Source organism: Falco cherrug, chromosome 9 (genome assembly GCF_023634085.1).
Source record: "Falco cherrug isolate bFalChe1 chromosome 9, bFalChe1.pri, whole genome shotgun sequence".
In the NCBI taxonomy this organism is placed as follows: domain Eukaryota; kingdom Metazoa; phylum Chordata; class Aves; order Falconiformes; family Falconidae; genus Falco; species Falco cherrug.
In genome coordinates, this window is record NC_073705.1 from 31,968,682 (window position 1) to 32,040,770 (window position 72,089).

The 72,089-nt window shown below is 39.2% G+C and overlaps 1 protein-coding gene across 2 annotated transcripts; it reads left to right on the forward strand.

The window, feature by feature from the left end:
- The first annotated feature begins 6,197 nt into the window (after positions 1–6,197).
- On the forward strand, positions 6,198–45,717 carry HTR7 (5-hydroxytryptamine receptor 7). Of its 2 annotated transcripts, XM_055721405.1 has the most exons (3): positions 6,198–7,044; positions 31,735–32,481; positions 41,725–45,717. In XM_055721405.1, exons 1-3 carry the CDS (start codon positions 6,518–6,520, stop codon positions 41,759–41,761), a joined length of 1,311 nt encoding a protein of 436 aa, XP_055577380.1. In that variant the 5' UTR covers positions 6,198–6,517; the 3' UTR covers positions 41,762–45,717. The 2 variants fall into 2 exon arrangements, with proteins under 2 accessions (XP_055577380.1, XP_055577381.1); XM_055721406.1 differs by lacking the exon at positions 41,725–45,717 and having other exon boundaries at positions 31,735–33,759.
- Positions 45,718–72,089: the final 26,372 nt, after the last annotated feature.

The window sequence follows — 72,089 nt, forward strand, 5'->3', positions numbered from 1 at the left end:
GCGCCGCTCGCTCCCCTCAGAGGCCTGGCTTGCACCCACCAGGTGGAGCAGTAACCTTGCTGGACTGATGCATTACCAGTTAAACTAGTTGAGCTCCATCTGAACACCGTCAATTAAAAAAAGGAATCCTTTCCAGTTATTGAAAGTGCTTCTCCTTCCTACGTTAGCTAAGAAAAAAAAAGTAAAATAAGGCCTCAAGCTGCCATGTCAAGAGATGTCCCCTCACATGCAAAAGGACTGAGGAATTGTAACAGACCAGTAACCAAACCAACATTCACTGTGCAGCACTGTTACAAAAAGCACAAACATCGTTCTGCCATTGATAAATAACACAGAACATGTAAACTACAGGCGGTAATCATCACTAGGCTTTTTTTTGTCTGGAGACTTGGAGCAGCTGTTGAAGACAGCAGGTCTGCGATTCCTGCCTCTCTCCAGGGCCCTGGCCAGGCCAGGGGTCCTCAGCTGTCTCGTTCTTCACTGGGCTACATGTTCACAAAGGGCAGTGTGTGAGCTGTCTGGAGCTCTGGATGCTTAGTGAGGCTAAAGTGCTTCCAACCCAGGCCGAGGCACTGAAGCTGCCACCTCCCGGTATGTCCCTGCTTACCCGGTCTGTCCTTGGTGCAGCTGATGCCCGCTGTGCTTGCAGACTTGTGGCTCATTTCTACCACAGAGATCATATGGCTTGCAATGCATAACTGAGAAACGGTAGTGCCTTCTCAGCACGTTTCTGGCCTTGCTGTCTGATGAGTTACGGAGACCTGGGATGGTGGCAGCAGAGAAGCCAGTTGTGGGCTGCAGAGACTGGGCTAGGAGTTCAGGGCAGCTTTGAGGGATGGCACACAACAGCTGTCACATCGCTGTGGCAGGGAAAAGACACGTCACCCTGAAAGAGGAGAAGAAAACAGCTGCTAAACTGCTTTTGTTCTTGCCACACCTATGGCAGCATTCTGTTCTTGACAATGTTGAGTCAAGGTACTTCAGTAAAGGAGCACCGTTTTAGCCTGTCTACATCTGTAAGGTGCTTGGTATTACATTAGATCAGTACTGCTTCACTGTCAGCCATTCAAACAAGCAGCATAGCCTGAATGGTATTGTCAAGACTTTTCTTCAGTGTGTGTGAAAATGGAAGAGCTGGAGGTATTATTCCAGATTTTCATTGACTGAGTGTATGATGGAACTTAATTTAATTTGTCTTAAGGAATTTAAGAAGCAATCCATAAGCATGTATGAGTTACTTTTGAATGGCTCTACCACAGCAGTGTTCAGAGACATCAAACGGGATTACGCATCTTTGTGTCTGGCAATATACAAGAAAACAAAGCTTTCCTCAAGCACTTAAAATGGAGAACACTTAAACAGATCTTCATGCAGAAGATCTGCAGAACCTTATTTGCCGTAATGGAATCTGAGTATGAAGCACTTTCAGCATCAGGTATCAGGAATCATGTACTCAGACCAGTGTACAACCTGATTTCCTACATTAATTACTCAGACCTTACTGCTTTTGTTTAGGCCAGCCCCAGTGACCTACTTAAAATAGCTCTGTGATTTTCACTGTTATGCCGCAAGCTTCTAACGTGCTTTTTTCTTCGGTGTCCTGAAGTCCTCCTGGTAAAGCCAGATCTCCTCCCTCCAGGTGTTTTCTTTCTCAATAAACTGGGATCTCAAGGCAGTCCTTTCAGCAAATTGTTATGCAGAAACCCTATAAATTAATTTGATATATTTTCAATGGACAGCCCATGGTCACAATTTTACATTTTTTTGCCTTAGGTTTGCATTCAGCACTTACCATCTGTCTTAGTAACTCGGTAACATGAATGTCACAGTCACTTTTATCATAACCTCACTAACCTCCTTTGTAAAGGTGCAGGCTGAATTTTCAGGGATGTGAGCTCTGTTTTTCTGAGCGATACAGATTTTTTAGCATAAATTTCACCTTAATTATTTGTTTTCTGTTCAGATGACAGCTTGCTGTTGTTAGTGTTTGCTAAATGTAAAAAGAGAAGACATCATTTTGTATTTAGGTTGCACAGATGCAAGTATTTATTCTGACAATGATAAGAAATGCCAAAGATGAGAACGGTTACCTCTCTGTTTTACTGCCACAGAGTGGTGATGATTTATTTTCACAAAGACAAGAAAAGGCAGAAAAGAAAACTGCAGCTGCAACATCTTTGCTAGAAGCTGGACAAGACTGTTATTTGCTAAACAGTACATGCTGGGAATGAAAATCGAGGTTTCAGTAATATTTGTCCATGGAATTCTAACTAGTCTCTGACAAAATATTCTAAACATTTTGACAACGTATTTCCCCAAGGCAGAAGAAACATATACCTATACTTTATTTATTGTTCCCAACAGCAAGTCCTCACCAGTCTTTTATTGGTTTCCAAGAAAAGAAGATGAAAACAAAAGGAAAGAAAAAAAAATACAACAGACAAATCAACAGTTTATGAAGATAGACTGGCTCAGGCAAGAAAGGACAAAAAAAGAGGATGATAAGAAAGGAAAAAGAGCAAGAAAAATTTCTTATGTTTATTTCTTACATTGCATACTCATCTTATATTAGCTTCCTGCCATGCATCCAAAATTGAATTGTTTAAGGAGGGGAATGTAGCAGCACCTTTAAGCTTTTGTGCTAATACGGCCACGGTGGTTGTTTTCCAGAGGTGGCTGTGTGGGGGAACGAGTTACCGTGCCTGGCTGTCAATGCTTTCTCCTCCACTGGTGAAGCTCTTGCTCTGCACTCCTTGACCTGTTTCAGTCAGGGTGCTCCAAGTTAGCAAAGACCTGCTGTGTCAACAGACTCTTCTGGAAAGGGGTGAAAGATCCAGGATTTAGTGCAAGTTCTTTCAACACAAATACTTTGATAGAGGCAGTCTGGTCTCACTAAATCAACACTTGCTGGGAAAACTGCATTTCCTTAGCTAGCTCTGACGATGCCTATCTTACTTTACCTCACTAACACGGGGGCAAAGAATTGATACCAATACACACTGTTCTGTTATATACTTAGTATAAATCACAAATGCAGATGTTATGAGATTAACACTATTTCTGGAGGAGGGGAGAAAAAATTAAACGAAGAAGTTAATTGGTTTTGGAGAGAAAAAAAGCAGCAAAGAAAAAGGGTCCCTTAGCTTTTTTTTTTTCTTTTTTTTCTTTTTTTTTTTTCTCTCTAATCTGGAACACTTCTACATAACAAAAATGAAATATCAAAGATGAGACTTGCAAATAAAGTACATTATCAGGTGTGAACAAAATAATTTAACTTCAGTAAGTGCATGAAGAATGAGGGGCAACAGCCTTAGCACAGAATTGGGGGTATAGAGAAATACTAAGAGGCTTTTAGACATAAAGAGCCTAAATTACTCAAAGGAGAGGATGCTACTAAGCTCAGCCAGAAAACTGATTTGATGGTATTTATTGAAGCATAATGGCAGGTGAAGAAATAATATCTTGGGGTGGGACGGCAGGGTGAGAACAAATGTCAGCTTGTTATTTTTGACACCCAATCAGCCATTTGTTTCATTTCTGTATGCTGTCTAGAACAGCATGTTAGAATTTGTAAGTAAGGTCACTGAAGACAAAAGCAAAATGTACACTTGGAAGGATCAACTCCTACCTTCACATATCATTATTCTAAATGCATAGAATATATGTAGTCTCGTATAGCTATGGGTGCTCTCTGCTTTCCCAGGCACTGGGGCTGTGAAAGCCTCTAAATCCCTCTAGGAAAGCACCTCACAAGATTTGGCCCAGACCTGGAAACTGGAATGTTATTCTAGGTGTGTCCTAATGTAAAGCTTTCAAGGAAAAGGTTTTAGAGAGTATCAGCTGCCTCATCTTGCCAAGGTTTCTTATTTTCTCTGCACTAGTAAATAAACCCCTTTCTATAATAGTATGTAAATTGACTTAAAATTGGTTTGTCTCCTCAAAGATAAGATTATAAGAGTAAATACAAAGAGTAGTAACATGACCTTTGAGAAGGAAAGAAAGCAGGTGATTAACTTTAATGAACTGTATGGGAATTTAAGGTACAGAACAAAAGATGAGGCTAAAATCCTTCCTTCAGGTTGGAATGGGTCACAGTAACACACAAATGATCCTGTGTATCATCCACTGAGTATAGAGTCACGTTCCAGAAAGTGTATTGAAAAGCTGTCAAGAAGAATGACTGATTTAATGAACTGTGTCAACACATTTGCTGGAAGCACCAAATTCTAATTTGCTCTGCCTTAGTGACATTTTAAACAACTGAAAAATTTCTTTTACAGTGAGTATTAAACTGTACAATGTTATCAGCTTTTATGATACGAATCTATTTTGAACAAAATTTACCCAGTTCTTATCTCCTTAGCTGTACTTCAGACACTATTTTTTAAAAATGTATTCACACAACAAGGAAATATTCTCCTTTCTCCACGTTTTGACTTAATGCTTTCACTTTGATGCACTCTTTCCATTTCTAAAGATCTTTTTCTTCCTAATATTTGATTTGCTGGCAGAAGGGACTTGCTTTTATCACCTGGAGGGGTAAGTCACCTGAAGCGCAAGGCTCATGAACACATTCTGGGTGGTTAACCGGGGAAAGCTTTTATTGCCAGTGGACACAGTGAGGCAAGTAAAAAGATGGAGCAAAATACATGACCGAAAAGGAAAACACTTTCAGCTTGATAATGGTCAAATAGCTGCCCAGCTAGCTAGATCTCATCCTTATCATGTGAAACTTGTTTATTCCATTACCTTAGTCAAATCAAGATGGGGGGGTGGAATGGAAAGCAAGCAACTGAATTCCCAAACCCTGCTCGCTGCCTGCTGCATTTCTGACCACAGGAGACTGCCTGCCTGTGCCCAGATTGCATCAGACACATCTGACCCCAACCCCTCAGCCCCGTGCGTGCTCACAGGGGAGCTGGGCCAATGCAGCCTGCTTTCAAGAACAGGTGATGGTGACAGAATGGAATTGATTTCATTAAAAACAAGAAATTCTGTGAGCTGAGTATGGAAGCCTCAATTGCTATGGATTTATGTTTCAATAGTGCCTATGACTGTCAGATGAGTTTTTTTCCAGTAGCTGCGTACTTGTTAGGTCTTTCTTCAAAGCAGATTTTTGTGTCTGTACAATGTGAGCTCATACTGCAACCCCTCTTCCTGCTGGGCCACACACAGAGTTCTTCCCTCTGTCTGGTGCATACTTAAATAAAACTTGCTATAACGTTGCTACCTGCCAAGACCTCCCCTAATTCAGGTGACGCTGACATTGGTCAATGGTTACTAGGTGTCAATGGTCTTTTCGTTTTCCTCTCTTTCTCTAGTTCATCTGGTTTCTTTCACTTGTTGGAAATACGAAGGGATGCTCAGGAGCAAGTCTTTCCTGGTTTTGATACTTACTGTCTAGCTGTCACTATACTAAGAGGTGTTATTGACTGCTGGTCTCCCATTGGTAATGGACAATTCAAATTGTTAGTTTTCACCCCACGTGGAGGCAACAATATGACTTAAAGAATGGAAAAATCTAGCAAGTCCCAGCAACGGGCTAGTATCAAAGAGTCCAAGGAATCTGCAGGAAAAGCAGGTAATTCAAAGGGATTTTGCTGCTGTTTCTAACTTTACCAAAAGGATTACACATGTAACAGCAAATGCATACATTGCAAATAATGCTATATAAATATTAATAAAAGATAGAATATAGATAATGGGATTCACACTGATTTAGTAGAAAGGAGAATGTGTAAGCTTGAAGATATAAAGAAATACTTCACAGGTGACCACGCTGGGGGTAGATCTTACAAGAGTGGCCACTATTAATTCTCCAAGCAGCTGTCACGCTCCGGCCGGACCCGAATCTGGCAGCAGGGACATTTCCATAGCGGGGACAGAGGCTCTTCTGGAGCAGCCGCGGGAGAGGCAGGGCTGCGGGGCGCCCACCCGCCGCCGGCTGGAGCCGCTCAGCCTGCCGGCGCTCCTGCTCCGGGCGCGCCCTACAGACGTACCGATCGATCTCTATCTACCTATGTACACACACACGCACATACATAGGGGCTTTCCCGAAGCGCCCCCCGCCCGGGCCGGCCGCGCAGGCGGAGCCGGCGCCCGAGGCCGCCGCGCAGACGGGCTGCGGCCAAGGGGCTCCCCCCCAGCTGCCGCTCGGAGCGGGAGGCGGGAGCGGGGGGCGGAGCGGCTCCCGCCCCGCCGCCGTCGGAGGACTCAGCCGCGGGTGGGAGCGGGCGGTGGGCGCGGGTGGGCGGGGAGCGGCCGCCACCCCCGCCCGCCCCCCTCTCCCCGCGGGCTGGGGGTGATGGCGCCGAGCCCACCCCCCGGCCGCCCGGGGAGCGCCGTGGGCGAGCCCGGCTGTGCCGGGGGAAGTTGAAGGCTGGGCCCCCCGGCGGGCCGCTCCGCCGGCGGCGAGGGGGCGGGCGGCGCCGGGGGCCCGAGGAGGAGCCCGAGCATCCCGGGCGGCGGGGAGAGCTGGCGAGCGGGCGGAGGGGCTTCATGGGCGGCTCACGCCAACATGGTCCTCGCCCTCAACGGCAGTCACCTCTACGGTAACCTCCGGCCCTCGGTCCTGGAGGACCCGCGGGCGCTGAGCGGCGGCAGGATGATCGCCGGCTCCTGGCCCCCGCGCAGCCTGGCCAAGCTTGGCCCGTCGCCCCCTCCGTCGGCGCTGCCCACGGCGAGCCCCCTCCCCGCCAACGACTCCCAGTGCGGGGAGCAGATCCTCAGCTACGGCAACGTGGAGAAAGTTGTCATCGGGGCCGTCCTCTCCCTCATCACCCTGCTGACCATCGCCGGCAACTGCCTGGTGGTCATCTCCGTCTGCTTCGTGAAGAAGCTGCGGCAGCCCTCCAACTATCTCATCGTCTCGCTGGCCCTGGCCGACCTCTCGGTGGCCCTGGCCGTCATGCCCTTCGTCAGCGTGACCGACCTCATCGGCGGCGAGTGGATCTTCGGGCGCCTCTTCTGCAACGTCTTCATCGCCATGGACGTCATGTGCTGCACGGCCTCCATCATGACTCTCTGCGTGATAAGTATCGACAGGTGAGACACGGGGCGGCGCCGGCCCGCCCGTCGCTGCCCGCGCTCCGGGGGCCGGCTCCGCGCCGCTGCCCGCCGCCCCGGGGACCGAGGGTGGCCGCGCCGCTGGGGCCAGTCAGCGGTGCCACCAGGGGTCTCTTTCGCCTCCTCCGGGCCCCTTGGAAACGAGCTGCAGACGAGCTGGAGGCACGGCGGGAGGCGGGAGCCAGCCTTGCAGCCTCTCCTGTTCGAAGGCGCCCGCCGGAGCGGGCGTGCTGCCCCCCGCTAGCCCAGCCCGGGTGCCTGGTCATCCCTCGGGGTAGCTTCCCCGCTGTCGTTAGGTCCAAGTGTCAGAACCAAGCTGGAGCTGGACTCCGTAAGTTTTCTGTGGCTCTGTACAAATCACGGGGCATTTGCAACCGCTTTAAAATTTGCAACGTTACGTCTTTAAACTATTTATACCACAGCTAGATCGGAGCTGATTCTCCCGAAGCTGGTGATAGTGTAACCTCACTGAGTTCAGGGGAGTCTTACCGGATCAGAGAATTACAGCTTATTAGTGTTTTATCATTGCTCTGTGACAATCCCAGAATAGCTCCATTTTAACTAACAGAACCATTTCTGACAAATAACGTTTTCTTTGAAGGAAAAAATTGCTTTCAAGTATTTGCTTTTTAAACATTTTCTTCTGCCTTCTTAAAAACCAAGATGCTCATTGACATTTAGCTTCATCCAAAAGATGCAGACACTGGAGCAATAAGATGTAGACAGACTGTAGAAGAGGATCTTAGGCATTCACTTCTGATGTTAAGGCCATACCTAAGACCTTACATTTGCCCATGTCTAAGCTGTCCTCTGCAGAGGAAAGCTAACAGATCCCTTTATTCCATGCAGGTCCCATTCTAATGTAAGTTGCAGCCTGTAACTTCCCTCTTCCACAGCCTAAATCCCATGCCAAGAATTTCAGCATCTAGAGGGAGACTGTTTTCATTACAACTCAAGACAATTAGCAGAAATCGAAGAATTTCCTAACTAGACTCTAGAAGTAGTTTTTCAAGTCTGATATCAGCAGTCGTCTTGACTATGTACTTCAGAAAGTTTTAGGAAAAAACTCCGTATTAGGTTTCTGCAAAGAAACAGTCTCTCAAAAGAGTTGCCCACAATAACTGGAGATTGTTTCATGCCAAGGAACATCATGGTTTATGTTAGTTTCAAAACTTTAGTTTCTGTATAAGCATGCCCTCCTTCAATGCTCTTTGTGACTTATGTAATAGCTAGCAGTTATCTGAATGCTGCAATGCATCTTGTAGCAATGAGATCCGTGTACAGACTTCAAGTACCAAACGGTGGGGTTTTTTTGTTGATGTTGCCTTGAAGCTTGCTGTCTTTTAACTTAATTCCAGTATTGTAAGAAAATATTAATAGTTTCATCTGCTTTCCCAGTGTTTTTCTATCCTATTTTTAAGATAGGTGATTTAATTTTTCCACTCTCTCCACATAAAGTATTTCTACTGATTGTTCTTGATGTCCATCTCTGAACTCTTCACCTCCGTTTCTAATAACCTTTTGAAGACAGGTATAATTAAACCTTCTTACCCAAGTAAGGGTGTGTGTGACTGATTCACACTGTAGCACTGAAGTAGTTCGGTTTTACTCTTTTTCATTTCTTAGCTTAACAATTGAGGTCACTGCTGTATGCTGAGCAGGGGCTTTGGCTGAACTGGTCACAGTGATGATTGCATCTCCAGCTGTTGTCTTTCCATTCTCCCTCCACTCTCCTCCCCCACCCCCCCCCCCCCCCCCCCGCAAACACCAACAAGAGATATAGCTATATATTTAGAACAGAATATAACCTATTATGAGTGACTCGGTTTCATTAACAATTGCTGGTTTAAACTTGAGTTATTCTCCTCTTGTCCTTGCATTCTTACTTCTATCACTGAATGTTTATTGTACATCATCTCTTCATAATTCATTATACTCTTGTCTACTTGCTACATGAAACCAAAATTCTGTGAATCATGATGTGTTAACCTGTGCCACCCAAATCCTATATACAGTTAAGACAGGTGATATAAATAAAAGGTGACAAGCCAGCAATTCATTAGCAAAATGTCTCTACCACTTGGCAACAAAGAATTGAAAAATCTCCATGATTTGTAATCCTGTTTAGAAATAAATAATCTTATACTGTTGTAACACTGCTCAGTCAGGCCAAAGATTAGCTTGGGATGTTAACTAATCTTTGAATAGTGAATATGTACAAAATACGCAAACCAGGGAGAAATGATTAAAATAAATGTGAATGATGAAATGTTGCCAGTGTAGTATTGATTTTAATGGTGCTATCTTACTGGCAGTTGTTCTTACACTTCCGTACTTAGGAACTTAGCCTTGAATGATCAGTAAGGGAGATTTATCTCTGAAAAAATGAGTACCTCCAGATAGAGTATTGTATGTGGTACAGGAGCCTGCAAATCACAACATGTATAGTGCGTTAGAGGGCCAGACCATTTTCACAAGGACAATTTTTCCATGGGTTTGATGGAAACACTTGCATGTTTTATATTATCTTGGAGGAGGACATCTCTGATGATACAGTACCTATTATCTCAGTGCAAAGAATACAAATACAAGATGAACCAGGAAATCCAGAAGCAGGGAAGAAGTGAATGAAATTCACCGTCCTTCAACTTTGCCACTATCCTTGATGCCATTTAGACAGACTTAAGCCTTGTAGCACAGTTAAGTATCCTGGGGTCACACGTGAGACATTTGTTTAGGGAGAAGGGTTAAGACAGGGCAAAACCCCCCATTTTTGAATAATAATTATTAATTGCATTGCCAGCTGTTTTCATAGGACAGTTTAGGAAGCCTTTGTCGTGATCCAGTAAAGCCTCTCCTGAAGGGAAAGATGCTGTTACAGCCAGTGCAGAGACAGCAAATGGCGTTGGGTATTTTAAGATTTTTGTTGTTAAATCTCTAGGTTCTTCCTGAGGCAGATATGAAAATCTGTTGAAGGTAAACAGCTGAAAGAATGTTACTATTGAATTAAGCTTTTTTTTAAAAAAAGTTTGTTATAACTGTTAGGCAAGGTTTGTAGGGAGATGTAATATCTTTTGTTAAACAAACAAATACAACTGGTAAAAAAAAGAGGCTTTGAGGCCCTTCCAAACGGGATATGTTTGAGTAAAGGATATGAGTAAATTGAAGAGGCTTTTTGATTTGTTTCCCTTGCACAAATATGTGCTACTCAACACATGGCACTGAGAGCCATGAAATGCCAGCAGCTGGCAGGCCTATTGCATGCAGAGATATTTTGCTACACAGCCCTTAGTGGTGGATGTGTTTTTCAGCTGAATTTATGAGTTGGAAAGCTCTGAAAGATGCAGATTAGCATGGAGTCTACAAATGGACTGGTATCATTCTGTTGAAAAAAAGCCATCCTTTTTTCCTAGTCAGATATATGAAGCACTGGTTGTACTGTTTAAGTTGCGTCTACCCTGAAGTTGTATAAATGTTACGACTGTGAAGTAGATGTTAGTATGCTATTATGGGGATCTCTAACTTTGTAAAGGGTGCACAAGAAAGAAGGTAGTTTGAAAAGGTTATTTTATTATCCACAAAGTACTGAATTTGTGGTGATCATGAGTTAATGTCTGTAGTGATACCAAGATTTGGACTATTACGCTTTTCTCCAGATAACATCTTTCCTTTTATTTCACAACCTGAAAACCTCCACATATCTTTATCAGGGTGACCTGAGATAAGCATGTTATTTTTAAAGTATCTCTGCCTTATTTAAGACCCTGTTTTGGAAGAAGACTATGTGCTTACAGGCAGGTCTGTCAGAACGAAAACAGATGTGACAAAGAGGCAAGAGTATTTCTCCCTTTTCAAATTTCAGAAGGATTAAACAGGCAAGACAGCTTGATACCTGAACAATCAATATTACATTCACTATACTCGCCATCCATGATACAAGGGGTATCTCTGGAGAAAGGTAGGCATTACAGAGACTTTGGCAGGATAATTGTGCCGCAGTGAATAGTAGCTTCTTTTAAGAATTTCTTATTAGTGTGTTTGTGGGGTTTTTTTTGTTTAGGTTTTGTTGGGGTTTTTTTTGTCTCTTAAGGCTCTACTTTTTTGGTTCTGAGTTAAATAAATTATACCACATTTAGATTCCTTCACATTTAAGAGTGAGAGAACATTGGGCGTGAATTATGAGGGACGGATGTGAACCACATCTTAGTGGGTGAACGAACATATAAAGGGAATTAATTGAATTTAAACTGGTGGTGTTTGCATGCTGATTCATCATGTTCTTCTGACCCAAGATAGCTACAGAAATCTTGTTTTGGAGAGTATCCACTGGATAACTGCAGAAGTAGCAATTTTTAATTCAATTTAAAAATAGCTCTTTGGCTTAGAAAGTGATAAAGTAACATAACTACTCAAATACAGTTGATGAATTATAACACTTTCGTCACACCCACACAAGTAATGAAACACTTTTGGGGAACTTTTCCAGTCTGTATCTTAGCCAACAATTTGTGAGTATTCCAAACTTCCATTAAATAGATGAGGATTTAGAATTTTATGCAAATGATACCAAAGTTTTTGTTGATCCTGAGATTTTTGTACACAAGGATCAGTTCTTTGTCCATCCTTGTTTTGTATCTTTTTTCATGCTCCAAGTAAGTATGAGTACTTATGCTTGACCTTAGAATATGTCAGCCCCTAAAAGCTCACCCATTTCCAGTGTCCTTGCTGCATACCTCGGAACTGAGGAGGCCTCCAAGTGCCTCACAGGAAAAACTTGGTGCTAAACTTAAATAAAGACTTAAGCACTTTCAATAGAACCCAGGTGTCTAAATTGTGCCTACATCCCAAACTGAAAATGTCACCTGAAAACCCTGTCAGCGATTTCCTAAGCCTAATGACACCTAAGAGCCCTGCGTGGCTTCCCATTCGATGTGGAACTCCTCTGCTTTCAGGCCATGGGTGGAAAAGGCTGCAGTCGTACTGCCAGCTCTGCTCAGTTCCGTCAGAAAATACATGTAGAGTATATATATGTAGAGACAGATATGAAGAAATCCTGTATGTAATGTATTTTGGATCTAGAATAAATATAGGCACCTACCAGCAGTGTCCCCCATGAGGTTTTGGTGAGTATGTGTTTATGCCGGAATAACTGAGGAATTAGGAAAAAACTAAAGGAACTATAGGAAAAGCATGTGATGAAGTTACTGCAATTAAGGTCTACATTGCAGAATAAAGTTTGGGGATTAATATCCCTCCTAACCACCATCACAAGAGCCATTCTTTCCATTGCTCAGCCCAATAAATAACTGTATTCTCTCAGTCTGTACATAACTTGTCTAGCTTATGAAAGATACAGGCAGCATTGATACACTAAAGTGGAAAAAAGTTTTGTTTTTATTCCTTTCCGTGTAGTTTTTCTAATTTAGTCCACTTAAAGAACGTTCCTCAAGTTGTTTGAATCTGCAAATTCGTTTTGCAGAGAAGTTCTTGCTGAACACCTCTGCAATCTCAGTTTTATTATTTACATTGAAAATGTATGCAACAGAAATTTTTTCTCTCAAATCCTGAGATGAAGAAGTTGAATTGGAAGTTGGAAGCATTAAGTAGTAGAAGGCAGTGCAATGTGTATCTCTCACTGAGAGCCACCTCCAAAAGAGTAAATGGGGTGTTTTGCTGTACTAATGATCACACTTTAGGTACCTTTCCGTGGCGTTGTCCGGTATGTTTTCCTACGTCATGCAGGCAGCCTGCAAGAGATGCAGTTACTTACACTGTAACCTGGTCTTGGCCACAAGAATTGTTTTGTTACATCTTTGCAGAGACATTGTGCTTCATGACTAGCCTGCCAGATGCACAATAAGTAAGATAGGAGGTAGCAAATAAAAGATATTTTATCAGAGGGACTATTTAGTGAAGACTTAACAATTCAGAAGTAAAGAGGGTTCTTTTACCGCCAAAACGAGTGGTAGTTTTGTCCTTCTGCACTGGGAATAGATGTAAGATCTAAAGTTTGGTAGGTGTGTCTTGTGGCTGCACAGTAAAGGCTGACAAAGTTTGGGAAGCTAGAGGATGTTACAGAAAAAGCGTGTAGATTGATTATTCTATCGCTGTTATATACTGGATGCATTTAAGTAGTGTCACTGAAATGGAGTCATGAAGTATGGAGATGCAAGATAACCTAGAGGTGGCAGTGAAATGGCGACTGCAAATGGTAATGTTCCAAGGTATGCATGAATGGAGAATTATAGTTCAGCCACTATCAGGAGATTTGGAATTACACCCCATTTATGTGAATGCCTTTTCTTGAAATGATGTTGCATTTTCCCCCCACATTTGAAACTATCTTCTGTTTGCCTACCAGGGTTTAACACTGGATGAGTTTTCAGAAATTATTTTGGGGTCTCTAATTCTTGGGGGTTCAACCAGACATTTCAAAGGAAGCCTAATAAACAGAGGTAAGGGAACATTAATTCATATTTTTGCCAAACAGGGCATTCTGGAGACATTTAAGAAGTGACTTTTTTCCTGTCAAGGTCACAAAAATAGTCTCCATAAAGTAAGGTTGGATTTGCCTCAAAATTCACAGGAAAAATACAATTCTAGAAACACTCCTCTTAGGTTTTGAAGGGAGCTTTCAGAAATATCTCCTAATATAAATCACAAAAATGCAAATACCTATACTGGCATGATGGTGTAGTACAACCTGTGTACACTGGTATCAAACTATATTTTCCTCGAGTGTTCTTCTTGAACTGAATGAGTATCATAGAACAAAAACATCAAAGCATTTGTAGTCGTTATACTGTGTTTGAAGCAAGTTTACTCTATCACTGGCAGCATGCTCTCACAGCCTTCTACAGGAACAGAAATTAATCAAGGAATGTTCTTTGACTTTTCTAGAATAATTTTCTCTGAAATTTATTTATAAAAATCCCTGTAAATTATATAAAGAGAGTATCTTATTACTTTGAAAGAAATCCAGTATTTGTTGAATTTGAAATATTTTATTGGAAACATTTGTGGCAACTTTTGAAACAGGACATCCCATTTAATCTGCAGTTGATACTGTACATATGGTGCTGTCTTTCAGCTACAAACACCTATTTTTTTTCTCTCTCAGTATATCATACAAAGATCTGGTCCTTCCTCTGTGGACTAGGAAATCTGCAGACAGAGCTGGCCATTGCAGGTTTTGCATGAACATTAAAGAGCTTGAGGAATAGTTGAGCCTGCCAAGCTGCAGCTGTCATACAAGCAAGACTGGGGAGCAAAATTACAAGTTCTGCTATCTGAGTGTACAAAGCACAAGCATCATAAAGCAATGCTCACTGCAGCTTTGTCCTAGTGGTCACTACTATTTGTAAGGTGAGGATAACTTCTTCCAACTGGAAAGCTTGCAAGTTTTAGTTTTTCATGTTATACTGCATGGCCAACTATTTCTAAAGGACTGATTCATAGTATATCTATTCCTATGTATACTGAAGATAGAAAAAACAGATTAAAAGTTTTGAGGAAACTCTTACTACGAAGGTGAAGTTTTCCTTTCCGCAAGACCCCAGTAATTAAATATGTCATAGGGAAAATTTGTTTCTATTCTGTTTGAATTAACATAACAAAATGAAAGAGCACAGCAGCTTTGATTTTCTTCTTTTACCTTGCTTTTTACTCAGGAGGCTTTATATAGATAGAGCATCTAGATTATTTGATACATATGGGTGGTTCTGTACATATTAGTATGTATGCAAATCAGGTAGTGACTCACCTCTAACTGTAAACAAGCTTTTTGTGTAATGTACAGACAAGAATGAAATTTTTAATAATGCCAGCTGTTCTAATAACATGCAGAACTGAGATATGCAGGGAGATCAAGCCAGTAGTCAGTATATTTCTGTCTTTATCTGGCCTCTGCTATGAAACTGTGAGTTAGCATAAGAGACCTCTGAGAGGGGTTAACGTCGTCGTGGACAGCTATTTCACTGCAAAATGGTCATGATTGTTTAAAAAAAAAACACCCAAAGCATAAAAACAAGGAGAGATATTACAAAAATAACGTTTTTTAAAGTAAGGAGAAACCAGGGTGGAGTCTATTTTTAGAGGTACATTGTGTCTTGATGAAAAAGCTGGCAGCAAAGTTTTTTCCTGAGATATATCAAGGAAATGGGTGGGGTTTTGGTACTGTCAAAAACTTGAAACCAAGCTTTTTAGCTGAAGAAGAGTAAGTTAAAAATATAACCACAAGGAAAGTTGATTATCCATTTTTGTTTACAGTTTTCTATGTTCCTGTAAGGAAATTGTGAGAAGTGGAGGTAGAGCCATATGAAAGGAAACACTTTTCTGATGTTGGGAGCTATTTGTTCTCCAGGGTATAGCAGGTTGAGGGGCAAGCAGCAGCTTGCCACATATTAATGGTGGTGGAAAAACTGCTCAGGGACAAAAGGAGACTGGGCAGAGTTTGTTGTATCTCAGAAATTCACTGAGTTGGGTAAAATCAGAACTGGAAGCAAAGGCTTGACTGCAAGGGCACCATTTTGTGGGAGAATTGTGTACAAACTGTTTTACTTCTGACTCACTATGTGATGAATTTTCTGTATTTAAATATATCAAATTTCTAGTTTTCATTTAAATAAACTTACTTTTTTGAGTTGAAAACTTTTTAGTCTTAGGGGAGAGCTTGTTATTAGAGGTCTAGGCAGACAGATCATGAGATCTCCCAGTAACCTGACCTGCAGCTGTGTCACCTTCACTCCCACTGAAGATTACTGATCGCTAACCTTGCTGGCATTGGAATCATCATCACTCATCAGCTGTACAAATACCTGCAATCAGAAATATGGTCTATTGCTGCTGCAAGTTAAATTGAGCCACAGATACAGAGCTTTCTTTAAGTACGTTATTTATAAACAGCTCACTTTTTATGAGAGATGTGTTAAGAGACTAGGGACAATGTATTTCAACATATGGTTTGCAGATCTCCAGAGAGGAACATAAAAGGTAACTGCAAGAAACCCAAGTCTGTTGTCAGTAGCATGTATTTACTGGTTAGAGAACTGTTCCCATACTAGAAAATGTAGGAATTTTTGAAACAAAGTAAAGAATAATGGCCTAGAAGAGTTACTCTGGTAACAGGTATTTAGAAATTGGCAATAGGCATAAAATTTAGAAGGTGGAAATGGAAAGCATGAGCTCAGATAATAGAAGTATATGCTGTTATCTAAACTTGCTGTAGAATTTGCAACATAACTGTCATAATGAATACAAACCATGAAAACCTGTTGTGATTGTCATGAAATATTTCAGATACACAGTACCATCTGCCAGTATAATATTTTGTAAGCAGTTCTCTATGCGGGTTGTTAAATTTTGTTTATTTGCTGTAGAAGTCAAGGTTTAACAAACAGTTGAAATACTAAATCCCTGAACAAAGTGTGTTGTCTGGCCACAAATTACTTGGAAATATTTATACCCATGACCCAAAACAGCTGCTGACAAGGTGCAAAGCTTTTCTTTAAGAATCTAATAAGATGTTTTGATGATAAGTCTTTAGAGCTAAAGCTGTGCTATTTTTAATTTTTGCATTGTTATGTACTGAAGTTTCCCTTTTACCTGAAGAGTCTGCATTTGGAGACCACTTAGCACAAGCAGTTTTAGCTACAATACTGATTGTAGTCTCTCAAGAGTGTATTGTCCCATATTAAAAAGCTATTTTTGCTAAATGAGTTTGGTCATTAGCAGAACACAATCTGCATTTTTTTCAAAAAATAACTGAAATTAAAATAGCACAGTGGACGGACTGCCTGTGAATTAAACAACACAAGAAGGAGCTTAACATTTCCAAAGCCTGTTACTTAACACAAAGCTTCTGCACCACTGCCTAAGCACTGAAGGGGAGCATCTTATCAAATATCCCAAAGACCTGCAGTTTGCAGTGAGCTCCCTGAAATGTCCATAGGCCACCTCTGGTGATTCATCCCACACTGACGCCAAAGTTCTGCTCCTAAATTCAAGTGCATCTTTGAAGTTGTCAGCCTGGCAATGAGAACTGATATTATTGGAAGCTGTAGGAACAGCAATAAACCTTAGGTATTTTAGTCTTTATCCACACAAAGTTGATGCCACTACATCTCAGAAAAAAAACCTTAGAGTTGCCAACTTGCTGCTGGGAAGAGCAACGGAAAGACATACTCACCGAGAGACAAGAAGAAGGGCCTCCTTCTGCTGATCCCACTTCATTGCTTTCATGTGTGGTGTAGCACCTGTGAAATGAACAGAGAAGAGGGGCCTCGCATCCTTGATAACGTCCAAATCCCACTATCTTTAAAGACTTTGGAGGAGGAGATGGTTTATCACCAGCTGTATCTATTTCTGTTTTAGCATAAAGGTATAACTCTAAATTCTGATGAACATAAAAAGGCATTGTAAAAGAATTGTGATACACACGCTGAGGTGGGAAAATGGTCATTTGTGGATAACCAGTAGTGGAATCTGGCCTCCAACTTTGCCATTCTGTACAGAAAGTCCAGGGGAAGAAGGCAAGAAACTCCTTTCTTGACAGGAGAAAGGCACAAGGTTCATTCTGTAGATTGGATGTACTATGTTTTCATGCCTGTGAAGTTGGTGGTAGCAATTTGTGTTGTGTTGAAAGTTGTCCTGTATTTTAAAAATATTTAGTGTTTTGGATTTTGCATTATTTTAAAAATGAGGAAAATTATAACATATTTTGCTGAAGGAAAAGAATATACTGTAGTGGAAACTTGTCATGGGCAGGCTCTTATTCAAGAAGACAAAGAGGACACATTATCCTGGCTAATCTTTTTTTGGGTTTCTTGTCTAGCGATCTCTAAGCTTTCTTGGAGCTGCCTTTGCAAAAGTAGACCCGTTGACACCTGAAATGGGGAATATAGACTTCTGGATTTGGATTAAATTTTACTGAAGCAGCAAGCTGGAAAAAAACAGCTATGTGGAACCGCAGCCTGGCAAGTCTGAGCAAGACCCCGGAGACTCAGAATTCATTACAGTGGAGGACTGGTTAGCTAGAAAGAAGTAGTGTCCATTTGGCCATTAAATTATTCATTCCCAAACCTGCTGGTAAAAATGAACAAATATTATGACAAATGAACTATTAAATACTGTGGTTGTAAAGGGCTGAACATAACAGTTTCACCCACTGCAATTTGGGTTTTACTGCAGTTATTTTTCATCACTTGATGTTTCCCCCCTTCAACATTCTCCTTCATTAAAGGGCACCTGGAGCTGTGTTTTTAAGGATTGTGAGTGATTGAAAGGGGAAGAAATACTTGTAAAGTGACACTAAATTCCTACATTTTTTTTATTTCCAGTTTATGGAGGAGAGGCTTGATCTTGACCAATTTATTTATTGAAAGTAAATTCCAAAATATCACTGAATGAGACAACAGGACGTTCTTTGAGTATAGCCTGTATGGCAGCGATGGGATCCAACTGTATAGAAGAGGCAAGAGAATCTTTGGCAGCAGGCTGGCCAACCTGGTGGGGCAGGCTTTACACTGAAGGACTCAGGGAGAGGAGTCCAAGGTGGCAATGCTCATGCCATTGCATCTGACTGGGAAATAAACCAGGCCAACCGGGGCAGCAATGTATGTTCCCTTGCTGCCTCCCAAGATGGGTACCAGAAAGCCGGCCACCTCAAGGGTGTGCGTGGCCATGGTGGATCCTTTTGCAGCCCTCCTGGGAAACCTGTGTGCTCAATTACCTCTCTGAAATGCCTGTACACCCACACGGGGAATAAACAGGAAGAGTTGGAGAACCGTGTGTGGTGGCAGGGTCATGATCTCATTACAGTTACAGAGACATGGTGGGGTAGCCCACATCACTGGAATGTTGTCATGGGTGGCTACAAAATTTTTAGGAAAGACAGGCCAGCAAGGAGAGGTGGTGGAGTTGCTTTTTATGGGAGGGAGCAACTAGAACATATTGAGCTCTCCCCAAGGATGAATGCAGAATAAATCGAGAGCTTGTGGGTAAAGATTAAGGGACAGGCCAACATGGGGGAAGTAGCCTCATGGTCACAGGTCCTGGTTCTCATGGGAGATTCAACCTCCCTGATATCTTCTGGAAAGATAACATAGCTAGGCTCACACAGTCCTGGAGGTTCCTGCAGAGCACTGATGATAACATTTTGATGCAGGTAGTGGAGGAGCCAACAAGATAGTGAGGTGTGCTACTGGACTTTGTACTTTACAAAGAAGGACTGGTTGGGGATGTGAAGGTTGGGGACAGTCTTGGCTGCAGTAACCATGACATGGTGCAGTTCAGGATCCTGTGTGGAGGAAGCAGGGCAATAAGTAGGATTGCAACCCTAAACTTCAGAAGAGCTAACTGGCTTCTTCAAGGACCTACTTGGAGGAATCCCATGGGTTAGGGCTCCAGAAATTCGGAGGGTCCAAGAGAGCTGGCTAATATTCAAGCATCGCTTCCTCCAAGATCAATATAGGTGCATCCCTATGAGTAAGAGATCAAGCAAAGGGGTTATTTCCTGGTGATGTCCTCTTTTGATGTTTCAGAACAAGCTGGTTCAGTTCATTTGATTGTATGTGAAAAGCAGGGTCCAGTGTGCCATTGTGTTCAGGAAACCAGTCCGTTCAGGAAAAAAACCTTTGGATTTTTCTTTTATAGAATTCAAAATGAAGGCCAGTTCTAAAGCTTTCCTGAAACACAGCACGGCTCTTTTCATTCTTCACACAGCACTGCTAGATACCTGCTACCATGTGACTTGGAGCAGAGGTAGCTTATTCTTCTAGTGCTTTGACTAGAGTTGTGCTTAGTTGCTCGTGCTCAGGGAATTTATCACAAACTCCCTACCTCGTGTTTTGGATGGTTTGCTGGTTTGTCGGGTTTGTTTGTTTGTTTTCTTTTTTTCTATTGACTCAGCCTTCCAAAAAAAATCTGCTTTGTTTGCTGCTATTCTCAAGTAAAGCATCACTGATCTAAGTTAGCCAGAAAATATTGGTGTTTGTGGAGATACAGTGTCCTTTTTCATCTCAGACTTTTTTATGAAACAGTATTACTTAGATGCTTTAGCAGCTTCAGTACCTCAGTTACAATTCCAACGTTGCCATTTCTCACTTTTATTCTGTTAGTGGGTTTTCTTCATGCTTCCAGACTTATTTGCATTGAGAGTTCCTTTGTGAGAGGATTACATTAGTGAAAAGTGTATTTTACGCTGAACTACAATGACAATGTTTAAAAAATATTTTTTGGGAAACGAGGAACATTAAAACTCACAGTGCCCATTTTCTAGGAACAGTAGGTACTCTGGCTGACATTTCCATGGGTAATATTATAGAGAAACCCAGACTCTATACAGACTTCATATATGATGCTTTACACATCCCAAAGTTTTAGAAATAAGACTTCTAATTAAAACTGCTTTAGACTTAGATTTTCCTGTGTATTTAGCGCAGTTCATTGATATACCGTGGGTTTTTTTCTGAAGCACTTAAGCAAAAATGGAAAACCTGAGGTAAACATTTACAATTTTTACATATCCAATCCAGCAGAACATAACAAAATCTTTGTGTGGTTTTTGACAAATTCAGATCTACCCTCAGGCCAGTACAGCTATAGACAAAGCCAAAACTGTCCAGGTAGATTAGTTCTGTATTGAGATTCACCTGTAATGACTATATAGGTGTTCCTTAGGGTTCTTGCAAAATTACTGTCAGAGAAGCAAAGAGGATTTGGACCAAGTCCTTCCAGTATTTTTCCTGTCTCCAGAGAGAGGAAGAGAAAGAAGGGGGAGGAGGAAAGAAGTATTCTAGAGAGGTTGTTTTTTAAGTGCTTTGTCGAGATACTACATTTAAGTCCTCTGTATTCAAGGAAGGAAGAGAGGGGACATGAATATCAGCACATTTAAATAGCTATTCCCTGAAGATACTTTGTTTTAATACAGTGGTATTACCAGTTCAATGGGCTGTGATTTTTCATTTCATTCACTTATACTTTAAAAGTTTCTGGAATGCTTCATTTAATTATACTAAAGACATCAGTCATGATTTTCTAGTTAAAGTTGTGGGAGGCTTTCATTTTGAAACACCATTATAACTTTCAAAATAATTCCTTTTAAGCTGATGTTTAGTGTCAATCCAAGCGTGACTCATATAGTAAAGTTGGAGAAAATCACCTTAGCCATTTCTACTTTATGGAAGCCTGAGGAGGGTTTTCTTTTTAAAAAAGACAGTTTTTCACAGCTCCGCAATCGAGCCATCACACGTTTCAGTTGAAGGTTAGCTTACCTCAAGCAACACAGAAAAACCTGGTAATGCAACAGAAGCACCACCCTTGCCTTGTGATGGCCCAGTGGTCGGGATCTACAGGCTTACGTTGTGGTTTCGGGGAGGCCACTTAAGCTGCATCTAAAGTGACAGCCTGGTACACTCAGGATATTCAGGTACCCTGATCGCCCAGAGCAGAGCTCCCTGCAGCCTCCTCTGCCTTTGGGCTTTCTCCTGTGAAAAGCCGGGGGCACAGGAGGCCTGGCTCTCGTGTGGTGCCAGGGAACAGCCACAGCACCCAGCTGGGCGCCGCCACCTGGGAGTCCTGCCTTTCTGTGTTGTTGCACTGGACATTCCTGTACTGTTTTGGCAACTTGCTTCCCCTGAGAACCATCCAAAGGCCTGGTGTCCTATCCCCAAGTCTGGGTCTCCACCACCTGTCCTGAGAAACTCTCCAGGCTGCCTCAAGCTGTACCCACAGGGGCCTCCCATGCCCATCTGGCACTTCAGTGCCCTCGCTGGAGATCCTCCTAGAGGTTGCTTTGGTGCTGGGATCCACCTTGCTGCCAGACGCAAAGAGTCATCTGGTGCGTGTATGTGTGTGCCTGCACACACAAGGGAGGAGGAGGGGGTAGGCTGATGCCTTGGCCAAAGTCGAGACACAGATCCCATCAGCCTACATGGCACAGTCTATCAGCATGCCTCCGCTCACCTAAGGGATGTTTGTGCTGGTGTCTGGCAGAGTACAAAACTGAGGCACATTGCAACTTTTTATTACAGCCTGCCTGAATACTTACACAGAACAGGATGGTCCCAGGACTCAGGCATGTCTGGTGGTTGTCTCCTGGCACGTCTCTTCTGGCCTGGCTGAAGGTAACAGGCTGGCCTGGAATCATGAGTGCTTGTCTTTGCCACAGGAAAACACCAGTCAGGATAGGGGAGGGCGAGAGATCTGAGCTCTGTTAACAAGTTGTGAGTTTGAGTCTGGAGGCGTTAAGAGGTGTGTGTGAAAATATGTTAAAGGTACTGCAGACTCTAACAAAAGCTTGAAATCTTCATTGGCTTTGACAATAACCCCTGGGCGTGAGGAACGAGAGGAGTAAGATGGGGGAATCTGAAAGAGGAAAATGAGGATTTTCCAGTTCCCAATCTGCAAAACTTATTATTTTCCATTCCTTTGTTTTCTTTTGTCAAAGTCTGAAAAACAGAGGAACTGCCTCTGTTTAACACAGTAGGGATTTCATCTCAGCTGCTGCTTCAAGAAATCACATCTTTACCTAAAGTAACTCTTCCCTACAGGAAAGGCAAAGCAGCAAATAAACCTTTTCCTATCAGCAAATATCAACTCTATGGAGTGCTTCTGCCTATCAGCTGGGCAAGTTGCATTATCCTGATGACATCCAACTCTCATGTTTTTTCTATACTGGCTAGCCTGTAGATCAAGTTAAGTACAGGAACTTGACCCTTATCTTCAGTTGTATAGGTGGCTCAGGCCAATGAGCAAATGAATCATCTAAGGCTTTAGATCCTCTAAACGTGTAGGCATTCAGCAAAAGATCATGGTTAGTGCCTGTTATCTGACAGACCGTAATTGCCAGAAGAATGGTGAGGTTTATTGTGCAGGAGGTAGAAATGCTTGGGAGTAAGGATCAGAACATGAGATCAGCTCCTCAGGAACTAAGGACATCGTAAAGATGACTTCCAGTGCTGAAGCATTCTTCCCCAATTTCTTTGTTACAAACAAGAAAAAATAGAGCTATGTCATTTCTCCTCCAGTGCCTTACCAGCATCCAGTGGTCCAGTCCTGCATCCAATCCATTTACTTGCCGTTTTAGATTCCCTAGACTGATCAAAGGACAAACCTAGGTAATTCCCTGTACACCTCTGTCTTTTTTTCCCTCTCTTGAGTCCCACGTAACACTATTAAGCAACATATCAAGTCAAGCCTCATCCCTCCTCAGTAGCTTTTGAACTATATATGCATTCATGTTCAAGGTCTCCTCTGCTGCTACTCAAGCTCACTGCCAGCAACGCCTCCCTCCAGTCACAGCAAATCATATACTTGTCATCCTCAGAATCATTTTCCCTTTTCAGATTCAACCAGTTCTTTGCTACCATACAAAAGACCATATGAAATAAAACCTCTTCCCTAGCTTTCTTCCAACCTGAACTTTTTTGCTGCACACCCAGTCTCAAGTGAACATTGCAACACAAGACAGAAATAAATGAGAATGTGATTTCTCTTTCTTTTCTAGAATAAAGCTTTTCCTATCTTAGTCTTCTAAGATAGTATCAGAAGGCTGAAATACCTTCTTTGCCCCCTCAAAAAAGGGGCCAAGCATCTTCTAATAACTTTACAAATGAGATACTGCATCATCCACATAAAGACAAAGAAATAGTCACAGAAGACAGATATCAGTCCATATGTAATTAGATACTCATTTAAAAAAATTGACATGGTGCAAATACACCACATTTGTTGCTATGAGTCCAAAATATTTTAGAATAATAAGATGACAATGTGGAGTAAACTGCAATGTGAATTTTAAACAAAATAGTGTTTTCTGACATGAATCACTTTATTGAGTATAGCAACAAACAGCCATTTCTGAAGTCTTGCTTTTCCTTTCTCTCCTTGATCAATAAAATGATTTAACAACTAGTGTAAATTATACCACAGGGTACAAAGCTGTAACAGGGAGCTGTACGAAGGCCTGGCCTTCTGCACTTGTGAAGCAGTTTTTGTGTATACTATGATGAATGCCATGAAGAATTTTTCAGTGAAGTGAGACATTGCTTAAAAAACCTGAGAAGCCCTTCTCTAGGGAATGTTCCTGAAATGTTAGTAATATGCATTGTGAATAGTACTTTATTCTATGTTTTAATTAATATAATTTTTTACTTCTGAAAAGAAAGAAAAATTTTACTTTTTGGACCCTCTTCTCACTTCTTTTTCCACAAAAAACTTAGATCAATATAAAATAAAGGGAACTTGCAAATCTAGGAGGGGGGATGAAAGGGCAGAAGTGGGTAGTGTGTCCCTTTACATTTTCTTTTAGAAAAGCATGACATTATTTTTTTAATTTTCCCTCAACCTTGGATTCTGTTGAACAGTGTAAAGAAAAATGGATTCTTCCTATGTGTGACTTGGCCAGATTTAGAGAGCTTTTGAAGTGTTACAGATTATCTATCAAGAAGTGGGGTGAAAAGCACTTTTGAGCTCTGTATATAATTAATCCTACTGCACTCAGTAAGCAAACCACACTTATATATAGGAAACTAGAGATGATGAGAACCACAAAGTTGGAGATCAAACATTTTGAAAAAAATTAAAAATACGAAGTCTTCTATTTCAGCATGCAACTTCATTCTAAATATTTTTTTGCCAAAACCTTTTCAGTTTTCAAATGCATCTAGAGTCCAAGAGGCTGGTGAAGGATGGAATGGACCGAGATCCATTTTACTTCTTATGTCTCTTACCTTTATGTCACTGGTGAAGATAGAAGAAAGGAAAATATACATATACAGTTTTCTTCAAAGTCAGTTAGGAGTGCTTAGTGTATATAAATAAAAAGTATTTTTATTTGGGTAATTGCAAAATATTGGCTGGGAAATACATAGTATCTAAAATTCAGAGTGTTGCAAGATAAACATCAGCAGCTACATGTTGGGACCTTTTCTTCCAAACAGCATATTATTTGCAGTGGAAAATCTAAAGCTACAGAACTGTTTTGTCAGGAAGCTAAGAACAAGGCAGTGACTGGTGACAAATGCTTCGACAGTCACACAGGGGGAGAATGAAAGGCAAAGAGTGAAGACAAGGTCTGAAAGGAAAGAGGAATATGATTCCAGAAATTATGACTTAAGATGATAGAAGTTGGATGGAAAGACATTACACATCTGTTTCTGGCAATACAGTGGTTACGTATTTCTTAAAATAAGAGCAGAATATATCCCCCCCATCTATGGGATGGATGGCTTGGATCAGTACGCAAAAATAAAGAGGGGAAAACACAGAGCTAAGAGAGAAATAGAAATAAGGCAGGGCAAGAAAGTGAAGTAGGAATGGAATGAGTGAAATGAAAGAATAAAAAGGAGGTAAAATAAACAAAAAAAATAAAGTTATGCAATATGAGAGAAAGAAAGTACAGAGAAACTGAAAGAAATGTAAGAGAGGATAACAATCTACCATGCAAATTACATTCCTTTAGAACGAACAGATATTTAATTTTGATTGACTTAATCCTCCCCCACCACCAGGAAAGACTACAGTTCTTGAGTTCCATCAAAAATAAACCCCTAGAATGATTTTTGAGAAAAAGAAAAATCAAGTCAGAACATTTACTATGTACAATAAAAGTATAGTACTGTATTCTATATGTACCCACTGTAACAGTGGGAATGAATGTCTTCCTTTTGTGAAGAAAATTTAAGGAAATACGTTTAATTGAGAGCAAGAAGGGTAATAATGGATAGTGTTGACCTTGTGGAAAGCAAAAGAAATATTTCCTTCTCATTCTTCTAAGTATCAAAATTAAAGTATGACTGTTTCAATAATAAGAATAATGCTGAAATTGTATGAGATGTGAAGCATAAACATCTAAAAAAATAGATACCAAAACATTAGTATTTTTCACATTACTGCATTCGCCATCAACTGAGAAGGACAAAGTAGAGTTTTAACCATTTTTAGCAAATGCAATTAAGGTGTGAAAGGTGATCTGAACTATGTTCAAAATCACTACATAGAAAAGATGCAACATTTAACTAGATGGAGCACAGAACTAGTTAAGTCTTTTTTTCTCCACTGAGTGAATAATGGTTTGATTTTTTTTAGTTCTGCTGTCCTGCTCTAACATTGCACAATATTTAATGTTTAGGTTTTAAAGCCATCTAATTTATATTCTGAAAGCTGTCACATATGGAATGAAAGCAGTAACTTTGTTCAGTTCTGGGAAGGAGAAAAGTGTTTCACTGCCTCTGAAATATCTTCCCAGACATTAAATGGCAGATATCACGATGTGGTTATCAAGCCAGTCTGTATTGCAGAAAGACAGCTAACAATACTATCATACAGTAATTAACAAGGTTACTTTTCACATTATAACACCATAGTCATGCACTGTAATGCTCGTGTCTCAGCATTTAAGTATTTTTGTGTTTCTATCCCTTTACTTCCTTCTCAGTTACTTAAATATGTGATGGGAATAGTATTTCCATGATCATTTTGTATACCTTGGTCTATTTAAAAGCAGGTCTGTGGAACAGAGATCTCTTGCATAGTGTAAATACAGTATCTTTGAAAAGGAAAGAACAGCTTCTGTTAGGTAGTTTGATGTAGCCATAACAGAAATAATAGTTTTGATCATTACTTCAACTTGTTATATTTATGTTTAGTTTACTTCTTAATGTATCAAAGTATAAGAAAACAATCTAGATTGATCACTATACTAGGGAGAATATTTCTGAACGCTGGATAGCTTTTAGGAATGGCATTGTGCTCCTATTCTTGTGAAGTATCTCTTAATGTTGCACTGAATTAAACAGAAAAATTATGAAAGATCATAAAAGAATTTTAGCGACTGAAGGAAAACCAGTAGATAAGCATTGTTCTTCAGAACAAGTTATTATTGCAGGTGAATCATTAGACAGGATTATATAGCTGTGGGCTGGCAAAGAAACTAGTACAAGGAGACAGGTATTGAAGCCAGAAAGCTGCTGTACTAGAAAAAGAGCACAAAAGCAAAGTGGTAAGCATTTTTGTGTCTTTGAAATACATCGATTTTATGATTCTTTTAAAATACAAAACCGGGAAGAACTGAAAGAACCTCAGGTTAAGCACAACTCCTACTCAAATCGTAAGTGGTAACAATGATATGTCAAGATTCCTGGTAGAAATAGCTATAATACACATTTATATAATTCCAGTACAACGTTTCTAGCTCTATTCCATAGCAATACATCTGCTTCATAAAAGCCAAGTCAGACGGTGCTAATCTGATTCTGGAACAATCGTCTGTTAGATCAGGTCAGTGAATTCCGAGAAATGAACGTGGACTAATTAGAATGGAATTCTATCTGCCTATAAAGTACATGGAGACCAGAGACAAAGGAATTACATGTGTGTGTGCTTCAAAAGTGGCATAAGTGATGCTGGTGTCATGGTGCATTCAATTGATTATTGCGTTGGGCAGGAGGCTTCAAAACAGTTTTAATGCTTTTAGCTGTTAGGTTTTCTATTACTCTGTGACTTTGCTCACAGTGAGAATTCCTTTTGCTTTTTTTTCTTTATCTTTTAGCCATATAACAGAGGTAATAAAGAAAGATTTTGGACACAGGATCCCAAATTGGACCATGCTATTACTATTTTCTTTCTATTGTTGAAGTTGATGTAGCTGTTAAGTTTCAGTTTGCTTTCTGGATATTTCAAAAGGTGCAAGGACTAGACCCATCTCAAAGTTGCCAACATAGCTATGAACAATTCATCACATTTACAGCTTAAATATTACAGCCATGTTTAGCTTCCTCAGGAAAAAAACACAAAGAAAAGGAAATAAACTTTCCTACTGCTGAAAAAAAAAAAATAATTCATACCTGGTTAACCTGAAATGCTACCATGCCAGCACTGCTCGCTCTTTTTTTTTTCTTGGGGGAAAATTTGTTATCTTCTTCTACATCTATACATCTATAGAATTACTAATCAGTTCAGCCACAAATGGAGAGTTATCCATGTGAAGGTGATGAGAAAGATCTTCCTGAAAAGTTCTGCTAGGAGATAAGTAGATGGCTCTGTGAACTCACTCCACAGTAGTGCAGATAAAGCAAACTACTTTTCACAATTGTCTAAATTAGAGAATGAAATAGATACATTTACAAGAAAAGAAACCGTATCAAACCTTTCATGTTTTAAAATATAGTAACATCTAGTGGGGCACAGTAGCAGTCCAGTTTCCAGTTTGATAATCACTGTGTAAGTGGTAACATGTGACAACTATCACAACAAGCGAACAGCTAAGACAAACTACAGAGTCACAGAGAGATAAAATGAGGTGCCAGAAACAGACACCAGGATCTGTGGATGCCTATTCCCTCTGCCATATACCATTCTACTTTCTATATACGTTACATCTTAACACTTGCTATAATCTTTAATATATTGAGGACACTGTAATAAGAAATGCCTATGTGATCTACAGTTCGAGTGACAATAGAGACTTTTTTTAGTGCTGTAGGATAAAACCTATTCTGTGTGGTCGTTGTAACGCATCAATATCAAAAAAGCCAGAATGGTAAAGCCCACAAACTGAATGATCTCAGAAGCAGGCCTATGCATTTATGATTTTACATTAAATTGTCTGTAACAATTGCCTGTCATTAAATGGTAACAATATAGAGGTACTGGGAAAGAATGCTGGATCACAGGGAGCCAGATTTTTCATAAGCAAAGGAAAAGAAAGAATTTACTTATTCACCTTTTCCATTGTTGGCCTTCACTGGGTGAATGTGGCAAATGACAATTAAGTATGGTGGCTGATAACAGCACCCCACAAAGGAAGGAGCTCTTTACCCCCCACCTACAGAGCTCCAGAAAGAAGATGGCAAGGGATAATTCTTCCTCCCTAGAGCTGGGCACCCTCTGTGCACCTCACACCTGAATGGGACTGCAGCACAGACGCCAGTTTCTAATCCTCCAGCAGGGAAGAGGAGGCACCGAAGAAATCATAATAAACCAACCCAGAATGGGGATGTGTTCATGTGTTTACACGTATTTGTTTTAAAAAAATCTATTGTGTCTTGGACACTCTCTAGACAACAGTAGTGATCTACATTATTTTAGAGTTGCAAGTAAGTTTTCAAGGGTAATGTATTTCATATGTAGAGATAAAAAGATAACATTCCTTCATTTATGCCTGCTGATTTCTTTTCACTATCATACCACATTTAGCAAAATGGATAAGGCAGAAAGGATGCTGGTGTATTTTTATGTTAATTGATGTATTTTAATTTCAAATAGCAATTTTGAAGCTCAGATAGCTTCCCCAAAAAGTGGTGCCAGCGTAAAACTAATGAATTTTAATTCTTTTCAGTATACTTCTGCTTTCATGAATTCTTTTTGTTGTATTCTGATGTATGAGAATGCATCAGTGCGCATTCAGAGCATGCAGCCCACAGATCTGATTTTTACAGAAATCCAGTTTAACTTTTTTAGCTACATAATAAAGCTCACTTCATAAGTATGTTATTTTTAATGACCAATTGAGTAATACCTAGAAAAATACACACTTCAGGAAGGTAGACCAACTTCTCAAAGACTTTTTTAAAACAACACGTTGTAAGTGACAAGTAAGCTTTCTGCACAAAGGGTGTGCTTAATTTTTGTAGCGCTATCATGCTACTCAGAAACATTTTAAGGATGTGCCACTCTTGTCCCAGAACAGCTGCAGCTAATAACTTACCCTTGCTGCAGTTACGTTACTTAAAGCAGTATGATGTATCCCTTAGGTAGTTAACTCCAGAAATTCACTGCATTAACCCTGCTCTTCTACATCTTGGAGTGCCTTGGAAAACTCTCAGCTCCTTGGGATTTTGCCCGTGATGCCGCAAAACAAAAATCTCTGTGGACCCTACAGTGTGCCCACAGCTGCTGGAGCTGGTCTGGTGATTATATTCTAATGCCGATGGTGAGGAGCACAAGAAATGGCAGTTTTTTTAATACACGGTCCATATATTGCACTGGTCTAACCCCAGCCCAAGAGGATTTTAATAACTGTTCTTAGCTCACAGCCCCACTACACACAGCTTCACTGGCAAAATACTGGCCTGCTGTATTTACTTGTATACACTATCAAGAATAGGGCACAATAAGCCAGTTCTGTCCTTTGTGTAACACTTCCCACAGCATTAATATAAAATTAATGATGTTGTTGAAAGGGTTTGCTGTTACCCATCAGAACTGATCCTGAAATGATGCTTCTTTTTACTCCAGAACTGTGGCATACCTGGGTGCTTGTATAAAGCAGCAGCACTGGCCATAATTTACTGCATTGCAGTAAAATCAACAATGCAGCATTCCGCAGAGCCAGGCAAATACTCATATTTGATTTGCTAGGTGAATAGAGAGAGAAAAAATGCTCTGGGGAAAAACAAAATTAATCACGTTACTGTATTTCTTGTTTGTAACCCTCCAAGACTTTCACTGTGTAAACGAAACACTAGTACCTCTTGAAACCAAATGTTGTTCTGAAACCTGATTTGAAACCATTTCTTTTACAAGTAACAAAGTGAATCACAATGTTTTTTCTTAAAATTCTTTCTTTTGAGGGAAGGAAAAAAGAACAATTTTAGAACTTAATGGTAACTCATAGGTAAGTTCCAGTTCAGCAGAAACCAAATTTCAAAGTAAAAATGTTAGGTGTAAAAAAAAAAAAAAACAACAAAAAACCAAACAAACATCTAATTCCTTCTAAGGGAAAGTTCCTATAGCTGGAGAGAAAATTCAGAAATTTTCAGTAGTTGAGAGTAGACACAAACTTAGGATATTGCTATCCAGCTATATAAGGCCATAGTACTATTTATTTTAATTAGAAAAATATACATAGTTTAAGCTATCACAGCTTAGGAAATGTAGAAGTTGTAAACAGACCTCTCTGGGTTTCTCTATGAAAACTTGACATTTCATAAACGTTTTCTGTGTCTGTTTACAATTTACCACCCTAAATTTAGCTCCTAGTAAAACTATGTTTTTTTTCCCCAGGTGATCTTCTGACACTGTGACAGATTGTTATTTTGTTCAGTAAAAGTTTGAAAATTGAATAAATATGGTTTCTTTCTAATTAAAAGATGATAAAGAGAATTGTTCTAGTATTAAAATAATCTACTCCCAGCATAAGTTTACAGTTTGTTGTTCCCATCTGAAACATAACGGTAAGAAAGACAACTCATAATTTCTCAGTTTAACGGCAGTGTTGAATATGTAAGAAGAATGCAGATGAATGTATGCTTGTTTTAACTAAACCATGCACTCAATACGAAAAGTGGTACACTTTGTGGAGTGAGCATTCATCTATACTCCAAGATTTCAAAAGTTAGGCAAATAAAAAGTAGGTTTCAGAATTTCCTTAAATGCCAAAAAAATTAGTTATCTGCACGAAGATGGTACGAATTCAGTAAAATCAAGTTTGTTATGGCCAAGAGGAGATTTCCTTCTAGAATAAAAGACCTTTTATACAGAATATCAGCACCATAAATTTTAACGTAAGACAGAGATGAATTTACCAGTTTGAAATACATAAAAATAGAAGAGTGAAAAATGAAAAATAGAAACCTTAGCCAAAGATGTTTTGGTTTAGGGTAGGCTGTGTGAAATAACATTTATCAGTTAGCCACTGCACTGTATAACAACTCTACATTATTGTTCTAGGTACCTGGGAATAACGAGACCTCTCACGTATCCTGTAAGGCAGAATGGGAAGTGTATGGCCAAAATGATCCTGAGTGTATGGCTCTTATCTGCCTCTATCACTATACCCCCACTCTTCGGCTGGGCCCAAAATGTAAATGATGAAAAGGTTTGTTTGATCAGTCAAGACTTCGGCTACACCATTTACTCCACAGCGGTTGCATTTTATATTCCAATGTCAGTGATGCTCTTCATGTACTATCAGATTTACAAAGCTGCCAAGAGGAGTGCTGCTAAACACAAGTTTGCTGGCTTTCCCCGGCTGGAAGAAATGGAAGCAATTTCTATGAACGGAGTTGTAAAACTGCACAAGGAATCTGAAGAATGTACTAATTTTTCACGACTCCTAAAGCATGACAAGAAAAACATTTCCATCTTTAAAAGAGAACAGAAAGCTGCCACTACACTTGGGATTATTGTTGGGGCTTTCACCATCTGCTGGCTGCCCTTCTTCCTCCTCTCAACCGCCAGGCCCTTCATCTGTGGTACAGCATGCAGCTGTATCCCGCTGTGGGTTGAGAGAACATTTCTATGGTTGGGTTACGCAAACTCTCTCATTAACCCTTTTATATATGCCTTCTTCAATCGGGACCTGAGGACAACTTATCGCAACCTCCTGCAATGCAGATACAGGAACATCAACCGGAAACTATCAGCTGCAGGGATGCACGAGGCTCTGAAGCTTGCAGAAAAGCCAGAATTTGTTCTGTAAGGTCACTCATCCTTTACTATGATAATTTATGTGTTTTTCACCTTAGCTTTTTCCTCACAGATTTGAAAGAAGAATGATAGGAAAAATCAGGCTTCTTGAGCACTGTTAATGCAGTCATCAAGAAACTGGAAGGTACCAAGGTTAATTCTTGTGCAGCCCACTAAGTCCTAGTGAGCCTGGATAAATAAGAACACCATCTAAAGAATCTGGGTGTAAGGGAAATACTAGAAAGGGGGAGGGTAAAAGGTCTTGCAGGATGTTTGAGTTGCTAGTGAGGAAATAGCAAAGTTGGCCTAAGCCATTTGTTTGGCCTCTGGCCCCAAACAAATGTTTGGGTCTGAATGGTGGATGCATCTTGTATCCTAGTGATTTTTTGCTGTAATAAAGACCTGAAAATGGTGAAAAGTTCAGTATAATTCACTGCTTTCCACTTTGTTACTATAAAAAAAAAAAAAAAGGCAAAAAAAAAGCTGGATCAAAGAACTTCTATTGCTTAAAAATACTCTTTATTATAAAAAAAGCGTATGCCCATTAAGCATTAATTTACTGGATTGCCTGGAAATAAACTACTTTGTGAAATACAATGGCACTGGAAGAGTACATTACACTTCCAATGTGAATGTAAAAGTTTGAGTAAAGTCACATGGACCAACATCTGCTGCTGCATACAGTCATGCAGCACAATTAGCTGCAGTGCTGCTATGCCAATTACACCAGGTAAAGACCTTGTGCTATACTTCTACATTTCTAACATAACAAATATATCTGATTACAATTTATTTCAGAAGCTGTCTGGTCTTTATCCATCTTTTCTTTCTTTTCTGTTGATGTATGTCTAGTCCATGTTCCACTTCAGTAGTTAATTTATTGTCTATTTGAAAACTCTTCTAGCTTCTTGGGATTTCTTTTCTTTCTGAAGTCAGTAAGGAAAAAGTAAGTGTAAGACTTTATGAAATTCAGAGGTATCTGGTCTTTATGTTTAGAAATTGATTTTGGTCATCGCTTCTGCTTAAAATGGTTTAAAGCCTTGCCTTGTGTAAGAATCAAGATAATTTACTGTTTCTAATTCTAGTTGTTTCCCCTACCACTGCAGCTCACCCCAGGATTGATTCTACTTCTCGTGACTCTGGTAACAAAGCTCTTCCCTCAGTGGAACAGGGTCAAATATAACAATATTTGTATTAAAATTTAATATCAACAAATGCATTAATTATATTAATATATTAATACAAAATATATTAATATAAAATGCACTTATGTAATATATTAATATAATAACCTGAAATAATAATAAACTTAAAGCAAATCATAAGAAGATGCTTTTTTTGGACTGAGTTTGCACTGCACACCGTGTTCCAGATGAAGCACAGGGTACGTTAGTGAATGAGGACTGTTTCAGAGCTCGGTCTGCTTTTTCAGATATTGGGATATCGATGAGGAGACACATTCATTATCAAATTGCCTCAGCAGCAAATCACAGTTTAGGCTAACTTCTGTCCCTGCTTTCTCAAGTTTGAAGCCAACATGACTTAAATGAATTCAGCGATGTTAATTTGGACTAAGCAGTGAGAAGTTTGTGCCAGATCCTTATTCAAAGCATACAGACATTGTTGCAAACACCTGAGCTTTGAAGTGGCAGATACACAAAAGCTGGATCGATGTGCTATGTGTGCCGAAACAAGCTTAAGTCATTTTAGATGGATTTATACACTAGGATACACACAGTAGGAAGTACATTTTGGCCTCATTTTTAGCGAAGGTTCATAGTTTTGTAATAGTAAGAGACAGGCTGCATCTCAGCTTCAGAAACATTTTCTAAACAAGATTCAAATACATTTGGAACAGTCCGATTTCTTTTAAATATTCCAAAAGTATTCTGTGTAGAAGGACAAGAAGAGGTTTTGGCCCAGATTATCCACAAACTCTGTAGTACGGAGTAGAGCTCATGTTAATTCAAGCATATTTTCCATGTTTGACATGAAATTAATGTTTCTGGCTTTGTTACCTATCAGAGTGGCCTTTTCTGAGTTCCTAGCCTAAGTGAGGAGTTTTCACAGGCGTTCTGTATTCTTTTTTTCCCTATGTGAGGATATGTATTGGATTATACAAATAAACGTACCTGTGAAGATTCCAGGTGGGATTACAAAACTCTGAAGGATTTTGAGAATTCTGACAGAAGGTTCAGCCATTTTTATTCTGCAGGAAAGCCTGAGAAATTGTGTTTTCTTGAAATAAGATTTTTTTAAAATGAAATACTTGTCTTATGAGTCAGAAATTGATATTTGCCCAACTGTCACTAAAGGCAATTGCTTTCCTCAGGGAAAGCATCCTGCAGTACTCCACCTCTCCTCTGCCATATGCTTCAGGTAATGAGAGCCCAGGAAAGAAAAACAGCTGTTATGGGCTGTGGTCAGTACTTGAAGTTTTGGAAGATAAACAGACACTTTTCATCTCTGGGTATGTTTGGAAAGAAAAGGAAATGAAAAAGGAAAAAGGAAAAGACAAAGTTTATGCATACAGCCAAAACAAAACACAGCTATGTGGCAAACAGAAGCTGTTAGATGGAGTTGTATTTGAGGGGAAAAGTGAAGAAATTGAGAAAGTTAGAAGAACGTCCCATGACCCAAGCACACAGGTAACATGGCACTGAGAAAAGGAGGAAGCTCTCAGAGAGAACTTTAACTGAAAGAGGCTTAGGTAAGAAGCACAAGGCAATAATTGCTTGGGTTCCAGAACAGGACATACTACATTTTAAAAAGATAAATAAATACAACTGTATCAAAATACCTAACTGCAGCAGTAGTGTTTTTTTAACTGAGTAATTCACTACTCATCTGACAAAGGGGTAACATATAAATGGGTGAATGAGAACTCTACATCATCCTGTGTGCAGCCTGGCACGTGCTAGTACCAAACCCTAGATGAGATCTCACTCTTGGTCTGTGTGTCCTTTCACATGTTTCTAGGAGAAAGCAAGAGGGGTGAAAAAAATGGTGATAAAAACCTCCCAGAACAAGCCAGAGTACAGGGAAGCCAGCATAACACTAAACCAAACGAAGACAGTTAAGATATCGGAAGCAAGACCTGGAAGCAGTTCTAAGTTTCAGACTTGCGATTGGATAGGTACTTTTGGAAAAAGTTCTGCCTTTTGGCAACAAGGGTACATATGCAAGATTTTGAGGATGAAGATGCAAACCTTTCTGAAATACATTTGTACAATCCCAGTGAAAACACTTGCTGCCTCATTGCTTAAAGGGGAGCTAGGCTCTGCAGGTCAGCACTGCTCTGGGTTTAATCAAAGTATTTTGGCTTTTTAAATTTTTTTAAATAACAACATGAATGGAATCTTGATTTTATGTAAGATCCGTTGAGATGTCAAAGCAATGAAATCTAAGCCAATATTTCTTTTTAAGAAACAGTGCATGTTGTCTAAATCCACAAACAGTAGCCACAGCAGGAAAGGCTGGAGTTGGTCCTTAGGTGCACAGGGCAGCATAGACTGGAAAACAAGAAAGCGTGGAAAAAGCAATCCTAGAGAACAGGATTGCCCATTAACTGTAGTGCAGAACTGGCTGCATAAGCCCAGCTTAATTTTTTGTCTGAGAAAACTGAATGCAGCATTTGCTGTTAGCTACAGTAGCCACATGCAGTACTTCCAATTAGAAAAGCTTAGTCATATTGCTGTACATCCTAGACTGTATTTCTACCAGCCAGTCATTCCAAAATTGCTTTCTAGCTGCTATGTGATTCCTGGCTGGTGATGGTGACAAAAAGGGGACCAAATTTTGCTTCCATTTACTAGACTGACAAGATTTTTAAAACAGTTGTGCCTAGTTTATGCACACATTGCACTCATGTTTGCTTTCCAGGATCTCATGAGGCTGTTTAGACTTTTTGTTTCCTCTATAGCTCTTACTTGGGAACTCACCTCTCCTTATTCAGGGAGAAAGGAGTCACCACAAAGCATTTTTTACGTTGGGGCTTTTTTTTTTTTTTTTTTTTTTTTTTTTTGCTTTTCTGCTTGGCATTTCTAGGGAAACGTAGCTAACTATACTGGTTCATGGGATGATCACTCAGCTGTACCACACCCTAAACACTGGGAAAAACAAAGTTATACTGGGAAATGCTCAGGCAGCAATTTCAGAGGGATTACCCTATTTTGTGCTAGGAGCTGAGGAAATCAGGCAGCAGTTGTGCAGCTGCCAACAGCATCTAGACTACCTCTTCATCCAGCACAAGCAGCCACTCAGAGAGTCTTCAGCTGCAGCCTGAGATCTTCAGTTGCTGCCAAGAGTTATCTAGAAATCAACATAGGGGGATGCCAGTCAGACCTTCTTCACTTTATGTGTCTCTTTGTTCCCCTCTAAAGTGTATGTAAAGCTCCTTGAGAGCAGCCGCTGAGTGAGGCAGTTTGCTAAAAGGAGTTTTAGCCACCGCCGTGCCAGAGAGCCTTCTCTGAACCCACCTTTCAGTATCACAAACACATTTTACTGAAGATAAACATCACCTGTGGCCAAACTAAAAGCCAAAGAGCAAAGCTTTGAAACAGACACATGCAAAAAACCCCTCTAACACAGCTCATTAAGTGGTATTAGTATTATCCTATCTGTGATTTATCCATAAAGGTAACACTAGCTATCAACAGATCCCAGGTGAGGCAGTCCTGGATGAGCCTCCTTTAGCTGAAATAGTCTTTCCATAGCATGGCTCATGCCAGTAATATAGCAGCCAGTGTAAGGGTTGTGCTTTATCAGGAAGTCCCTTGCATCCTTTTAGTCTCATCCTGCTCAGATGCCCCATGTTTATGTCATTTTTCCTCAGTAAACAGGGCACAAAACAGCTTACAGTAAGGGCTCTAGATGCGTAGACTTAGGCTGAACAATTCTCAGTGTAAGCAATGCCCTTGGAGGGGAATTTGAGATAATGGTTTTGTGAAGAGTTTAGTTTGGCTCGTTTCACAGCCTTCCCTGCCCACCTTGCAGCCTCCCACCTCTGTTTCTTTCTATCGAGTTAATTACTGAGTCAGATCTGTAACTGTTGCTCGGAGGGTCTCAAGTGTCATACGTATAAATATGTCGTCGTATAAATACGACTGTATTTCTTCATTGCCATTCTTGCTGATAACTGCCTCTGTAAACATAATGCTAGCCTACTGGAAACCAGTCTCTGATTTCACAGTAGCAATTAATCTGCAGGAGAACCAGGCAGTAACAACATATAGCATTCCCCACGGTATTTTTTCCACCTCATTCAAATAAAACTCAAGTGGGTTTTTTGCAGTATCAAGATATAGTGAAAACTGTACTCCACTTGCTCACTCAGTAATGCTTTTTTGAGGGAAACCGCCTGTGGTAGAAACCTTGTTCCCAACATTTTCTCCCACCTCCTGCAGTCTACCAGCCTGTAAGTTTAGTGCTCAAGTACAGTATTGACGCTTACCACATTCCTCTGTTTAGCAAGAGACTTACTAGGTAGTAATAGAAACAGCCGAGTAATAAAATGTGGATTTATGATAATATCTCATTTTTATATGTCCATTGCTTCACATTTCAGTTTCGTTAAAAGAAAAGCAATGTCTTTCATGCTCTGTTCAGATGATTAACTAGCTAGCACCACCTGCAGAAAGGTATGTCAAATGTGGGAAATAAATCTACTACAATGAGAAATAAAGAAGGGAATTATTTATCAAATTAATACTATAAACAATGCAGACAGAATCCATTCACTCCCTCCCCCCTGCTTTATGGCAGGAAAATGGATTCCTAGGCAGCCCCTGCTCCAGACACTGGAGTCAGCACAGCATCATTAGAAGGATATTATTGAGGTAAGTTTAGAGGTCACTGACCAAGATGCTGTAGGTAAAGAACTGGAAGGTGTTTTGAAGCAATGTCATTTGTTCTGTTGCTTTCACCTAGTTATCAATTTAGCTTTCCATATTATTTTTCTTATCTTTCAGGAAAAACTATTCAAAGTATAGTAGTCTCAGAAAATGTGCAAGATCCATGTATCATCAAATCCTGTTAGCAGTTTGCTTAGGAATCCATTCTCATCTTTTAAAGCATTGTTTCTCAGGAAGAACCAGGGAGAGGGAAGGGAGAAAATTCAGAGATGTGGGGAATGGTCTTAATGTACAAATTATTAAGACTCTTGCCCCTTATTTCAAAGGGTGAGGAGGTAGGAAAGGCGAGGACTGGATTATTTTTATTTTAAGAGAAGGGCTCAAGTAAATAAATTTGAAAAAAGCCAAAGAAACAGTGCATTAGAAGAGCAATCTTTGCAACATGCAAGAAATACAAACTTTGCAACATGCAAGAAATACAAACATATTATCCCTCTCCACAGATTTTAATTCTTTTAAGTAGTTATTGCTGCTAAAGAGTGGGTTCAGCATGAGTTTGAAGTGAATCAATACCGTTTTCTATAGCCGCTTTCTAAATGTTTTGCCAAATAGGCCTGTTGTTGTTCCCCACCCTCGCTATTCTGGTCCCCCTCTCAGCTGCCCTGCTGCATTGCCAACCCCCTTCCTGTGCAGTGGTATTTCCAATAGGGCAGAAGAGCTCGTATTTACTGAAAACTGAAAGATGCTTATAATCCCCAGATTATTTTTTCTCTGCTGCAAGCAAATAAAACCCCACTGAGATATTCTTTTCTTAAAGATATATTAATATATCGTTACTGTACAGGGTAATATTTTTGATGATTTGTAACTTCATGACTTTCTTGATTGAAATTATTATTTCTGTCATTTGTGATCTTTCACATAGAACTAGTCAAGTTACTTCAGCAAAAAAAAGCATACGGATGTATCAAAGTTTCCAGAAGAGACCAATGCACTTTTATAAACCAACATACCAGACTGAATAAATATTTTGCTTTTAGTTTTCTATCTACTTAATCAAAAACAATATTTCATTAAGTCAGTAGTTGTGTGGTCCTGCTAGTTCCAGAAAATTGTGTTTACAGTATACTTATTTTTACTTTCTGCTGGAGAAGACAAAGAAAGCCACTGTAGTACACTTAGTTCAGCGCTTCTGGATAATCTATGTTTTAAAGCATGGAAAAATATAGCAGAACTCATCTGGACAAACTCAGTGATGTCTCAGAAAACTCTACATCTTTAGCTAATCTAACCAGGGTTTTGTCAGGTCTGTGATAAAACAGCAGAGATTCTTCAGTCAAATCAACCATTGTGAAGATGGTTGCAAGGAAAAGATAAAATAGGCAAATTAAATGAACATTTAATTCCAAACAATAGTTGCGAAAGCAATACAACCCCACCCAATAAGTAAAAACGATGATATTTTTGTAATCTCAACGCTTAAACAGCACAATGACGAAACATTACAGCTGTGTCATAGAAATCCAGAAATTAATACCTCAATAGTATGTGTTTCCAAACAGAGTAAGAGCTACTTAACAACAACTTTAGAGACTGTTTTCCTTGCATATTTAATTAATAGAGACTTTGACGAAGGAATGCTCTAGCACGTTGCTGTGGTTTTGCAGTCCAGTAAAATAATTTTACCCTAGCATATGTTTGATGTAAGGAGGATGCACGTCTTCCGTATACTGATGTACTATCAAGGACCTACTAAAGGTACTTATTGCCTCTCCAAGCTAAGGACATTAAAGAACCCCAGTATTTATCCTGAGAAAGAAGAAATAACAGAAATATTTAAAAAGTAAAATGGGAACTAAACAAGCAGACAGAACTTGAAACCTTTTGGATACTTCATTGTGAATGTGCAGAGAGCCTTTCTATTCCTTACAGAATACTTAGAGTTTTTCTTAGCTTGTATACAGCAGATACTTTTGTGAAACTCATAAATTATATTTCTCTCTTCAAACAAAGCAGTAAATACAGCAAGACAAAATCATGCTAAGGACCTTTAACTTGCAATTACCGAAAAAAAATATTAAATAAATAATCAAATGTTCAACTGGCCAGATAAAGTTAATGCTGCAAAACAACTACTTTTTTTTTTAAGATTAGTCTTCTCTGTCCAAAATAATCCTGTCAGCCCAGAAAACAGGAAAGATCATGAGCATCAAAATGGCTTGTAATTACAAAGATTTATAAAAGCAAACGTTTAGCCATGATAATGAAATTACTCATTGTCTTTTGTCCATATATTTTCTGGCTGTTCCTCCAATGAATGCAATACATGAACAGAACATAACATTTCCTAAGGCAAATTATATAAGGTCCAGAACTTTATTCTGGCTTTAAAAACTGCCTAGAATTAAAATACATAATTTTAAAAAATCCTTGCTTTCCTTTATATCTAGTTTTGAACGTGGATATAATTACCTGGTCAGTTCTCAGAAATTCCTACCTACTTGTCTTTCTTTAATTTAGATCTATTTTGGCCAAGATGTGTTTTCATGTAATAAAATTTTGAAATGAGGGAGAATGCTAGTTTTTCTGTACAAATACTTGCTCCTGATCCATTTACTGTTGTGAATAATTCAGTAATTTCAACAGGGAGGTTATAATGAGACAAAGGAGTGCCTCACAGCATGCTGTAGCCAGGCAGAGATGGAGCTGGGGTGCCCTGGAAAGCTGCTTTGTAATCTCACAGATGTTTCTGTTACAACATTTCAGCCTGGTTACTGTAGAGGGTTGGTTCTTCCCTTCACCAAACTGGAAGAGAGGCAGGAATTTCCCTAACTGTAATTAGAGCGATGGTGCTATAAGTAGGATAAAATACAATGTCATTCCAGCTAGTTAAGATGTATATGTTTCATGCAAAGATTTTGCAGCAATTCCTTGCCTATAGATGGTTTTATGAAATTGGGGGAGAAGCCTTTGTTATGGCTCTGGCCTCTTACTCCCTCTCTTGCACACATGAGATCTCCATGGGCAGTGACACATGTAGGCTTGTGCTGCCACCAGAGGCTGGAAGGCTGGGCCAGATGTGGGGGGATCAGTAAAACCAGCTGCATTTTCTGAAGTCATTTTGGGCTTCTGCCACTGAATTGTGTAAAATGGCCTGGGAAAATTCCTTAGTTCTTGCAGCCACGCAAAATGCAATGAGTACAAAGGACTCGAAAACCACCAGAACCCTCCGCTTTCCCCTAGTTTCCTCCTTTGTACAAGACCTCTAAGAATTATCTTATTAGCCATGATCTAATTGCCTCTTAAGAAATGTTTCCATTTATTTCAGTGGTATCTGGATCAGGACTTATAGTTGCTCCAGGACATTTCTCATCTAATTCATCCACTTTTTTAAAAACAGGAGAAGTTCTGATTTCTCCAGGGAAAAAGAGTCATGACCAAATGTGCATCAAAGCAGCCAGTAAAGGTCAAGCCAGAACTGGAGAAAGGAAAATGAAGAATTGGCTTCTGAAGAACCAGATAGATTGGTGAAATGTACTTCATCTTCTTTTGATGGGAACATGCTAAAAATACTCAATGAGCTCAATATATTACGTTAAATACATTTCCACCGGAAGTAGTCACATCTTGTTTGTTATGAAGAAATGTGCTGATACATACAAATGAAAATAGTTTTCTGCCTGAGAAAGCCAAATCATTTCAGCAATAAACTTGGCATATGGGGAGGAGAAAAATAGGCAACTAAAACTCAAAGGTGAAGCACTGTACAGATTTCCATCACATTAAATAATGTAGAAGAGCATTCATTTATGTTTATCATGCTTGTGGATTGTAATATTGGTATTAATATTCAGGGATCATCAGTGATACCAAATGTATTTTGTTGTACTACAAAAAGAAGTTTTCGAGCCAATGGTGGCTCGGGGATGCTTTCAGGGCTCGTGTTAAAGAGATGCTATGCACCTGCAATGGGATTGAGAAAGGCAACAATAAAAGACTGATTTTTGTAAAAGCATCCTGTTGTACTAAGTAAATGTCTGTTTACTTGTTAACATACACATGCTTTGTTCTCCATAACCTTTTAAAAAAGCTGCCATCGAGTTACTGTCTGACAAAAGTTAAGAGACAGAATTAGAGCGCACACCTGTTACAACACAGTTAATTTACAGATACGATTGCTTTGCTTTAATGTTTTAATTTTCTTGACCTGCCAATTTATAAAAAACAATTCTATCTCATTTTAACTCAAACAACTATAAAAGGCTGGAGAATTTCCATAGCACTTTGCTTTTTGTCCTACTGCCTAGCCAGACTAGACTGAGAAATACATGTTAATTTTTAAAATGTGTTTAAGAACTGTTATTTATGCCAATGTCTCGTTATAACTAAAATAAACCCCTTTGACTTGACAAAACTTAAATAGGCAAGTGTTAATGACCATTTGTCCCGGGGAAAATTGATTCAAGAGATCATGCCTTTGAACACTTTTGGGTTTTTTGAGCTTATTATATTCATTTCTTCTCAGTTTCTAAACTATACATGGTTAAAAAATCCACAATGCAGCAGGGTATAGCATTCGTAAATGCTATCTTCTTTAAATCTTTACATCTTGATGAGCACTTGCCTTATTTCCATAGCCATATGATTTGTGCTAACTTGGTCTCCTACTTGCAGTTTAACCAAAATGCTGCTGGTAAATCGTCCACTGACTACACACACCATTACAGCTTTGATTTCCTGTGTTTAAATTAACATACAAGTTCACAATAGTTATCTAAATAAGAAGCCAGGCATCGACCAACACAAGACAACTCATTACTTATCAGCGAGAGATGACTACAGAATGCAAATCAATCCATGCTAAGTCTATGTAAAACCTAGGACGGAAAGCCTAGCCCATTTTCTGCTCACTGTCTGACACCCTAAGCTGACGTCTGCAGTTAGGCAAGAGAGCACCAGGGTAGCGTATTTTCATTGTATGAGGTCAGCAAGACTCTTTTCAGTATTTCACTGATAAAAATAATCACTGTGAACTCTGCATTTGAAACAAAATGAGTCTTATAATTTGCTTTATTTCCCAAAGGCAATGAGACAGCAACGCTTTTCACTGGGTTAGCTTTAAGTATTTAAGAGGAAATGGGACAATTATTGTCAATGGGCAATGGACCAGTTCTGGTTGGATTACACGAGAATATATTCAGGGAAACTCATCTGAAGTTAAAATTACACTGGCAAATAATACTATAACTGGATCTAATGAGAAAGAGAGATGATAGAGTCATAAATGGACAAAAAACCCCAAAACATTAAAAAGAAAAAAAAGTCTGTTTCTTCTTTTAAAAAACCCAAACCTTAAAATAAAGGGCAGTAGTCATACTCTGAAACTAATTTTTAAGCTTTATGGTCTCATTTGCGTGTCCATTATACAAAGGCAATGAAACAATTTTACTTAGATGAATTAGAGTTTCACTTCCCTTGTTCATGACATTGTGTCAAAAACTTCACAAGTGAAATGGAAAAATTATACATCATATGAATAATTAAAGTGGTTTTTTTTAAAAAAAAAACAACCAAAAAAATGCTACAGATGATACCTTTCTGTGAAAATTCATGGGATTTTTTAATACTGCTGTTGTAAGCTTAAGTGAAAATTTATGTTTTAGCAGAAATATAACCAAGGACAAGAGTCAAAAAGTGCTTTTACCTGTTAGGGATCTACAGTTCTAGATAGATATATTTATACATATATATATATAAAACACACATCCAGTCCCTCATATTTTAGAATGGTACTGCTTCATGAAAAGAAGGCAACAAATGTTATTACCTAATAAACATTTGTTTCTTTTAATATCTATTAGATTCCCAGAATCTTGCAGAAATTATGAGAATATTTTGGAATAAGTTGCAGCATCATGGGTCTATAAAGTTGCAGTTGTGCCTGATTTTTTCCTGAAGAGTTTTTCATCCAGGAGTTTTTGGACTTGTAAACAACACAAAGAACATTGGGAACTACAGAATACCGATACTTCATCATACAAGATGAAGCCCTTTTTTTTTCTTACTGTAACCGTCAGGTCTGTCACCTCTCTCAAAGCAATGCACAAACCCACACAATAACTAGAAGAATAACTCAAGGCTAAGTACATATTCAAGAGATGCATCATAGTACATATTCAAGAGATGCATCATAGCAAACAATGTATACAGTATTTTAGACGATTAGGGAAAAAGTGGGACTGATCAAAAGAAGTCTAGAGATTAGATGGCCTGCTGGGACGATGAATTGAGCTTTCAATAGTTTCTGTAGCCAGCAGCACAAAAGCTGCACACAGACCTGCCTTACACTGAGATAACGCAAGTCCCGGGCTGTAGGCATAAGACTAGCACAGTGAATAATGCCAGGAACAAGGCTCAGACTCTCAGTCTGAGAAGATGCCATTCTAGCTCCGTCACCAAACCTGTTCTGGGATGTGACAGTGAGCAGCTTGCGTTTTCAAAGGGCTGCCTTATGGTAGTTACCATTGCATTTATCAATTTTACTAAATAAAATTCAGTTCCCCAAAGTTTTGCAAACCCCTTGATGTTTCACTATGTGCCCCAGCCTGTCTTGTTCTCCATATGTATTCTTGGGGTCAACAGACATCCAAGGTATTTGGTGGACCAGAACACTTTTATTATATCTCTCCTGTTCTTCCCTCATTATCATTTTTTTGTCCAGGTTCATCTGTTCATTACAAACCTAAAGCTTTTTGCCTAGCTGCCCTCTTAATTCTAATGTAAAGTTCTTACTATATAAGGTAGCTTTATTCATTTGACAAAGTGATTAATTCACTTCAGACCTGAGCAAAAACTAAATACAATGACAAAAGAAGATATTTTTTCTTATTACCACAAGATGCACTGCTGGAAAAGTTGTGTGAAAGCACAAAAAATCGTATCTATGTATAATATGAAAACAGTCAGATGTTCTTGATAATTATAATAGATAAAAGTGAATTTTATGTATTATTTCAGTCAGACGGGACTTTTAATATGCAAAACTCACCAGAGGATTGAGCTGAAACTCTATATATTTTAAGTAATTTATTTTTCCTTGATGAGATCTAGTAAAAGTGTAAAGGTGGTTAACATAAGAGACTACTTCCCACAAATAGCTTACCAAGAAATACAAATACAAGGAAATTAAGTTCTTCAAGTTGTAAGTGGCCTGCCCTGAAAATGCTGAGTGTCTTTGGTTGCAATATGAGTCTTATTTTTAAAACAAAGAATTGTTGCCACTTGCATTGTAAATGATTCCAATTTATATAGCAGACCAATTTAGTAAAAAAGGAAATAGGGTTCTTCTGTATTAGGTACTGAGCTATATTATGCTTTTAAAATGTGTAAGCCCAGAGGGATATTAAAATGTTCATTTGGATAGTATTTAAAAGGTAATTACTTTTATACAATAAAATAAGAAGTCTACTGAATACTAATCCCTGTGTCATGTGCTTTCTTTGAAGTAATGCTATGGAAAATAGAGAATCCATTTGTTTAAATGATTTATTTCAGATTCATTGAAGACATTCTCATGTACAGAAATGTCTGATTTTTTTCAGCTTGACTTATTGAAAATCCTTACTGTATTAAAATTAACGTTAAAGAAAGGCACCTACACTTGTTGGATAGCACTGAACTGAAAGAGTGAGAGATTGGAAATTTGAATGATGCTCCTGAGGAACGTGTGGTTTGGTTTGTTCAGCACAAGCACTGCTGCAAAGAACACTGGCTCAGGCCCTGCTGAGCAGGTCGAGATTAATTGCTCCTAACCAAAAACTGATTTCAGCTATTCAAGCCTTTTAAGGGAAGGGAAAATGCTCAAAAATTTTAGTTGTATTTCAGTCCAGAGAAGGTTGCGCAGACCAGAAAGGATATTTTGTCCAATTTCTCAAATAACATAATCTAAATACAGATTTGGATTTGGTTCTAGCTCTATTTCAAGAAGTCATATAGCATATTGTCTAGGAAATCCTCTCATGTTAGTTTTGTCTGTTAAAAATGGATGACCTAACATTTCTTTTCAAAAAGTCCAAAGACCTTGGCTAGTGTAGTCAAAACTATTTTAATTTATAAAAAAAAATTAAAATGTTTGCATCCTACTTACATTCACACCCATTTTATTTGTCTCCTTGCAGGAGTGCATATATGAATACTATATAGCTTTGTTTTTTCCCTTCAAACTTTTTTTCCCATAATTTGCAGACCACTTCCAGAGTTTTTACTGATAATGATAATTCAAAGGCCACAGGCTAGGAAACACTGATCACAACCTCTCAACCCAACCATCATTTTGATAAACCAGACCTTTAGCATAAATACTTGACATCTAGATTATGCCTCTGATGCTCTATTCAATACACAGAGGGCATCCATCTTGAGACATCCACAGAAAACAGTAAATATTCAGACTTTTAATAAGATGCTTTGTTTATGCAAGTGTTTTCTTCCTTTTTCCTCTGCTGTCTCAACGCTGATATCAACATCTTCTCCTATAGTTGACTACCTAACTGAATTCTTTTGTTAAAAGCACAATGTATCTAATTTGGGTATTTACTCAAATAAGCAGACATGATTTCCAGCTGACTCAAAATAAACCAATAAGTGAGGCAGCCACATATGACCATTTGACTACTTTTTCCAGCATATCATAAAAGAGATTTTTAGAAGACAGTATTTTGAAACTGCTCTCAAAAAATCACTTTTATGTGTAACCATGTGAGTTGTTCTGAGCAAACCGCATCCCTTACAGTTTCGATTACCAGATTCAGAAAAGATGAGAAACACAAACAGCAACACAAACCAGGCTGGGAAATCACATCAGAAAAAAGCTGGTGAGAGAAGTATTTGAGGCAGTAAATATATACATAGTTCTCCAGGACAAATGTATACCAAAGAAGCAGGCTGTACCGGTGTCCTCAGTCTAGGGTTACTTCCCGGTGCCTGAACGCAGATGTGTACCGCCAGATCTGAGTGCAGGTTTCCTCTCCAGCACTGTTCCCCAGGCTGTGCCCATGGGGAGGGGAGCAGGGCGGTGGGCACCAAGCAAGGTGAGGCACAGGCCAACATGCCTCCTGCTCTGGAGCACACCGCAGGGCACATCTGCCCCCCAAAGCATAAACTGCCAAGGAACAAGAGCTCAGTGAGGTCAGATCACCAAACTTTCCCAGGGCGCACCAGGTCACAATTAACCCTCTCTTCTTGGAGAAGAGGAAAGGTCCCCTGTGAAAAGTCTCATCCTGCTCCCTCCGAGGAGGTAGTTGGTGCGAATGGAGCACAGCTAAAAAGCCTCACCTTTCCAGTGCCTATTTTCTTGACTGTAGCTGTCATTTTACTGAATAGAAAGGAGTCTTTGTGCTATCCCTGTTCTTAATTTATTCTTACCAAGCTGGACATCTATTAACTATTACTTAATTTTTAGCAAGAACGTGAAGCTGCTCTTAAACGATTTCTGATGAAGTTACAACCAGGACAGATGAACTGTGTAAGCTTCTTTCACATGATGAAACTTAGGCTGATCTATGCTTACAACGAGAACTGCCAAGAACCTCTCTGCTCTCCCAGGCCATTTACATATGCCCACTCTATATTCATTAGTTTGACATTTACTGCTCCTATTCTGTCAGCAGAAGGTTGATTTGATTTTCACTCTTGCTATTACAATGTCACAGGTATAACAGCACTGTGAATGGTGCAGCGGATTTACAGATTAAATAAAATATGATTTCTGAGGAGTAATTATGGGTAGGAAATGAAATCTTAATAACAACTTACAATGGGATAGCAATTAGCTAAATACAATTATTTTATTAATTAACATGATTTATAGATGAATCACTGGAGAAAAATGCCCAACTACAAACTTACCTCTTCTCTAAAACATTCTGAAGATCAAGATATGGAGAGTGATCAGTTTCTTGAAAAGGGCAGCAAGAGCAAGAAGAAAGCAAAGAGAAAAATGGTAAAAAAGCTGCTGCCTATCTCAAATCACTCAGACCTCTCACACTGGAAATGCTCGCTTTCAAATTTGAGCGTGATAAAGTGAAACCAAGCTCTAGTTTTGCCACACGTATGACCAACCAATAGTAATTTTTGAGCAGGAATATGATATATCTAAAAAACCCCTAAGTACCCTAAAGGAAAAGTTTTGTGGGATTGGATGAAATTTTTCTAGAATTGTGATCCAATAAAAGGCCACGTGGCTGCTGCTGCAGCATGGATGCCTCTAAACCCTGTTTAGCTCTAAGCTCCTGCAAGGCACAGAGGTCTGCAGACCCAGAGCCAGCCCTTATGAAGAGATCCTCTACTCAAGTTGCCGATCCAGTGAGAACATGGACTGTACACCCAGTAGAACCAGAGCTCTACACGTTGCAGATCTGGTCACCTCCTTTTAGAGATGGTTGTGACAGGGGTAGCATCTGTATTTCTTATAAATGGTCAGGGCACTTGCCACATGGAAAATCTGCCATCAAGGCTCACATCAAACCCACAGCCTACTTATTCCCAAGCGGTCCAGCCAGCAGGCTATTCAGAGTGACATAAACATTGTCTGGCCCTTCTAGTGAAGACTCTTTGCAGAAAGCAATTCAACGTTAATTGGATCAAAATGGAACTGAAGGGGTGCATGACTCCATAGCCAAGTACTTCAGATGTTAATTTACATCTAAGGAGGTTATATCAAGCGGATGTATTGTAAAGGCACAAAGTTGTGGGTAAAATGACAGAGGCAGAAACCGGGACTCAAGTTTACTGTTTTTCCCAGATGAGATCCTACAGAATCAAGCCTCTAGAGGCTCTGTTCGGCCCAGAGATCCCAAATGCTTCTCCCCATAAAAGAGCATTACTTCAACAGCAGAAAGGGAAACCATTCCACCACCAAGTCAAAAGACCTTGGTGATTTGGTGCTTTATCAAGAGACAGCTGAAGATCAGCTCTCTTAGCATAAGGATCACTGTCCATAGTGAGTGTTATAAACACTAACTCTTTTCTGTAAAATGCACGCAATATAATTGTCCTTTCAAAAGAAATAGAGAGCTTCACTAAGATCTTCAGAGAAAAGAGCATAGATGCCCATCTCTAGGAATGAATCCAAAAAATAGTAGGCACATCCCACTTCCAGAAAGTAGTTTCAAGTGTAACAGAATTATATTGGCTAATTGAAGGAAGCTTTTTTGCTTTCAGATCCCACGCTGAGGCTCCCAGCCCATCCCCAGATGCTCCAGAAGAAGCCTATATACCTAATATAGGCATTGGCATTTCATTTTGGGCATCAGGCACCTAAGAAGTTAACCCAGCATTGGGCCTGATACAACTATTTTCAAAGTATGCTGGCACAAACCTGTGGATGAAGTCATGGATATTATATTACCAGCTTTAATTAACTAAATGAAAAGATACACTGTTCTCTCTGAGGATTGACTAAGATGCAATGAAAATTATTAAGACCGTAGAGCCACAGTGCAGCTAGAACAGGGATAAAAATGTTATTTTACGGTGAATGATTATATCCATTAATACAGCTTACCAGAGAGCGACTTAAACCTTCATTTGCAACTTTTCATTTTCATGTATTTGAAGATATGTTTCCATTAGCAACAGCAGTAATTCCTTTGTTATGATGCATTTTGGAGTTATGGTAAATAAGAAAAATGCAAAGTGTTACTGGCAATTTGCATATAGATAGTGAACTTCTGTAAGATAAAAGCCAAAATAAACCAATTTGTATATTTAAGTCATTTAGCCTTTAATTCTATGTTCAACTTGCTGCTTTGAACTACTATTCCGTATTTACTTCTCACAGGCTTTTATGCTATATGGCTACTAACCACTTCATTTAAAGTAGTCATTGGATACAAAATTATTGATACATTATGGATATTTTGATCCATTATTGATTATTTGCTTAAAATCCAAGAAAATTAATATATCCAAAATCCTGCTGAGACAATCATCAGCTATTTGTTGCTATACACATTACTCTGCATCTCAGAGCACGCCAACATGATGACAAATGTGTTTCCTCATATAATTTCATCCTACGTGGATGCACATATTCCACTCAGAAAACTGACTGTTTTAACAGGTCATTTCTTCACAATGTTTCTCAATGTATTTTTGCAAGATTATTTTCTAACTGTCTAAAATGTTGATGTTTTTTATCAAAGTCTCTTACCTTTTAGGACTCTCCTGGAAAACCTTTATCTGAATTTATTGCTGTGCTTTACTTCTAAGTTCTCCTTGCTTCTGCAAGACCCTCCTTTCCAGACCAACCGAATACTCAGTCTGACCTTGCTACTGTAAAGACAGAGCCTATAAGCTGGGACATCCTCCCTTACACTGCAGCTCCATCGCTGTGTCTTTGACCTCCATCAGCAGTTGACATCTGCCATGCAAAAGTAACCACACATCTATTTGAAAGGTGTTCTCACTTAAGATATTTCATTAATTCAATTTTTCCTCAGCGGCACTAGGATCTCTTAACTCTGTACGTTTTATGAAAATGCAGGACAACTAATTTCCCACTAAAAAAAGGCAGAGCACGAAGTGTGTTTGCTGTAGCAAGGTCTGCAAGGTGGAAGGCAGGCCAGACAAACCCACACACAGAGGGAGCCCGGTTTAGAGGGGGCTCAGGCGTTATGATTGTGCTCTGACTGTTTAGTTCAGCATAATTCTACGCTCTGATTTACAAATACACAAAATGCAATCGTGAAGTTCCCTCACATCTAAGTGATGGTTGAAACTTCACAAGACTTTAATCAGAAAGCACTGACATTTTGCCCGTTAATAAAAAACAGAGAGGGTGCTATGAATATGCATTACGCACAACCTGAAAAATGTAACTTACAGGGAGGGCTTCAGACCAGAGGCACTTACTCAGCCATTACATTAATACTGATGCAATATTACTTGCTTCAGCGAGGCCTTATGAAAAATGTTCTGCATCCTAACACTCAGCATTTGGAACTCATAACAGAAATTAGGCAAGCTCCGTCATTTGGATTTGTCCTAGTGAATTTATTTCTGACTCCTAGCTATCCACACACTCTTAGGTGGAAAAAATACTTTCAGAGCATAATTGAAGCTAGCAAAGTACTTGCTGTATGTCATATATTAATATATTTTACATAGTATAAGCTTGGGTTTAGCAGAGTAAGCCCAGGTAACAGCTCCAAAAATATCAAAATAATATTGAAAACTTGAAAATTGACAGCAACTTTTGCAATGTGTGGCCTCTTATTCTTTTGCTCCAATATGACTTTTCTCAGTGAAAGATCTTCAGATTGTCAAGCATAAAAGCTTTTGTATCAAAGCAAGTTTTAAAATGTTATTCGGAATTTTTCTGTTGCCACAAAGGAACACTATAGCCTTTGAAATGCTCCCTTTAGAACTTGCTCCCGGATAACTGACAGGGTGAAAGAATGTTGTTTATTTTGTTAAGTTATTACACAGAAGAAGCTGTAAATAGATCGATTTTTCTCCATTTCCATGAATCAGGCTACCTAATTAGCTGGCTAAACAGCACAGTAGGTTGCAAAATGCATACCTAGAAGAAAAATAACCGGAATGATCTCCAAAAATGTATTTCTCTTTATCTGCTATAGTTCCATAAACTGCAACTCACACAGATACGCCTTTTTCCATTTAGGCTTCAAACTCCTACCTGCAAATTACAGTCTGTAGAACCTGAACTGTGGTTTAGTGAACAATGTAGTAGAAAAGACTGACTAGTTCTGATAAAATACAGAGAAAGATTAAGCTTTTATTTGAGAAAATGGTCCTGAGATTACTTGGGATACAAACTCACATGGGTATCGCTGTCCTCCAACCGACATTTGCTAAGTATTTCAGTCTTTGATTTGTAGTACAGATGTTACTTCTTGGCTAGCAAAGGCTTTGAAAGAAAACTGGAACACATCAACCCTTTGTGGATGATAGCAGTAACAAACAGCTGTGTCTTTTGCTGGTGTCACACAAATATGTCTGCTAGCTGGATACTTTGAATCCACAAGGACCCATGAAGCAAACTGTTTTCCAGTTGTTTACTGGAAGATGTAGGATTCATTTTCTTCCTCTTACAGGAAGAGACAACTAGAGCACACTTTTTTTTACTATGGATTTTTTCTCAGCACATAAGTAGCTCAAGTTGATGGGCCTGTGATTGATAAAATATGCTATGGGGTGCACAGTCGAGTCTGGGTGCATGTCTCTGTATCACATACAGCCTGTCAGCAGCTGTCAGCAAGTTATAGTTTATATCGACTATAGAAGGTCACAGAGGACCAAACTACAGAAAAGTTTCTTCTCCTACACGTCCTTTGATCTGCCATGATGATGATTCAGCACAAAGAAATGATGCTTTAAGAAGTTCACTTTTTTCTTTAAGATGATTCTAAAAATTGGCAGTTAAACCAGTTTTTAGTGGTTGTGCAATACTGTTAAACTGAAATTCTCAAATCACCTTTTTATGGAAGATTTAAAACAGCAGGATTAAAAGATCAGTTTTAGTTTTTGCATTTGTACGTTCTGCTGTCTTTCAAAAGGACTAATGAAGTCTCATGAATTAGAAATTCTTGACACACATGGATTTGCAGATAAATATAGCTTTTACTTTAATTTGATATTTGCCTTTGTTGACCAAAAGAGTACGATGCAGATGTTAAAGAAGTTATATAGTTTAATGCACATGTATTCAGAACCTTAAAATTTAAGTTTTGTAACAGGTGAATAACATTTCTAATTGAAAGTTTAACGGATCTGAGCTACAGGTTAAAGCCGTTGCAGCTGTGTTATATATCTGGTTTAGAAGGGAAACAAAATTAATGAATTTGATGAAGAACACCATCTTATAATTGATTAGTTATGTAAAACAAAGGAGAAGGATTACAAATTTTTGCACTTCAAAACCTAACCAGTTTATTAACCTGTGGTAAGAGGATCTGTATTTAATGAGCTGAGTTAATGGTTTCCTGTCCTTCAGTGCTTCAGAACTCACTAGTAACAATTAATTGCACACTTCATTCATGGATTCAAAGAGAAGAAACTTTCCTGGATTTACAGTGAATTAAACTGAGAACACTCAAAACAGGGCATCATGTCTGAGATCACTTTTACCAAAAGCAGACCTAGCAGTTAAAAGCACTGGGGTGTCAGATTTGTAGTTTGAGACCAACTAACTCAATAATTTTACCACCCTCTGTAATGCAAAAAGGCAGTAAACATACACCACACATGCTGTCACTAATAAAACTATAAAATTTCTTGAATTTTAAAGGAAGGTTCTTAACTAATACTTGTTAACACCGGAGGTTCCAAACAAAGGGTTCACTCCATCATCATTCTTTTGTTTCAAGGATTGTTTAGGATATAACAGTACCAGAGCAAGTTCTTCATAGCCTGTTGAGGATAACAGATTGCCTCACCGTTTTTTGACATACAATTGCCATAAATGAATCCCCCATTGATATTATCTATTTAACAGTATCATGTTATATATTGCAAGGGAAGCAGTAGTTTTTAAATAAGAGCTATGTTAAATCTAAACTCCATTGTCTGCCGGAAACATCCCCTGGGGGCAAAAAGTTCCACATTTATAATAGCAGGGAAAACATGGAATTTGTACATAAATCAGTAGAACTCAAAAAATTCAGAGATAAATCAAAACCCACCCTCAGTACTCTCCACGGTTATTGAAAGTAAAATACAGATCCATATAGACTGATAAGACTGTTCCACAGGTTTCTGCACTACTGGAACAAAAGAAAGGTCCTGTGGCCTTACGCTTAAGCTTTCTAACATATGGCAGCAATAAAGCAGGATCTTCAGTCTAAGTTTGTAATAATGGCATAAGTTACTTTGAAGGATGACACCAAATCGAATTTTCTACAAGCTATTTAATTATTCCCTTTGGGAATGAATGGCATTCTGGAAAAAAACACTTTTGAAAGGGTTAGTTTGTTAACAAATGCGTCTGGTTTTTTCTTAACTCTGCTGTGTTTCATATCACATTATGAAACTATTTTTCGATAAAAGGTGAATATTTGTCATTTGTTACTGAAGGTGCAGGAAGTAATATTAATCACTAGTACTTCAATTTCCAGTCAGCATAGATAATTTAACATCCAGAGGTTATCAACCCCCTTGAGTCTCCAAGCATAATTATTACCTTTTTTTCTTACAGTCATAAAGAGCTCTCTCATGTGATTACATCAAATGCTTTTCTAGCATAGTATCACAAAACAAAATCCTTCACCTTCTCTTGTACTGAGCTGCTTGTGTCTTTAGCTGTTGGTACTTCAATTTAGCCATTTTGGGGCTTTTTGTGCTGATAATCCCCGATTCAAACTTCATTGTCAGCCCACGTGCAATGCCTCCTGGCTGGCTAGAGAGGCAGAACGGGTCCAACGGGGAAAAGCAGGCAAAGATAGAGTTTGCAAACAATAAATACACCAAGTAGTTTGTAGAAATGCTTTTATTTATGAGACACTGGGTGAAATCAAATGAGTTCATTGTGAAGATGTTCACAGTATGCAACGCTGAGCAGTTAAACATGACATTCCTGCATGGCAAGGCACCTATCAGTAGCAAGACAAAGCTGTGCCAGCGTGCTCACCTGCCGCAGCAGCACAAGCCAATTCTCCTCCCAGGTAGCTTCAGCCGCCTCCTCCTCAGCTAGGCTGAGCAGCATTAGTTTTTTAATTCTACCAACTTATTGCATCTAACTGCTTGGGGCTTATATATACACGGAACTGCGTCCTCATGGACATAATCTGAGCAAAACAAATCCGTCAGATTCCTTAACTCTGAAGGACTGTTGAAAAATGAGCAACACCTGGAGTAAAATGGAACAAGAGGACGTGGCATAAGCTGAATACCAAATTCACCTCCTTCAGTTAATAGCGTAGATTACAAGGTGTAATGAAACCTTGAATATGAATGCTATAGGGCCCTACAGATGGCTTCTGTATGCTACAGCTTGTACTTTAAGTACTATAAATGAATGATCAATGGGATAAAGTAAGTGAGGCTTGAAATTAAAGAATGTGCACAGAAGAGCATAACCCATGATGGAAGCAAGGAAAATGCACGACGAACTAAAAAGAGACCAGATGCTAGAGGATGAGCATGGCTGAAAAGTAGGAGCATATGGTGAAAACAGAATGGCACAATTAATAATGTAAATGGTATGAAGATTGATGCAGAGTACCAGGAACCTGGAGATTTAGAGGTGAGAGAACTAAAATAAAATTGCAACCCTTCCCTGAACAGAGACAGCAGGCTTGCCAGGGAGCTCTCCCACATATTCCCAGGACTAGTGAATGCCCTTAGGTACTGGGCATTAAATAAAGCTACCTGAATGAGACAAGATCCAATTACCACGTCAAACATGGTAAGGTCTGACACCATTATTATAGTCCCTTCCACCTGCCACAAAATCCAGGCAACAACAGAACTCACTGTATTTTGAATTTTTAGCCAAAACTGTGGTAGGCTACACCGAGAGAGGGTGTCTTATGACACTGTCCTCTCTAGAGGGTCTGGTACGCAGCACTTTTACATAGTGCAAAGGTCCATGCTGCAAAGGTCTGGTGAGGTACAACTCCAGTCCTGAGACAACTTGATTCTGGGAAATTTTTGAATGAATTTATTGCTTTGCTGGCTAGGCTCCTGAGCGGTACTGCGCATGTGTATATTTATGCATGTGCATTTATCTATAAATATGAATATGTATCTATATACACACTCCCTTATTTAAAAGGCAAGCAAAGAACATTGTTCTGCTTCATCAAACTATTTAAGCATACATTTAATCCCCTCATTAGTGAGAAAAGCATATAAGCACACATTTAATCATGTGCCAGTCTCATTGAAATCAATAAGATGAAGTGGAGCTCAAGTGGTTTGATGAAACAGAGCCCTATTAGGCAAAAATGAGGAAAGAGAGGAGAATTAATATGGCTGTATCTAAGACAGTTTCTGTTTGTTTGATACTTTCTTTGAGGATCTTATTTCAAAGGCATAAATAAATACAAAAACATTTGTGTGAGACATAACTGTGGGGTTCTGCCTGCATTAACACAGCAAAAACCAACTTGGCAGCTGTTTCTGATCCAAAAAGCAATTCTGTTATCTAGAGCCTCTGTAACAGAGGTATTGGGAGATGGGAAAAGAGAGTGGTGGCCTCCAGTTTAGTGATACACTTTGAGCTTTGATCCTAGACCAATGGATTTTTAGGAAGCAATTCTGAAAAAAGATTTTTATCTTTTTTGTTTTGTTTTATTTTTTTATTTTTAAATAATTTTTTCCTTCTCTTAGCTTTTTGCATACCAGTTCACTCTAGAAAAGCTTCCTTTTGTATTTTAAATTGTTAAGTTATTTAGATTTTTCATTCAACCTGCGGTGTAACATTCCTGTACATATTTCAACCACCAGTTAAATTATTTTAAAAATTAACTTAAATAAAATACAGTATAAAACCCCATGAACTTAACTGTACACATCAATCCTAACAGCACAATTATAAACCCCAGCATGATAGTCTTAAATATTTTGTGAATATTTAAGAATAACAGATATACAAAGAGGAAGACAGAAAGGAAATCATAAAAGCAAAGCAGCGCACGTATCATATAGCCATTTAGGCAGGAGTGACCGTCAAGTGGCAAAACTTACTTTGCACCAGCAGTGCTGCCTGTCAGGATGAGGTAACCATGACTGGGATACTTTTTGCATTTTTCCTATTTCTGTATGGAAACAATTTCTAAACAAAGTGACGAGGTGATGCATTACTATCATCACATTCCCCAAACCATTTCACAATTAGGTATGATTGAAGTCAGCTTGCTTGCACTGAAATTAAATAGCCTCAGATAAAGTATTTCTGATAAACTGCTTTTTGTTTGATTTAGTGAACTGCAGCTACAGTCTGCTCTTCTCACAGCAGTCTTGATGGTGTTTCACCGACAGGTGATTAGTTCAGTTAAACACCTTTAGATCTTCGAAGTAAATTCATTTATTATGTCACAAGTACAGATTCTGACAAAAATTTCTTCTGATAATGAGACTACATGTCATGAATGATCAGCTCTGGGCATTTTTGACCAACTGCACAGTTCAAATGAAGAAAAATCTCACTACTGTCACGAATATTTTATAATAGTCCTGGAATTTTAAAATTATTTGCCACTTAATTCGTAACTTCAAGAATTCATCTGGATCTGTGCTTTGAGGTTTTGCCAGATTTTGATGGTTTTCTTTACTTAGCTATTTTGAAAGACTGCATCATCCTTTGTGTCATTCCACCCACATGTCCAAGATGTCAACATATTATGTTTAAACTTACCTTTTTTAAACCCTGACTAGCATCCTTTTTCTCTCTATTCAATACAATGCCACTGAAACCATTTTTGTAGAACCTCTGTGCTGCTTCATTTAATCCCTGTGACAGCTGCCCTTTTGTCCCTGCAAGTCTTCCCATTGACCATTAAGTCCTTGTATCATTTAGTCCATCCAAGTTGTAACTGAGTATCCCATTTTAATGGTCATCTCTTAACACTGCTGTGCCAGCATCCTTCATCTTTATTGACCAGCCATCAGCTTCACCCCTTGGTTCTTTCATAGAAGAAACTTGGTGATTTTTCTCTTGATGTTTTTTCTGCCTGAGAAGAGCTTCCTCAACAGCCTCAGCAGTCTCTTTTACTTAGTTCACCTACACACACTGTAGAGATGAAACCCCGTCATTTACTACTTAACAAGAAGGTGGGATAGTTATCTTGATCTCCTGCAGAAATGCAAGCAGCAGCTTAGAGCACAACCATGAAAAATGCTAGGTGAAAACTGGAACTAATTTTCTTCCCCCAGGGCCTTTGTGTTCACTTATGAAGAAATAGCTCTGATGCTCCTTTAAAGGTCAAAAATCTAGTGCTAAAATGCTCATCATGCTGCCCCAACACAGAGGGTGAGCTGACAGCCTTTAAACCAGAGTGACAATATCACAGTATTAACAGAACAGCCTGGGCTGCATCCCAAGGAGGTAAGCAGAGCACCAGCAAGGAGGTGGCAAAGCAATTTTAGTGTGATAGAAGAAAATAATTAGAGGAAGAACAAAGCTCTTCATCTTCATTAGCTCACTTTTCATCGCTTTGTACTTCTGATTTTCTACCTGAGTAAGCCTGGTTATATAAGATAGCAATTTCTATTTTCCATGTCAGTCTTCAGCATACTACATAGAGAGCTGAGGGCATGCTCTCCTACGTAACCGATGTTCTTTCTCAATCTGTACTTCTGGGTGCTGATGTTTCACCCACTCTAGATTAATCCTATTGATCAAATCTGACATCTAGGAAACTGTGGGTGTTCCCCAGCATACCCTAATATTCCTTTCAGTGACCAACTGGTAATCAGCATTTGTAGGGAAATAAGCTATGATATATGGGATTTTTGTTATGGAAAATGCAACCTATGAAAATGCAGCATTTGCAATGTAATATAGCAAGCATATTCAGTATTATACCATAAATGCACATTTAATCTTGCAAACATGAATAATGAGGATTTGGAGCCATACATTTGGCTACTCCCAATACCTGTAGGAGTGGTGACACATTGTTGATACATTAAATACATTGTTCATACTTTTATCTCATACTGCATGAGCCGAAATCTGTAGGGTCTAAATCCGCAACAGCCTTACACAAGCAGCCCTCAAGCTTAATATAGGGGCCAGGGAGCACAGGAGGAAAAGCTGCATTCTGTGTTGTATACAAGCATTAGTGCAGGATTCATTATGAGGACACAGACCTTACTTTAAAATTTGCATAAAATAAAACTTAATTTTCTTTTAAAAAAATCTGTATAGAAAGCAAATTATAAATATATATTGCTATTCCACCTGCCATTTGACATTAAATATCACTTTTATGTGCACTTTCCCCCAAAATGGCATGTAAATGCATCTCTACATGTTGCAGTGTCTGAAGAAATGCATTAGCATTCATTAATAGAAAACTAAAGTAAGACTACTTTAATGTTTATCTCCTTTAATTGTTATTCAGCTCAGTGCACAGTTACCTTGAAAAGCAGCCTTTACATGCCTTTTTACAATCTTTAATTATAATTTAGATTTGAAGTAAGACATTTAGATACAGAGAAAAAGTTGCTCAGAATAAAAATTTCATCAGGTACACTAAAACTTAACTTTTGCTTGTGATTCATTGGAATCATTTAGGTTGGAAAAGACCTTTTAGATCATCAAGTCCAACCATTAACCCAGGACTACCAAGTCCATCACTAAACCACGTCCCTAAGCACCACATCTACCCATTTTTTAAACACCTCCAGGGATGGTGATTCCAGCACATCCCTGGGCAGCCTGTTCCAATACTCCACCACCCTTCCAGTGAATTTTTTTTTTCTAATAATCAATCTAAACCTCCTCTGGCACAGCTTGAGGCCATTCCCTCTTATCCTGTCACTTGTTATCTGGGAGAAGAGACCACCCCTACCCCCCCACCCCTAGCACTACCCCTGCCTACAGCCCCTTTCAGGTAGCTGCAGGGAGTGATAAGGTCCTCCTTGAGCCTCCTTTTCTCCAGAGTAAACAGCCTCGGTTCCCCCAGCTGCTCCTCATAAGACTTGCTTTCCAGACCCTTCACCAGTTTTGTTGCTCTTCTCTGGACACACCTCAGCACCTCTACATCCCTGTAGAAGTGAGGGGCCCCAAACTGAACACAATATTGGTGAGGTGAGTGTGATTATTCTTCTGTACTGTACTGAAGATTTATGCTGAATTGTCAATATTAAGTGATGGCACCAGAATATTGACAAGCATAAATGGAAAAATAAAGTGTACCTGGCATGGATTTGATGCTGAATGGACACAAAGGTCTGGAAGAGGACCCAAAAACATATAAAGCTGATTCAAAGGGGAAGAAATAATGAAGATCTGTAGTCAGAGTATCAGTCAAGGAAAAGATGTATACATTATCTTACAAGCCTTTGTGGTTTTTTTTTTCCTTTGTTTTCCCACAAGATTCCCTTATTAGCAAAAATTGCATTGCTTAGCACAAAAATGAAGCCAGTTAACAAATTCTCCCTCTTCATTTGGCCCTGTATGTGGACAGCAGCGGTACCCACTGAATCAGCCAGCCCTCAAATTGCACGTGAATTACATGTCTAAAAGCAATTTTAATATTTCTCTATTTTAAGAGGCTCGGTGAACCTTGGAAAGAAATTATGAGAGATGGCTGAGCTTATCCAAGAGCTCATTGCTGACCCACGTGAGAGGTTTCCCTCCTGTCTCTCATGGCCGGAGCCCACCAGCATCACGGCCACCCTCCAGTGCTTGCTGGGGCTTGCTGCAAGCGGCGACAGCCGGCCGAAAGCCGGTCTGGCCCGAAGGAAGAGCCTGGTCCCATGTGTGGCTGGCCAAGGAAAGGCAATGGGTCACAACTGGGTCACTCATAGAACTGTTTCAGCACAGGATCCAGCAAGGTCTGGAGCCTCCCTTCTGCCAACAGGCTGAGCGGTTAGGTCAGCTCACAGTCTCACACAACTCTAAAGAAAACATTTCTATGTGGCATTCATTCTCACGGTTTTTACTCTTGAGTTGCTCCCTCTCTCCACTTTTCCAAAGAGTTAGCTGTTGCTGATGAAATGCCCCAAGCACCTTCCCCTCCCAAAGCACTGTAGATGCACACCTCCATCACACGTAGCCTGTCCCCACATGGACAGTCAAACACTTATGTCCCTCTTCCAGCAGGAAAAGCCAGCAATAACCTCATTTGTGGGCCTGCTCTCCATTCCACTTGTTTTGTTGCAGATCTGCTTTGGCATACACAGAAAACGTCATTTAACATTTTAGAAAGTAGTACCGGAATAAATCATCGCTTTTCCCACCTTGGAGTAAAAAAGGAGGAAAAGAAACTCAACCCTAAACTCATTGCCTTTGAGTTCCATCAGCTGGAGTAAAGGATACTGTAATTTTTCAAGGACAAACTCAATTCTGTGTGTTTTATCTCTATTTTTTTTGTGTTCAGAAACAAAGGAATACTACAGAACCCATACTGGTGACCAAGAGAAGGACACAGCTCACTTGGCTTTAAGAAGGATTTCACCCTGCAGCTCCAAACCAAAGAGGTTTTTAACACTAATGTTAGTCCACTGATTAAACAACCACTTTAAATTGTTCATTCTTGTTTCATTCGAGTAAAAGCTCATTTTAAAAATAAAAGGGACATGTATAAAGAAGTTTAATTAAGTGGCTTAAAAAATATATTGATAGTATTTATTCTTCAGGGGTATATATTTAATGAGAATGGTGCAGTGCTAGAAGAGTTTCCAAATGTAAATGCTACATTGCTTTCGTTAGCTTCATCTACACAAATTTCTGTGAACATTATCACCAAAGGTTTTTTTTCCTTTCTAAAGTAAGATTTCAACTTTAATTAAAAGAAAACAAAAGTCCTATTTCCCTGTTAGCTGTATTTTCAGTGATAAAAGAATTACTGACTAATGTAAATGGCAATAGACCCAGCACTACTATTTAAATAACTGGCATCTGTAAAATAGAGCAAATTTACATAGAAAAACTAGGCCACAGTTACAGAGGATACATTTTTGTGACACGTAACTATCAGTTTCTGTTTCTATTATCTTTGCAAGAGTCGCTAGAAAATATTTGAGGGGTGAAGTATAACAAACTACACTAGAATTGCTATTTGCATGTCAATTAAATTCAGTTTCAGAGTGTGATAATTTCACGAGCTCCCCAAATGAAGGACGGGGTGCCCAGCACATCACTAAATGCCCAGTGCCAGACCAAGCCCAGCAGCTGTCTTGGCCATGACTGATGGAGCCCGTACTGGTGCTGCCTTTCCCACTCCCAGCCACAGGTAGCTTTAGAACCAAAAACTTCTTTTGTCAATGTATGTAAAGCTACTTGTTAGGTTTCAGTAGGTGCCTTCTTTCCCTGTTCCCAGGGCTGACGGCCCTGTCAGAGCAGGCTTGCCTGCTGGACCATGAAATTCCCAGAAGAGTTACTTTGGAGATAATTGCTGCAACAACAAAAACAGGAAAGCAACATTTTATGCATAATCCATATGCAGCACAACTCAAATCAGTCCAGCAACAGAAAGTGCAGATGGAAAGAGTCCAACTGTTGCTATTCTGATGCTGACACAGTTTTCAGAAGAATGTCATGTTTTATTTAAAATCATCTTGGCTCTTTTGATTGGAAAGCACTTTCAGGCACAATGTGACACTGCTGCAATGTGATTAAAGTGGGCAAACTTTGAAATAGTATTTCAGTGCAGAACAGGTTGTTGGCTTCCATCTGATGAAGGTATGCTGTTAAGACTGCAAGTATGTAAGATGCTACAACCTTGATCTTGAAAGTAGAGGAGCCCTTCTGTTCCAGGCTCATTATTTTTTCCCATGTAGATAACACAGTTGGGAAATCTGAGACATACCAAGTGCTAGCTCTGTTCATCCAATCTTAGTAACTCCTGCTTTGGGAGGTAAAAAATCTCAGTAACTGGGAAACCAGTGAGAGGTAAATAGATGGCTGTCCCTCTGTCTTAGATTTATGTAAGATGTAACAAAATGTTGACTACTTGTTGGGTATTCACATCAAGATTTGATGCAAGCCTTAGAGCATGCATTTATTTAACATATTAGAGCTACACTGCAAAGCTAGGTTAGAACAGGCAGAGAAATAAAATGAAAAAACCCAGTTGCAAAATAATTATACTCCTGAAAAAGAATGGCAAAAATAGAGAGAGCGATTCATGTGAGAAAATTGCAAAGGCAGGAGTAATTAACTTTGCACTTACTGCTTGATTCATATGAGGAAAATGTAGAGAACATACATAAAACAACAACAACAACAACAAAAAAAAATCACACACGTTACACCAGTCCACATACGCAAAAAATTCCCCTTTACACCCTTTTCCCAGCAGCTCATTCTGAAAGCAGGGCCAAATATTCCAGTGCCCCAAGCCCCTCTCAGCACTGCAGAGGACAGGGAGCAGACCATACGTTTCTGTCTAACACAGTTCCAGGTAAGGTTTGTGCATACCAGCAGCCCCTCCATCACCTATCAACAGTGCAAGCACAAACAAGCTCTGCTCCATGTATCCCCCTAACTCCTTTCCATAATCTAAAAACAAGAAGACGACGTGATACGTGCTAAGCCTGACAGGAAGATCTGTCTTTTGCTCTTCTCCATGATTCCGTAAGACCACTTCTTCTTCTTCAGTCATTTAAATTCAGAAACGTTGCTGTGGTACCTCTTAGGTAACATAGCTAGGTGCCTCCTGCTCTTATCCTGGCGGTGCTGAGGCTTTATGCAGGTTATGTTTCCATGCATGTGGGTGATGGAAGCAAGACACATCTGAGAACACCTGTCTAAGCATTGTCAGCTGCATGGGTGATAAAAAACCCTGAGACGCAAGGAAAGTAAAATACAACTCCTACAAGGCATTACCTCAGCACACTTCACTTACAGAATCAGAGCAGCTTTATTGTGAAAGAAAAATACCCAGAAAAATACAGTTAAAGGTATGTTTGACCAGCACTACACAGAAACAGCTCTCCACTGTCTGGAGGTCCCCTGCATGCCACATTGGGAGGCACAGCAAGGGAGCTGCAGCCCGTTTCTCTTTCACCTTCACAGTGCAAAGGAGTATAAAACCGGGCTGTTCAAGGGAGACTGCCACCAGTTCTGCTATTGCTGTGTGTTTAACCAGCAAACACTGAACCACAGAGAAGGCAAGTCATTTGGACTTTACTTCATCTCCATTAATATGAAAAGGCTGCAGCTGAGTAATTAATTTTCCTTTTGTGCTTCTTTGTTTTGACTAGTATTGGTACCTAAATTGTGAACCACTATTTGGTGTATGGGTATTGCACACACTACAGTGAGCCATAGAGTTTGAATATGTATTTTACACTCAGCAGACTGCTTATCCTAGAGAACTCTGGTCTTCACAGAAAGACTGACTTCAGATGTTGCCTGTAAACCACTGAGCTTTCAAAACAAAGCTCATTTACAAGACACACGGTGATCTACACTATTATGTTAGAGATACTCCAGCACTAAGCAGCTACATTTTTTTATGGTCAGCAAAAGAAAATTATTCTAGCAAAGTGACCCATTTTACTATATTTCATTATCTGGGAATTATTCCAAGTGAATAAATGTTGAGGAGCTCCATTAAATTATCATTCTGCGATTAGTATACTTTTGTAAAGATTTCTAAATCACCCCTAGAGTGGTTTGCCCAGGTAATAGCACTTCAGCTTTAGCCTCAGGACAAACCAAAATAACACACATTATCAAGACAAAATATTAACAGAACAAAAGGAGAGTTAAAAGCTTCAGGAATGACTGGACAAAAAGTAAAAGCTTATTTAAGAAACTGTGTTCCTACTTTTGCAGACATGTTCATCTTTTTGCCTCCAAAGACAGGCTGTGGAACATATCATATGAAATGATCCTGTTTTTAAATGGTTGCAAAGAAGTTTATCAAGTAACCTTCTTTGGGTGAAAATGTCATCGTTTAAGCAGGTAACAAAAAAAGAAAAAGAAATTAGTTATTCTGTTCAAAACGTGTGACTACTTCTTAGGTCAAGATTAATAAGCTATATTTCTTTAGTAGAGAAGTTCTAGAAATTCTACAACTCTAACCTAAAAATTGCAGCATCTCAAAATGCCTTCAAAGGCATCTTGCTTGTACAGCAAAATAAAAGCAGTGTCTATGAATAACAGCCCTCAAAACACAGAAATTCCCGTGCAAGACAATGAAAGAAGCTTTTTATCTAAATCCTGATCGGTGTAATCTGGCATTGAAAATAACTTCCAAAATAAATGCTTTCAGAAATAATTAACAAGCGATCTGCAAAAAAATAATTTAATTGTCTGCAAAACTGAAAAATGAAGTCATAACTGGGGGAGATATTGTTTTGGTATTAGAAGCACCTTTCTTTACTGTTTTTTTAATTTACCATAAGGGTATTTTGAGCTTGTCTCTATAGAAGACAAGCATCATCACTATTTTTGAGAAGAACGTAAATTGCCTCAATACAAACCCACATATAGTATGTAAATAGAGTATTAACCTGTTCCTCTTATTCCATTTAACTCTTTTCCAGTTATGGACATGTAGCTATGCTTTGTTGTATGTCTGTGTGGAACCAGGAAAAGACGATGAGCATGAGCATGGCTCTGAAGCTCACTAGTTATGGCTAGTTTATGGTTTCTGTTCTAGGAATGTTTCAGTTAATTTCTAAAAAAGTACTCAAAGAAGGAACTGGAAACATGGACTTTTCTTTCCAAGGTAAATGCCCTATACTGCTGGGCTATAATGTTCTGATCTCACCTCACTGCACTTTCAGTCCACTGAATCATTTTGTGCACAAGAGAACAAATGAACATGTTGGAAGAAGGGAGTTTAATTCTCTTGGATTTATGTAAGAATTGATCTTCTCTTTCCTATATCTGAGTTCTCTAAATGCCACGTTAATGGAATTTGCAATAAGGAGGCAAGAAGGGAGAAGCTACTGCTGTATTATTTTGAGAAGCACCCAGTTCTCTCAGTGAGCATTAAGGCATTTTCTGAGAATGGCGCATAGAGAGATTTGCAATAGCTGAAAACCATACTGTCCACTTCAAACATTTCAAAAATCAAGTAAAAGTGTTAATGGCTTGACAGGCAATTTGATTTGGGAAGGGGAGGGAGGGGCAGTTATGCGAGATTTCGCTGGAATTGCTGTTGATGTGTTAAAACACCACGCTAGAGAAGTTTCGCTTACAGAGAAGCTCAGAAGCATTGAATTGGCACTCAGAGGCACTCACTGATGTCCCCATGTCAGCTTTCCATGAAATGCAATATCCTTTGCAATATACTAAACTGTCAAACAAAAGCCAACGTATCAGTGTTTCGTAATGTTCAGAACTTCTCTTTCTAAAATGTTAAGTAAATAAACGTGATTAACTGCATTTGAGAGACAGCACAGATACAGGATGCTTCAACAAACAATCCTAGTACATGTGAGCTCTGCTAAGTGGGCAGTTTTATAGCTCAGACCTCAAAGATGAGGTATTATTTTTCTCATTTCATCAGCTGTACTGAGTATTTCTGTCAATCCTGCAGTCCCCAGGAGGATCTGGCCCTGACATTTTTCTAATTTCTTTTGTATGGCTTTATTGTTACGAACCCATTTACAATCAGGACTCAAAGATGAGAATCAAGCAGATGAGCTCAGCCAGAGCACAAAGTTAATTGTAATTTTATTCCCACAGAGATTGCAACAAACACCAATAATCAGATGTTCTTGTGGGCAGGAGCAAAAGAGGAAACCATAAATTCATGTAAGAAATGGCAAAAATGTTATTTTAAGCTGAGCTTAAAGAACTATTTACAGGAATAGGCTCAAGTCGTCATTCCACCTGGGAGACAACTGCAGAAATGTGAACCCATAACAATATTACACATCATCAACATCCAAGTCTCTCAAAACAATCCTTAATCACATAAATCCTTCTGTTTTCTACAATTTTTGTCTGTGTTGCAAATTAATCTGAACTCTTAGAAGTTCTATCAGTTTTCCTGTGCTGCCCTTGGCTGCCAGAGAGCCTCCAGCTCATGCAGGTTAGTAGGTGATCTTCGCTATTGCGCCTTGAGTTGGCAGCCTACACAGTTTAGCATCCATAAGACAAGAAAATTTGCCAAAGCAAGCCAAGGAAATGAACAGAGCTATTCCAGAAGCAGACAGCTTAGCATGTTTCAAATTCCAGGTTCACTGTTTTATAGTGGTAACTCATGAGACCATGTCAACTCAGAAAGTCACGTGGAGTTTATCTGTATCTCCTAACTGCTTGTACTTCAGGAGGTATGGGCCAAGATTAGTAGCCTTCTGTCTCTGAAAACAAGAAATGTTTTATTGTCTTTATTTATTTGGGGTGGGGGTAGGTGGTGGCAGAGGATGGGGAAGTAAGTTACAAACCCAAGTTTTGCTGCCTGCAAATTATAGTTTTGTACTGAAAGCATTTGTATTGCTTCCAAAAAGACAAGTTTTGTCAATCCCAGCCCTGAGACTCATGCAGACAACCTGTAAGGAAAAGAGAAATGAGAAAAGCTAGATGTTTCTTTTTCAGGCTGGTAACAGACTAGGCATTGAGGCTCCCTGACTCACGGCTGAAATCATGGTGAATCGTCAGGCTGAAAACTTGCTCTCAGGTGAAAGATCAGAGGAAACTCCTGTAGCTTAATGCAAAGATCAATATAGAGCAACTTCAGATGAACGAGCAGAATGAAGTGTTGCTGCAGCCATGAGACATGCCACGTGGCTGAGTTGGAGGTTACATCCACTTTTTAGGGAAGGAACATTTATCTACATTTGTAGATACAAAAAACCCCAACCAAACAAATCCAAACCCCCCAAACTCAAAGAGCAGCTCTGGCTTTTTCCAAGATGCAAACTCTTCAAAAGCCTGTGAATCAGCAGAACTTAACACAGCTGTTGAGAATCAGCCAGAACATTGAGCAAGCTGAATGCCTGCCTGCCAGCCCTACATCCACAGGGAGTCCAGCTCTTGGAGAAATGATTAAAACAATAAAAATCATAAACCAGTGGTTACTGAGTGTTATCTTGGGTATATAATTCTCAGGTCTTTTAATCTTACATATAAATAGGTGACTAAATAAATCCCACAGTGAGGAGGAAGTGGATACAAGAGAACATTTAAAAATTGTCACGAGCAGATTTTTAAAAATACTGAAGTGCTGAAAAAATCTTATCCTGGTTTAGATTCATGAAAGAGTATATAAGTTGCATCTTTCCTTTTAATGACCTGAAGCTCTCAACAGAACAAACATATAGTGACTATTTTCCCTTCCTGTGCCTTTACAGAACATACTATACCTACTCCCTAAGTCATTGTAAGTGGTGCCTTTTCAGCCTCTGTTTGTGAGAACTCTTATTCCCACATAAGTTGCTATTGTTCTTTAGCATTTTTCCTTCGTGTTCTTATCAGTTAAAAGTTATAATGCTATTATCTTAAAAACATGTTTATATTTAATTTCTTCTAAATTCATCTAAATTCAATTTAATTTCTTTTAAATGGCTCAATTGATAATTAGCTTTTTTTCTTTTAGAGCATTATGGAGCAGGTCATATTCTTAATTTTACTGTTTAGCTCTGTGGCTAGTCCTGGTGAAATAGTCAAGGCTGATAGCCAGAGATTTGCATTCTGCAGTAGTAGCAGCAGCAAGCTTCTGCTTATTTACAAACTGATGACTATGTGAGACCTCGGAGGAGGTTGAGAAGACAGCTCATGTTTCACAGGCAAGTCAACACTGGCCTTTTTCAGGGTAAGAGTAACAGCATAAACCTAGAAAACTGGGATTCTTCTGGCTCCTGGATTAAGATGAACACTTGTAGTACATAATTATTTTAATGTAGAATGTGATGTAAACATCCACAGCTTTAATTTAGTTCTCAAAATTAGAAACTGAACTACTCAGAGACCTAGTGTGCATGCTACCTGATGGCTTAGAGTCAGGTTCTTTCTCCTGTTAATAAATGTTCTCCGTTTTCTCATCGATGATCACCTGCATATTTACCCTGGCTTTTGGCTTTGCTTATTTCCTTCAGATCCATTTTAAAAATTTATTTTATTTTTAAGAAACAAAACCAAAACAAAAAAAATCCCCCAAACAACACATCATTTGGGAAAGGAAACTCAAAACTCAAAGCACAGCGAGCAATATGCAGTCCTCTAATCCTTTTATTCAACGATGACACATTAAATGGGTGCGGTATGATTTGTGCTAGTACTGCTTTAAATGTATACAACAGAGTTGCTTAGCAAGCTGGATAGATTCATGTGTGGAAAACATGACTCTAGGGATCTTGGATGGAGTCTTCCCTCCTTCCATAGCCATGAGATATTTAGTGTTCACAAATGTGCATGTGTTTATGTGCTTCTGTATTTATACTACTGCAGAAGCCTTTTCTGCACTTCCCATGCACAGTGTCAAATACCTTCTCTATTTTCTTTTTCAGTCCTGCATATTTTGGGGATAAGGATCGAGCTCCACTCTTTACTAATCAGCCATATAATTGGATCCTTTAAACTCTCCTTGCTCTTACTCTTGGGGATAGCTGTTGCTCATTTAGGCTGGGAATAAAAGAGAAGAGACCTCTAAATATCTGACCCATGCATCTTACAAGCAAGTAGGTAGGATGAGATCAACACAAAACAAGAAACAGGAAATTTAGACTAAGCATTCTTGCAGAAGGTTTCAAAACATTCTCCCCAGATATTCCTGTAATAGGAATACAGCCCATCTGTTCTGTATAAAGCTAATGAAGTCACTTGGCATGGTATCTTTACTGCCCTCCTCATTGCCCAAGAAGTCCTTCTCCACTGATAAAGAGACCCCTATAACGTAATGTTGACTTCCATTCTTAATAAATTACCTTAATGGATAAACGCTTTTAATTTAAGATCTTCAATATTTCATAAATCTTATTATTTTAAAGATTAAAAAAGAAGGGAAGTTAAAATTGATTTATCATGAGATCCAGGTCATTTTAAAATCAGATACATTAACAAGGATAATAGTTTCTTTTTTAGTCTAGATGAATGCAATTTACGAGCACTAGGACATTTTGCAGATTGCCTGTGGGTAGACTTGGCATCTGTGTAATTATGTGGGATCTCTGAAGGCATTTAAAGGCCAACTGACAGCTTTTGAATCATCTCTTTAAACTGGTGACAAACTAGGATATAAAGATTCTGTGGCCAAATGAAAGAACTGTATTTCAGTGTTGCTAGCTCTAGTCTAGAAATTTGTGAGCCTTGAAAGTTCACCCCTAGATATATTTTATATGATATATATAAAGTAATCACAAAAACGATGTTGGAAAAAGACTAATTTTAAAAGAAATGAAAACATTCTAGAGCCATTAGAGAAAAATTTCAGTCAGTGAATGCTTTAATTATAGGAAGTAACCCACAACGCTTGCCGGTTACAGGGATCAGATCCAGGAAAAGCAGGTTTTCTTGGCCTGTTCATATATTCATGTATGCCCACCAGTATTAGCATTCTGGCTATCTATCAGAAGGGAATTACTGTGCACACAACTGTCAATCTGCTCATAATTACAGACTTCCCCCCTACACACACTCTAACACATGCACTGAATCATTCCCGGCATCCAATTTTCCTGCCTACTGTATTTTAAAAGGCAGAAGAAGCTGTTTCCTTCCTTCCACCATGCTGTTCATATTATGTATAATAGAAGGAGACATATCTCCCCGTCACCACTTTGTATTACAATAAAGCCCTGTACATTGGCTCAGTTCTCAATTTCTGCATTGCAGCTGACCTGTGCATTTCATGGTTGCTTATAGTAACTGGTTACATGCATCGATTAAAAGATATTATGGTATGACTCAGATTTTCAGTAAAAGCTGTTTTGAATGGGCAGTTCTGTGTACTAATAAGTGGACTTACTAATCTTCTTACATAAGAAATATACTGAAGGATACCAGTTCTGACTGCTTTTAGTTCACCTTCTAGCTTTTGCATGCCAGCAACCCTACCATTTGGCATCACACAGCACGAAGGCCCCAAAGGGCAGGCAGAATTTAACTGCCAACATGGACATCACATTCACACCTTCTGCATCCTCATGAAGTTCTACTCCCTTTGACCACTAGCACCAGGCAGCTGGACACAGTGGAGCAGCTGCTAATAGACAGATCCTATAATATACAGAGTGAGCCAGTCTGCTTAAGGTACAAAACCAACAAACCAGCATAGCTATGCATGTTGCATGATGCTGAAAGGAAGGAGAAAAAACCAAATTGAGGACACACTCCTGCAAATGCTGTCATTAAGTATATCAGACATTGATGTTCCCTACAATTTTCTATGTTGTCTACTATGAACTGTATCAATTTGTGTCTTTCATGCATTATAAATAAATTATAAATGACTCCGGAACATTTTCCACCAAAATGTCAGCAGAACAAAGTATTACAGAAAAGATTTTTCTTCACAGGAAACTGCAAATTCCTGTATTACTTTTGATTAGAGCATAAAATTTAGGGCTCAGCATTTGAAGAAATGAGGAACTGAAGTACTCTTTGCTGTAAGAAGAAGAAAAATAAGTTACTAATACTGCTAGAAAAGCATAATTTATTTCACTAATTTGTAGAAGGAATGAACAGACGCTTGTCTTTATGCAAAGCAAAAGACTGTTTTACTTTTATTAAACAACTAGTTTTTTAGCTACTCATAATGATCTATTAGTCATTGCATCACAGAGTAACAGAATTGTGGGCAGCACTAGGAAATCGTTGCATGAATTCTACTTGCCTTGCTCCTGACAGATTTTTTTTATATCTTGTTCTTAAAAAAACCCCCAATATTGAGGATTCTCTATCTTTCTTGGGCAAGCCATCCTGTGCTCAATTGTCCCCCGAGCCATCAAAACAACAGATAACATTTAGACTGTAATTTCTGACTGGTTACTTTGATCAGTTGTATGACAGAGTGAAGATCACTACAAAGAACCCGATCTCAAAAACTCGGTTAATCAGTTCCCTTCCCTTCTAAGAAACTAAACAACTCCTACTTCCAAAGCGGCCAGTTTTACCATTACACATCACACCTAGGAAAAAAACAAACAAACTGCAAACAAGCTGGGTTTTAT

What these genes read in the sequence shown, in the direction of transcription:
- HTR7 (XM_055721405.1), top strand. Translation starts at nt 6,518, where the DNA reads ATGGTCCTCGCCCTCAACGGCAGTCACCTCTACGGTAACCTCCGGCCC. An exon ending in TGCGTGATAAGTATCGACAG is followed by an intron (nt 7,045 to 31,734) that starts GTGAGACACGGG and finishes TTATTGTTCTAG; the next exon opens with GTACCTGGGAATAACGAGAC. An exon ending in GAAAAGCCAGAATTTGTTCT is followed by an intron (nt 32,482 to 41,724) that starts GTAAGGTCACTC and finishes TTTTAAAAACAG; the next exon opens with GAGAAGTTCTGATTTCTCCA.